Source organism: Ciconia boyciana, chromosome 2 (assembly GCF_034638445.1).
Source record: "Ciconia boyciana chromosome 2, ASM3463844v1, whole genome shotgun sequence".
In the NCBI taxonomy this organism is placed as follows: domain Eukaryota; kingdom Metazoa; phylum Chordata; class Aves; order Ciconiiformes; family Ciconiidae; genus Ciconia; species Ciconia boyciana.
Genome location: NC_132935.1, coordinates 28,585,851 through 28,657,939, shown reverse-complemented (window position 1 = coordinate 28,657,939; position 72,089 = coordinate 28,585,851). Strand labels below are relative to the sequence as shown.

General features: G+C 39.4%; 2 protein-coding genes across 7 annotated transcripts in view; both read left to right on the top strand.

Annotated features, from left to right (window-relative positions):
* The window catches only part of LOC140646873 (Y+L amino acid transporter 2-like), a 22,614-nt gene extending 8,639 nt beyond the window's left edge, over nucleotides 1-13,975 (top strand). For 2 of the 3 annotated variants that reach the window (XM_072851208.1, XM_072851209.1), the window contains exons 3-10: nucleotides 1,532-1,657; nucleotides 4,436-4,580; nucleotides 5,538-5,661; nucleotides 6,423-6,526; nucleotides 6,843-6,939; nucleotides 8,366-8,515; nucleotides 10,390-10,573; nucleotides 11,303-13,975. In XM_072851208.1, coding sequence (XP_072707309.1) covers nucleotides 1,532-1,657; nucleotides 4,436-4,580; nucleotides 5,538-5,661; nucleotides 6,423-6,526; nucleotides 6,843-6,939; nucleotides 8,366-8,515; nucleotides 10,390-10,573; nucleotides 11,303-11,394 — 1,022 coding nt within the window. In that variant the 3' untranslated portion in view covers nucleotides 11,395-13,975. The remainder of the gene's footprint in view (nucleotides 1-1,531; nucleotides 1,658-4,435; nucleotides 4,581-5,537; nucleotides 5,662-6,422; nucleotides 6,527-6,842; nucleotides 6,940-8,365; nucleotides 8,516-10,389; nucleotides 10,574-11,302) is intronic. The other variant, XM_072851210.1, reaches the window with a different exon arrangement.
* Nucleotides 13,976-52,257: 38,282 nt separating this feature from the next.
* On the top strand, nucleotides 52,258-69,906 carry OSGIN2 (oxidative stress induced growth inhibitor family member 2). 4 transcript variants are annotated; one of them, XM_072852247.1, is made up of 7 exons: nucleotides 52,258-52,760; nucleotides 54,366-54,400; nucleotides 55,683-55,837; nucleotides 60,959-61,095; nucleotides 63,104-63,295; nucleotides 63,932-64,023; nucleotides 66,038-69,906. In XM_072852247.1, the coding sequence occupies exons 3-7, from the start codon at nucleotides 55,771-55,773 to the stop codon at nucleotides 67,083-67,085; spliced, it is 1,536 nt and encodes a 511-aa protein (XP_072708348.1). In that variant the 5' UTR covers nucleotides 52,258-52,760; nucleotides 54,366-54,400; nucleotides 55,683-55,770; the 3' UTR covers nucleotides 67,086-69,906. The 4 variants fall into 4 exon arrangements, with proteins under 4 accessions (XP_072708348.1, XP_072708345.1, XP_072708349.1 ...); XM_072852248.1 differs by lacking the exon at nucleotides 52,258-52,760 and adding an exon at nucleotides 52,916-53,147; XM_072852244.1 differs by lacking the exon at nucleotides 54,366-54,400.
* The last annotated feature ends 2,183 nt before the right edge of the window (nucleotides 69,907-72,089 follow it).

Here is a 72,089-nt window from a genome sequence, read left to right as displayed (position 1 = left end):
GGTATATACTACTGTACTTTTAAGAAAGACGTATATGGTTAAGTTCTACTAAGGAGATTTTTTAAACTATAGAGCATAAAATCTTATTTCAATGTATATGCCACATCTACTAGAGCAAGGTTTACAGAAGTCATTATTTACAGACAGGTTTAAAATTATATTCAAACCTGACACTAGGCATGAACAATCATTATATAAACTTTTGGGTTTTTTTAATACCAGAATAAAACCAAAATTCTGTCCCCATTGCACAACATTGGTATATTAATAGGAAATAGTGGGGGGCAAATCAGGTCCCGCTTCTGTAAATATGTCTGTGATTATTACCTTGACAGCTGACAGGACACTGTCAAATATGCAGAGTAGCTCATGATAATGAAGGCAAGAAGTTCTGTGAGCATCTGTGGTTGGATGCTAATTTCCTTACTATATAGAAAGGTTTCTAAATGGTTTTCATTTTAAGTGTTACAAAACCCTTTTTTTTCCTTTCAAAACTGAAGTGTAGATTATAGGCAGGACAAAGAAGCAGAAGGAAAGACCAACAAGACTGCTAGAGAAGAAATAACCCATTCTGATCCATGCTTGAGAGCACTCTGGACTGCCCATGCCACATTTGGCCTGCTGTCCTCTCCAGCAGCTGGGCTTCATACCTGGTACCAATGCATACCCTTTCCTTTCCTCGTCTACCACTGTTTTGAATTACAGAGTTGCAAGAGAGATAAGTTGCCTGTAATGCCACGTGTGTGTGTGCTAGAGCAAGAGGAGGTGGGCACCCTGGCTGGACCTGCTGCCAGCCGAGCAGCAGCGCTCATCACAGCGCTTCATCTGCTCATCGGGGTCTAACTTCTGCAACAAAACTGAATGCAAAGAATATGGCAGAAGGAGGAAAGGAGAATTAATTGATCCCACCAACTCTGCAACCACACTACTTTGTTATTTCTATTAGATTCTGTCAAAATTGAGGTTTGAGAGAACTCTGTAAGTACTTCTGTGATCTTCAGACTTGGGGTCAAAGAGTGAATGGCACAGCTACTAAGCCATGGGCATAGAGTAACAGCACGGTGGCCTGGCTCAGTTCAGTAACTTGTCAACCACATCCAAACTTTTTGGTGCAGAAGCTGTGCTTACTCTGTACATAGACCAGAGCTCAAATTGGCAGGGAGAACTTCAGGAAAAACTTCAGCGCAAATAAAATATTTAGAGAAATGTCATGTTCTGCATGTGAGCAACTCTGCTAGCTTGAATAAAATTTAAAGATCATTTAAAAGGAGCAGAAGTTAGTCCTAAAATTCAAAATCTGATGTATTTTGTTTTATCTACTGTCGTGAAAACAGTATCCTCCAAAAAACTGTTGTGTAACTTTTAAATCAGGTATTTAATTCATTTTAATAAATGTAGGTGGTCCTAAAATGGTGAAATTTGATTCTGTTTTATTTCTTGAAAGAGGGGTGGTATCTGGAAGGATGTATTTGAAATGCGCTTTATGTGATATAAAATATCAGTGCTCCCCTCATATTCTTTTTCTCTACAGGTTCCTTAACATTTATTAATTGTGTTAATGTGAAGTGGGGAACCCGTGTACAAGATGTTTTCACATATGCGAAAGTTATGGCTCTTATCTTGGTGATATCTGTTGGCCTTTACAAAATTGGTAAAGGTAAGAATATTTTTTCATTTACTTAAATTCTTAAAAATGAACCATATATGAGTTTCAAAATCTGTGCAGGAAGATCAGACTCCTTAAGACTTACATATGAAGTGTTATTTATTCTGGAAAAAACGGTCTGCCATAGGAAGATTAGAGGAATTTTATGGCTTGTTAAGCAATGGGGGCTTAATTATTCTTCTACCCTTAGTGTGGCAAACCAACACATTGGTTTGCCACACTAAGGGTAGAAGAATAATTCTTGCAAATACAAGAACCACCACACACATTGCTCAGGCTGAATAGCAAATAGCAGCTGAATTAACATCAGTTTAGTGCTAACTAGTTTAAAGTCAGCCTCAGTGTCTCAGACTCATGCTTGTTAAAGGCCAGCATTGCTGCTTGTCCTGTGACAGGACAGCACAGCAGAAATTGCCGGATGTGTCCTACGCATCGCTCCTCACCCCCCGCTCTCTCTGCCCTGCCTGTGGCAGAGAGCTGCGGCAGCGCCCTGCGAGGGGAGAGGATCGGGGAGGAAGGAACTCGTCCTTTCCTTCATTGGTGAGAGGGCGTGCTTGATTCTAGAAACAAGGGAAAAGCCTGTAATACTGCGGTCCTATGAATCACTGTGGTACCGTAAGACATCACAGGACAGATGAGACACCCTGTATCAGCAGTAACTGGACTGAACTGAATACACTGAAAAGCTGGAGACTAGTTTATTCTGGTGCTACCTCTGATCTTCGCATACAGCAGTAGATCTGATTTTATTAATTTGGGTCTCCAGTACAGTGAAGTCTCTTCCAACTCTAGCTTTGTTGCTTAGTTACTAAGGTTCCTTCATTTTTCTTTCCCATGAAACTCCTAAATAGCTATTGTATCTTTATTCAGTTAAAATAAAGATGGTTTTCCCTCTTCAGTCTAGGAATTGTCTTCTTCTCCTGCTGAAACTAGCTTATAAAACCTAATGAGTGTGCTTGCTTTTCTGTGTTTGCTGGCCTCCTCCTTTCCTTGGCTGCAGTTCTAATGCATCAGCTGTTACACTGTAAAGCTACACCAGACTTTAAGAGAGCTTTTTTGTTTAGCCATTATCCATGCACGTCAGTTGTCACTGGTTTGTTCAAGTCTAAAGAAACCTGAGCAAACAAACCCAGTCATAAGGGCAGGAATGTGAAAATGCAGAGGAAAAGTATTGCTTAAGGGCCACAGTTACATGAAGGAGTAGTTCCCCTCATAAAGCTGCTGCAGTTTTACAAAGGTGTCATTCCGTGCTGTCATTCCTATAGCAGCTTTGCCCTGTCCCTGTAGTCACAAATTTACCCGTGCTTTCAAATTGACTCCTTCAAAACTCCCAGCCCGCTCACTGGCGTGCAGCTGCCACCATGCGGTTTGGCCCAGGGGCCATTCCCTCTGCTCATGCATCCACATAACCCGTGCCGGGTCCTTTGCGTCGCTCCATGGGGTCAGGGAGGGTAAAGGCGGAGAGGAAACATTATTGTTAGGAATGCAAAATGCTGAGGGCTTTTAATGGTAGTAAAGGTCTCGTCTCTGTTTTGTTTAAGCAGAACCGAGCACTTAAATACAAAAGGGACTGAGAGGAGGAATTATGTAGACTTCTGGAGCTGTGATCGGGTCAATGCACTCTTTTAAACCCAGCAGCTGTTTTAATGAAAAGAACGGTTACGACGTTTTAGCCCTTCTGTATTCCTTCTGATGTGCTCAGATATGCCTCTTGTTTTAAAACACTGTGAATGTATCTGATTTTGAATATGAGCTGTCTTTAGTAAAAAAAGCTTTTCTTGGTCCTTTTGGATTTTTCTTTTTTTTCCTTCCAACCATTTTCTCCTCCAAAGTGTGTGTACGTCTCATAGCTTCACCTTCCTCAGTTCAAACAGTCTCCTGGTAGTTACTGCTCTTGAAAGACTGAATTGCTTTTGTGGTATCTATAAACTCCTTAGTTTAACCACAGGGTAAAGTTGTTTCATCTTATAACAAAGACCTTACTTTCTTCCCTAATAGAGGTTTCAGTGTGTTGCTGTCTTCCTTAATACTTAAACCCACTTCCATTTATATTAGATAGTTGACTTTCCTTCTGCAAACTCAGTAAGGCCTTTCTTCCCCTTTCCAGAATCACAGTGAAGGCTCACACAGTTTCATTAATATTTTATCTGTTTTGCAGCATTCTGCAGGTTGTCGTCTCAACTGATTGAGCTAAACTAGAGGAGAATTTTGAAAGGAAAGATTTTTCAAGTCTCCTCTCTTAATTTTGGGGAACACCTTTGTGGGGCAGAGCATCCCACTGAGAACTATGCCTCCAGGAGTTCCCCCTGCACGGGCGACTAATTCATCTGGTGAAAACGAAAACACAGATATGAGGAAGAAATATGAGACAGATTCAGGAACTGAAATTGGGTTTCCCAGCTGCTTCTGCCTGGCTGACAGGGCATAGCATGACCTCAGTACAGCTCCCTCCTTTGGTAGGCTAGACAGCCATGCCAGGAGACAAGGATGCTGTGAATTCTGGTAGAATTACACAATTCACATCCAAATAACAAACACGGGAAAACGTCTTCTGCTGTCTCCCTGTACAAATGTAGCTGTCTGAACGTCTGACTGAAACTTTCCTGTTTGTCAAGTGAAAATATAAGCTAGGCACTTTTAGAAATAGTAATGAAACTGGATGCAGTGGGGTTTTATTGCCTTTTGGTTAGCTGAGACTTTTAGTGTAATGTCCTTCTACATCGTAATCCTCGAAATGTAACAGGCAATTGGTACCTGCCATTTGTACAGGAGAAACTGAAAACCTGAGAGCTCCGTTCGAGGGCTCAGCAACAAGCCCAGGGATGATTGCGCTGGCTCTGTATTCTGCCCTCTTCTCCTACTCGGGATGGGACACACTCAACTATGTCACTGAGGAAATGCAGAACCCTGAGAGGTAAACGGGTGCTTTTCCTTTGAATTGCTGAAGTGTCATGGTAAGACATGTGATGGCAGGACAAGCCACTGTATTTGTTTCTGATTGGAAACTGGTCAAACTATTTTCTCTGCAAAGACCTTCTTCTTTTCCAGAGAAGTAGTAAGTATGCAAACTCTTCCTGATTATTGTCCTCTCTCTCACCAATTATATCACAGTAATAAATCACTTGTCTGCATATGTGTATTTTAAACCTTCCACTTTAGGCCAGAATTTTTAAAGGAGGAGAACAAATCCCTGCTGAAAGCAGTGAAAAGTGTGGGTCCACCTAGCTCTCTAAAATTCTCTATTTCTTTTCAGTCAGATAGAACAGTTATTTTATTTTCCACCAGTAAAGTAAGACTGTTTCAGGTTTATGACTGTTTTATCATGTCATCTTCAGCATTACTGTTTATAGGAAAAATGTTTAATTTAACTAAAGATGAAAGGTTAAGTAAAAAATAAAAAAGTCCACAGTAGCACTGGAAATATCATCTCCTCCTCCCCTCTGTAGGGATGTCCACTCTGTTGGAGTGGTGTGCCTCACCTACTCAGACTGAGTCCACCTTGTCTTGGGACATATACGTAGGTTATGAGTCAGGAAAAAAATGCTATGATCACGAAAACACTTAAGTGTGTATTTAAATCTCATTGCTTAAGTGCTCTCTTAAATTGCTTCATAGAAAAGACAGTCTATAAAAGTTACAGGTATAAACGTATGTTTTTTCTCTAAAATTTGTGACAGACCCACAAGCAGCCAACTAAGCTGTTCATGGAATTGTTCTACATGTTATTTTGTAACCCCATGATTACAAAATGATGGATTAGAAAAAGTGATGGAGGTATCTGTTCACAAATGTTTGAATTTGGGAACAATTTTCTATTTAAATATTCCTCACTCAAAGAACATGAAATAATTTTGCCATTTTCCTTTTGCAGGAATCTACCTCTTTCTATTGCAATTTCAATGCCTATTGTGACTATTATTTACTTGCTAACTAATATAGCATACTATGTAGTGTTGGATATGTCAGCTCTCCTCACAAGTGATGCAGTGGCTGTGGTAAGTTGTATAAAATAACTAAACCAAAAGTTACTGTATGGATGACACCGCAGAAGAATCTCAGGTAGCATACTTCTTGGCAAAATAATTGAAATATTTCCATGCTGAAGGTTGTTGCTTTCTTTTAAACTTTGTTTTCAAATAAGAGTACCAGTATATTAGAAGGTGCATATAAAGAATGTATCCAGTAAATCTGCTCTTGTAAAATCCTCTTATATACTCTGTAAATCCTGCTCCTAACAGTACTTCATTGTAGAAGATGCTTTTGCCAGGGCCAGACAGAGAGTGAGTTATGGAAAGTCAGGGTGGTTTAAGAACCAGGGTTTTTTGCTATCATTCTAATGCACAGTGTGTGATGTTTAATGCTGCAGGATCACAGCAATATTTTCAACACAAAAATGTGCAGTGAAAACCTTTTTAAAACCTTATCAATATTTTATACAAAAGTACAATTATAACTCATGGATTACTACAGTCAGGATTTGTCAGAATACATTAAAGGCAATACATCTTCTTCTGTTATCTCATTGACTTGATCTAGGCTTAGAATTTTTTTTAAATCTTTTTTTAATGTATCTGCCATTTTTATTTTGATACTGATCAGTTTTTCCAAATTCTAATTTTCCAAGTCATTATCAGGTGTCATAAGAAAGCATGGGCTATGACACTATATTTGAGCTGGTGTGTTTTCATGAGAGTTTCTCAGGATTGTCCATATGCTTAACGTAAGAGGCCTCACTTATTTTCTTTTTCTGTTGCAGACGTTTGGCACTGAAACCCTTAGTTACGCTAAGTGGATAATTCCTATAGCAGTGGCCATGTCGTGCTATAGTGGCTTAAACTCGTCAATAATTGCAGCATCTAGGTATGAAATATAAGATTTACTTTAAATAATTGAAAAGGAATCATTTATTATTATAATCTGCATTCTTTACTACTGCATTGTAAAAGTAAGTAACACAGTTAATTTTTGCCATGTCAAGTTGTTCATTTATGATGGAAGGATTGTTACAATCTGACGTGTCTTCTCATGATCAGCACCAATTGATAAACTAAAGCCACTTGAGAAGAGAGCAGCGTTTACAATAGAGTAATAAAAGAATTAATGCTGCCTTTGTCAGGAAGCAACAAGCTATTCCTTGGCTCACTGTCTGGTTGAGTTTTCTTACTCTTTTTTTCAGGCTTTTTTATGTTGGAGCCAGGGAAGGACACCTCCCTGACAGTCTGAGCTTGATTCATATAAAGTGTTTCACACCAGTCCCTGCTCTCCTCTTCAATGTAAGTGACAGCCCAGCCCTGTGCCTGCCCTGGGCAGCCAGCGGTTTGGACCCAGGGAGCATAATACCTCGCCTCTGCCCACTGTTTCTCCCGGGCTTTCTCCTGCACTGGAGACATCTTCCTCAAATGCCCACAGTTTCTAAAACTCATTGAGAGAGGTGGTGGTGCTGTTGTTTTGTCTGGTGGGGTTTTTTTCAGCGGAAAGAGAATGGCTTGATTCACATTCATATGCTCTCTGAACAGGATTAGTGAGGAGTGAGTACAACAGCATTACTTAGAAAACAGATAATGGCTAAATATGTAACAGTAGAGACAGGAGTTGTTTAAGTCTTTATGTGAGTTTTCAGAGTGTCACTAGAGAAGAATATGGTAGGAACATCTCTCAGACCCTGCCATAGGCTGATTTTCTAGGACTCTACTTATAACAGGAGTGACAAAGCACTTAAAATTAAGTTCCTACCATTGGATGCCTATAGCCATATTGACTTTTTCCTGCTGTCACTATACAAATGAATCTTGTGACACAAAATTGAGGAACCATAAGGTATAGAATTAGTGCAAATGATTTTAATAAATAATCCATAAGTCTAACAGATTAAAATAAGGGGGAGGATATGCACAAACAATGAAGGTGGAATAATTCAAAACCATTTCACTGCTGTCTATTTGAACATGTATTTTATTTGGTGTCTTCCATTGCTCTGTGTTACATATGGTTTATGAATAGATTATCATACCGGTCCTGTTTGACATCAAATAATTTACTAAAAAGTTATAATCTCATTATGAATACTCAGAGGGATTCTGTTTGTACCAGTAAGATGAGCTATACTCCCTTAATACACCACCATTCACGTTTTTCACAGTGGAATTTTTTTCTGCTCATCTGTTAAAGCAGACATTAAATCCCTGGTATTTTAGGTCTTTCCATGCAGGCAGTATAGCATACCTGCATACCACAGAATTTACTCTAATGGCAATGTATGAGTGGACTGTCAGAGCCTCCAACAGTGAAAGCAAATCAAAAGTTTGCTTTCCAGCTGAAGCCAAGCAGAGCAGAGTAAGCCGCTGTCTACAGAAAACTTCTTAGCAGCCTTCTCCATAGTGCAGCAGAGTCTGGGGCTCCTTATCTGGCCTTCTTAGGAGGGTTTCCACCTAAGAGAGGAACATAACTTTACAAACCCGACACCCCTTCAGCCAGATGTGGTGATCTTACTGCTATATTTAAGGAAGAGATACCAGCATGTTTCACACAGCATATTTGCAGATTTCTCAGAGTTTTAAGTACATCCTTCTTGCAAGGACCTGATCTCCTAACTCCAGACAAATATGTTGGAAACAGGCCATTTTATAACTTTACTACCTCTTTATTTTATAAGACGTCTTTATTTTCACATTATAAAGTCTTTGTTTTTATTATCTCTAGGGCTTAATGACTTTGCTTTATCTCCTTGTGGAAGATGTTTTCCTCCTCATTAATTACTACTGCTTCAACTACTGGCTTTTTGTGGGTCTGTCTATTGCAGGACTGATATATTTGAGATATACTCAGCCACACAGACCACGACCTATTAAAGTAAGTAAACAAGAGAGGAAACAAGCCCTAAAAGCCAGCTAATGCACATGTTTATGTAATCCTTAATATCATAACCATAACATTACCAGTTATGTTATAGACTATTTATCAGCCATAGAAATCCTTTCAACATACAAGATAAGAAATGAAGGAAACTCAAATGAAGCAAAACCCATTTGAGTTTCCACAAGAACATCTGTTCTGGTACTTTTGCTGTGAGGTTGAAATTATATTTACCATTTCTTTCTCCTTTGATTCAACCTTATAACTATCTTTAATTCAAAATAAATAAGGAATAAATAAATGCCTGGGGTTCTTAGCCCATCCTGGAACAACTCCCTTTTGTGTTGTTCGCAATGGACCTCAGTAGAGCTAGTGATGGGGGCTCCAGAGAGGTTAACACTCTGATCAAACTTACATGACTTAACAAAGCAAAATCCCTTCAAAGGCCATAAATACCCAAAATTCTGCCCATGCAGAAGATCAAAAGCTTAAATAATCAAATATATTTTGAGTGTTCCTTCCCACTGCATAGACAGTGAAATGCAAGTTTAATGACTGATTGCAGAAGAACATCTGGCTATCAGTTAAGAGAGGGAGACAGCACAGAAACAAAGCGCGCCTAAAACTTATTTCTAGTTTTAATCCAGTGATTGTCCAGGAAGCAGTGATGGAAACCCACAGCTTCCCCCAGGCACACAAAACCACAGGCTGGATCCTGTTTCCCTGCCCTCTGTGGCTTCATGACCTGCATTTCGGCTCTGCAGTGATGCAGTAAAAATTATGAGAAATCCAAATTAACACCCTCTCTAAATATTTCTTCCTTGTCATTCACTCTTCCTAACCTCCTGCACCATTTTTACCAACACATTTTTTTTCCCATTTAAGTGTAACGTCCTGATTATAAAAAACATGGTTCAAACAAAGGAGTAAAATATCCTAAGCACCTACTGCTAGAAAACCTTCCAGTCTTCCAGAGCAGACCAAACTTTCCTGAAGCATGTTCATACTTCATTTCCAAACTCTCCCCCAAAATATGTGGAAAATAAAGATTAAATCTTGCCTTATTGGCAGTTTTGCTATTGACTCTACTAAAGCAAGGATTACAGTCAGATTATAGATAATGACTGTTTAATTCCTATCAGCATTTACCAGCCTAGTCAACGTCACAGCTCTGCATACACTTTTTCCTTTTCTGAAATGTAGCAGTTGGTTTTCATCAACTTACATTTTTAATCTCTATAAGGAAAAAGATATATTTATACCAGTAAACTCTCAGGGGTTTCAGCTAGTATTCAAAGGTTCCTGGACTCTTGAGAAGGCTCATTACTACAGCCAGTGAAAAATATTTTAGTGAAAAATAAATCCATAACGATGTTATTGCAACTTTTCTTATTTGTGGTATGATATTTGTTAAATGCCCAGGCAAAATGGTTGTACATCAGTCCGTTAGTTCTGTAGCATCAACACGGTAACTGAAAGTCTAGCTGAGTTAGTTCCCAATCAAACTTACAATTAAAAATTTGCAATTGAAGTTAGAGGGAAAACTAGCCATTGCTGCTCAGTCTTAAAGTACTGCTTTCAAAGATTGATCTCTTGCTAATGTGGAAAGGAACTGAGCTTGTGCAGGCCTGAAAACAACAAAATGGTCAGATATTCAGGTGTGTACCAGATAAGAGGCTCTCAGCAGCATACACAGAAGTTAGCGAATTGTACTGACTGTAGGCAGTCAAAAGATTCAGTACATAGTAGTCATATAGTCAATAGTTATATTTTTATTATTGACTTCTCTAATTTTAATCTGCAAAGCCTGACAATATAATATTTGCTGCATCTTCCAATAAATGTTGGAATTTTTTTTTTTGTCTCCACAGCTTAACCTCTTCTTCCCTATAGTATACTGTTTATGTTCCTTTTTCCTGGTCATAGTTCCTCTCTACAGTGACACAATCAATTCCCTTATTGGCATCGGTATTGCCCTCTCAGGCATTCCTGCATATTATTTGGGAGTCTATCTGCCTGTTGAAAAACGACCTAAATGTCTACAGTGGCTCTCTGGTAAGCAGCATCATCTTGTCCTAGTCAGTGTGCCAAAATCTTGAATGCTTGGTCAGAAGACAGAAAGAATAATTTTTCCTAGAATCCTTTTTCCTTACGAAGTTTTACTGTGCTGTGTACGGCATGTCTGAGATCATTTGCTTCATCACGTGGTCCTGAAAACAAAACTATGCATACCTGTACAAAACAGTCCAATATATGGATATATATGGTCATCTAATATTTGTGGTGTTGAGCCGTTTCAAGATGTTGGCTCAATAAAAGCCATGTAAGATTGTGAAGACTAAATGCATGCAGTTTGATACCCTGGAAGGCAGAAATACCAGGACACCATTGCTTCACTTTCTGCCCAAGGAGTGGAACATCTGAGTCAGAGAAGTCCATGAATTTTCATAAATTATGAAATAATGAATTGAAGGCTTGAAGGTAGTTTCCACTCCTCAAATTCAGGCAATCTTGAAAAGCAAAACTTTAATATTTTTATTCAGTTTGAACTTGGCTATCAATCGGCAATTCAGTGAAAATGCTGATGAAAGTTTGATTAAACGACTTTCTGTTTAACTATTGAGCTCCTTTTGCCTTTAGCTATTTATAACATGTGCTTAATCCAATTGATTAAGGTGTTTTAAGATTTTCCTAACATCTGTGTAGTGCTTTCAAATCCTCAAAATCCATATATTTGTCTAAGATATATAACTTTGTCTCACACATTTTTGCTATGTATTACAGCTACAACAACAAAATACATTCAGATGCTCTTCTACTGTGCTCTGTCAGACCTGGACATAGACATGGAACCTACAGCAGCTAAGAGTAAATAGAGTTGCCTTGACATTAAGAATTGCACCTTGACATTTTTCTATCATCTGGAGCAATTTTTATCATCTGAAGTTCTCCCCATGTGTTCAGTTATACTAAAGCACTAACCACTGTACTATGTGTCAGTTTGATGTCTGTTAATTTGTGCTTGTTTTATAAACCACTCTGTTTTACAAGATTTTTTTTTTTAAATCTGTTCGTTAATAGCGAGTTATCATGTAACACTTTGAAACCATAAAGCACTGTATGAACAAACATTTATTAGTAGATAAGTGCTAAATATTACATTAATTGCAAAATTTTAATTAAAAGTATTAGGTCTAGTCACAATCCTAAGAAATAAATTGATAAATATAACAAAAGACAGACCAGATATTTGCAAGATTCAAAACCTGAGCTGGGAAGTAGAAGCCACAGTGTACTTCTAAAAATATAACTAAATTATTAACCAAAGTAAAAAAAATATATTCAAACTGGTAGACAGGCTTTGAGTCAATGTAGTACTAGTGGTAAACTATTCTAATGCATAATTCCCGGCATACATATTGTACCAAAAGGAGAAAACCAAAGTTTTCGGTCATTTAAATTCTGTTAGAAATTCTCATTTGATGATATCCCACATTCATTACTGTTTTGCAGAAGAGGTATTTTCAACAAACAAATAGTACCATTGTAACTGAAGTACTTTTGCTTTCCGGTGGAACAACCTGCCGTGGAGCACTGTCAGGGACTGAGTCATGTTCCAGCTAGACTATATTCAGGGAAAACCCCCTTTTCATAGTGTCCATTGCTTGCCTAGAAGTATCAAAGGTGGGACCCTGTGAATCATACTAATTTTTTCCACAGTGGAACTTATTTAAGGAATTGACAAGGAGAAATTAAACACTACTGATGTTTACAAAATCCCTTGAGGCCCTGCCCAACCCTTCATGCCTCACCAGTTCCTGCTGGCAAGGTAACCTGGAGGTCTCCTAGTGAGCACGCAGAGAGCCTCCAGCACCGGCTGCCAAGTCTTCACGTCACATGGGTGGTGCCTGTTGCACAATATCCAGCACAGGCCCATGCCCCGGTCAAGTGCACTCACAGTGGGTGCCATGAAAGCAAAGGGCAGTTAAGAACTAAGATTGTTCTCTTGAACATTAAGTTTTTCAGTGTGGCATATGGAATGTGCAACTAGTCCTAATTTTTAGGCTTCCGAAATGGAAGACACAATAACGGTCATTAAAAAAAAGCCATCAGCCTTGCAACCTAGACCATAAAATCAGCTGCTCCAGCTCTAATATGCTTTGTTGATATGTAGTACCATTTGTTATCCTTGTTAGCAAGTCATACTTCCTTTCTGTAATTATATTTGAATATAACGTACATTGTTTCTAATTTGAGTTTCGTCATTCCTATTCAATTAACCCCAATTATGGTAATTTAACGTTATACAAGTCCCTGTAGCTTCTAGCATTATTGTCTTTTATTGATGTCTGCCCAGAGAAAGAGCAATGGAATAGAGAAGGCAATCATTGCTGCTTAAACCTCTCTTCATTCCCTCCCCACATTGTAAGGTCATTTGCAAGACTGTAATTTCGTGCACCTCCAACAGTGTTTGCTGACAGGGCTCCTGTGAAACCTTCCATTTGCATTTCAATGCCATCTGCTATGGCAGTTTCCTTTCAGTGGGGTTTTCTTTTGATAGAAAGTATGAACAATAAAAATGCACTAAATTAAGGTGAACATGAAGATATTGGAGATGCATGTTTTGCTTTTTGGAAGCCACAGCTTTCGAGCACTAAAATCACTTAAGTATCACAATCATAAAACAAGAAGAGGAAAGAAGACCTAGAGTTTCTTAGTTTAGTTTGCCCAGCTCAGAACATCCCCATGTACTCTTCACAGACACAACACATGCCTCTGTTACAGTATAGCACTGTTTTGATCCTGCTCTACGATTGTACGGAAAAATTGCGTTTTCGCCCCATCTCTTAGAAAGCACTGGTTAACAACAGAGCTGTGGTCCCAGACCCTATCAAGGCACAAAGGGAGTACAAACCCTACAAGTTGGTACCAAACTAAACATGACAGTCTTTGTCTCCAAGAGTTCAAAATCATGCTTGGTGCTGAGCTGTGTGTCACACCAAGACAGCATCATACCACCCTCTGAAGTTTTTCCTTGCAGGACCAAAGTTCTGAAGTGATTTAAGACACCTGAGGTGATATCTCACATGGTAAAATATAGCAGGCACTACAGGTAGTGTAATAAAGGCTACAGACTAAGACCATTTCCATAGAGAATTCTGAGCTGAGAAGCCTCTTTCTTTGTCTGTTTTTTTTCCAAAATCTATTTTTACATGAATCCATTAACTTTCTGGGCATGACACACAAGCCTTCATTTTCTTTCTTTCTAGACAGAAGGAAAGTAGTGGTCAGATGCAAGCTTATAAATGTGAATAATGTTACTGAAATTCTCTATGGACATTGGAATCTCAGAAATGTTAATGTGTTTGTTGATTTTTCACTCCTTACAAATAATATATGTAAGATATTGTCAAATATCTAAAGCAAGTCATAGCTGCTGAAGTATTTAAATAAATAAACGTATGATCCTTGGCAAATACTATAGTTGTTTGGTTTTAAAGATTAAAAATAGTATTGTGAATGAAATTTGCCCTGCCTTACATCTCACAAGTTGGTTTCCCAGGAGAGCAATGAGACTCTAACTCTTATTTGTGTTTTCTATAACACAACAATATAAGCATTTATGGAAGGAAAAATTTCTGGTTACGCCAGGTGGGACTCTTTCTCACTGCAGTTATGAGCAATTCTTTACCCAAACACTTTCTTGTTATAAGAGTAAACACTTATTTTTTACGTTGTTCACAGATGCTCAACTATGCAGTCGAACAATAAACACTTTTACTTTCTTAAAGATGGTCTTGGCATCCAGGATCAGTATCTTGTCATTACATAACAAAATATAAGGAGTAGGCTGTTTGGCATCTGGTTTGTCAACTGGCATCTCTGCGGTGAAAGGGACTGGGGTATGGATAACACTGGAAGCCCTTGGAAGACGTAGCTGTGGAGGTGCAGGCTGCACTGCAGTGCATACCGGCAGCCTGGCAGGCTGCAGGGACAAGAGACCCTGGAGAACAGCCCACCTGCAGAGCTGGGGAAGGGTCTGTCAGGGGCAAAAGCTGGGGCAATACAGCACTTGGGAGTAGTATTAGCTCTTGTTTAGGAATCAAGAAAATACAAGATTCTTGGGTTTTTTGAAGAATGACAGTTCTTTGGATAACAACGGGGGAAGATACATCAGTATCAGATTGCATTTCTGTGTCAGCGAAGAAAAACAAAAGTTGGTGTTGATAGGGGAAAGACTAATTATCAGCCACAGAAAGTCTGAAGATGTCTGGGCTTTGCACAAGCCTGAAGAGCCATAAGGGCTGTTGTGTGCTCCCTGGCTACAGAGGTGAAGAAATGCCTGTAGACATTAGGCAGGATGAGGATATTGAAGTGTGAAACAAACCGAGAGATGCATGACCTGACAGCGGGCCAGGTCACAGCTCTGTTACAGAACGAAGTGCCTTTGGCACATGTGTGACTTGAAACTGAAGACACTTCCTAAAAAAATCTTCTCTTGAAATTTACCTTCATTGTGCAACAGGAACTTTAGAAGTATTATTGCACAATCTCTAAATCTGGAGTACTAGATCTGTCAAGTCCCTGTTCTCTAGCTGATAAGCTATCAGGTTTTGTAAATCTTCCCATTTTTTTTCTGCAGGATTCGGTTTTGACTTACAAGGAGTGGCAGCCAAGCAACTATGTGAGGCGCTATAATTTTGCAAGTGTCTCAAAACCTCTAAAATTAAAAAAAAGAAAGGCGAATGAGGAAAGTAAAATGCAAACCTAAACAAGATGCCACACAGTAACAGCAGAATAACTTCTTTGTCTTGTACATCAGGAGCCTGAATTATAACCACAAGAAATTAGAAGTCCTTACTGAGGAACACACATCTAATGTCATGGATGTCACTGAAAAGCATGAAAGACAAGTGGGCTACTGAAATGTCTGGTTATTAGCTACCTAGAAAGGTCAGTATTAGAGTCGAAGGGATTGGAATTTGTTTTACATTACCATGGTTTTGAAACAGAGGAGGTCAACATCAAAAAAAAGATGGTGAGTCGATGCTCAGAAGAGGAGAAGAATAAATGAGAATTAATTGGTTCATGCTACAATTCAATAAAAAACACAGTAGAAATTAGCAGGTGTTTAAAGAGCTGGTCACCCAAAATGTGCTGTGTGTCAAGTGATGGAACTGAATACACTTCAACATACAAACAGAACAAAGACTAATTCAGCAATTTATTTACTTAGCGCTCAGAAATGTTCATTTCACAGAGCCAAAAACAACTGTGAGACACACCTGCTGGAGGGAGGGCAAAGAGAGTTTAAATTGGAAAAAAAACCTGCTTTGGGCTGTTTAAGAACATTCTACCTACATGCAGAAACCAAGAAAAAAGTAATGTGCTCAGATTTAAAACTGTAATAACTCCTTCCTCTTTAGAGAGGAAGTGCAAAGAGTCATTTAGAAATAGGAAAAAGGCAAATGTGCTATTTAGATGTGCTTCTACAATAGCACAAAATAAGAATTTTAGAACCTGGTTGCAATAACGTGGTATGTGCTTGGATCAGAATATGCTCATTATAATGATATTACCTTATTTCTTATTAGCCATTGCTCTTGCCCGTACCACGCCATCACATAAGGAAAGCCGCAAATTAAATTCACCTTTCTCTTGCTGTTTTAGGAGCCAGGCCCTGTCCAGCTCAGCGTGTGTGTGCTCATGGAAGCAGAATGTAAAATTGCCAGTGGAGTTACATTGGACTCCACCAGAGCGAGAACTCCGTTGCCTGACGCTCCTATGAAAGAGCCCGTTGTCCTGAGACCTTCTGCTCAGAGCAGCTGAATCAGAGCGATGTGGATATTCCTGCCCACAGGAATGTCCTGAGACGGACAGGCTTAGCTCCAGTGAAGAGTGTCAGCTACATATTCTGAATAATGCTGTACAACAGCCTGCTGCAAATTCAAATGAAGGTGAGGTTAAAGTTCAAACATTCCTCTTTACTTATAGGATTGCCTTCAGGTCCATATCAGAAGACAGATTTTCTCATACTGGCTGTTTCCTATATATAACAGCATATATGTATACCTAATTCAAAAAGATGATGAACATCCTTTTCAGAACTTCCACACTAAGCATAAATAATAAACAAGCTAATAATACCTAATCGATAATAAAATAGCTATTTTATGGTAATAAATTAGCTATTTTATGGAAATGAAAAAAAACAGTTATGTTTGAATGTCTGAGCAGTTCTCCATCCTCATACTTTCCTTTTTTCTTCTTCATCTTTATCTCAAATAAAACTTGTGAAATCTCCAAGTCCCTCTGCTATTTGGTAGTGAAGACCTATTTATAAAGACACCCTTTGGAAAATACAGCGCTTAGGTGTATTGGGTGTGTGTGGCAAGGTTTTGGTAGCAGGGGGGCTACAGGGGTGGCTACTGTGAGAACCTGCTAGAAGCTTCCCCTGTGTCCGATAGAGCCAATGCCGGCCGGCTCCAAGACAGACCCGCCGCTGGGCAAGGCCGAGCCCATCACCTCTGTGATAACAAATTTAAGAAGAGGGCAACTGCAGCCAGAAGAGAGGACTGCAAAGATGTGAGAGAAACAGCTCTGCAGACACCAAGGTCAGTGAAGAAGGAGAGGGACGAGGTGCTCCAGGCACCGGAGCAGAGATTCCCTGGCAGCCCCTGGTGAAGGCCATGGTGAGGCAGGCTGTCCCCCTGCAGCCCATGGAGGTTAGTGGTGGAGCAGATATCCACCTGCAGCCCATGAAGGACCCCATGCCAGAGCAGGTGGATGCCCAAAGGAGGCTGTGACCCCATGGGAAGCCCATGCTGGTGCAGGCTTCTGGCAGGACCTGTGGACCCATGGAGAGAGGAGCCCACGCTGGAGCAGGTTTACTGGCAGGACTTGTGACCCTGTGTGGGACCCACGCTGGAGCAGTCTGTTCCTGAAGGGCTGCATCCGATGGGAGGGACCCATGCTGGAGCAGTTTGTGAAGAACTGCAGCCTGTGGGAAGGACCCACGCTGGAGAAGTTCATGGAGGACTGCACCCCATGGGAGGGACCCACGCTGGAGCAGGGGAAGAGTGTGAGGTGGAAGGAGCAGCAGAGACAACGTGTGATGAACTGACCGCAACCCCCATTCCCCGTCCCCTGCACCACTAGGATGGGGGAGGTAGAGAATTTGGGACGAAAGTTAAGCCTGGGAAGAAGGGACGGGTGGGGGAAAGGTGTTTTAATATTTGGTTTTATTTCTCATTATCCTACTCTGATTTGATTGGCAATAAATTAAACTAATTTCCCTGAGTCGAGTCTGTTTCTCCCGTTGAGGTAATTGGTGAGTGAGCTCTCCCTGTCCTTATCTCGACCCACGAGCCTTTCGTTATATTTTCTCTCCCCTGTCCAGCTGAGGAGAGGAGTGATAGAGCGGCTCGGTGGGCACCTGGCATCCAGCCAAGGTCAACCCATCACATGAGGTCAAATCCTCCTGCCAATATGATGTCAGTACATGGGCAACTGTGGCCTTCATTCTATATATATTTTTGTTATTTTTCCATATAACTTTGTTGAATTCACTTCTGCTTTAAATGCCTTCTAGAGTAATCCCCTAGCTTTGCCCACTTAGTAGAACACCAAGCCATCCTCGCCTTTCATCTCAGCTTATGATATCCATCTGCTGCCAGTAATTATCTCGATACATTAAGGTACTCTGAATTAGCTCCTGCCAGTAATAGCTGCAAGTGAATAATATGCACAGAGCAGGCAAGATCTCTATAAGCAGTTGCCAGCAAAAGGTAGCAAGTGGAGAAGGGTATGCAGGTTTCCTACTCCTTTCTTCATTTTGCTTATTTTTCTCTCAGGCAGAGCACCTGTATTAGTTGTATTGCTTGCTACAAATCTGGACGGTAAAGAGATATATATTGACCTACTGACCTCACTCCATATATCTCAGCTATTCATTCTCCAAAATCTTTTAAGTAGTAGCAGACTTGACACTGTTCCCACTTTCCATTCATGCCCTCGTTTGTCAGCTGTGCAGAGTTTCTGAGCCCTGTTAGGTTGCTCACTAACAGCATGGTGGCACTTGGGTCATTTATGATAGTATCACCTTACACCATTGCACTGCACGAGGTCTGCCTCTTCCTCCTTCTGCAGGACACGCATTTAGGCAGGACTGTTTGGACCCGCTGCATCTGAGGAGGAAGTTACTGATGCTGAAGCAATTCCAGTTGACCCAAAATGTATCTCCTCACCTTCTGCATGACTTTGGCTGCCGTGAGCACATCGGCCCCGGCTTCAGATATTATATTGGCTCCTATTTAACAACAGATGCCAGTGAGCAGGATTTATTCCTAACATTCACTGTAACTAATAGATCAAATTCTAGATACACTAAATATTGAATTGAGACCTACAAGTCACTAAGGTGTTTCTGCTTTTCTGGGACAGTGCAGGTTACCAGACTTCACATGTGTTTTGGTACAGGAGAAGTGATCTAACTTTCCAAGAGCTTTGAGGCCTTTTGGAGAGTAAGGTTTATTCAGTAATCTATATAATCTGATTCTTGTTCCAGGTAAGAATTTGGCTGTACAACAAACTTTCAGAGACCATCGGACCACTGTCAGGGTCTGACCAGCCTTAGATGTTGCTGTAAACCTCCTCTTTTGGGGGTCTCAGGAGCACCAAAGAATGAGGAAAAGTGAGGAAATAAAAACTCTTTAGAATAAAAAAAAAAATGTTTATTCTGTTCAGCAAACAGCATTATTTTCTTCCACAATACAATGCTAAACCAAGAAAATCAAACTAAGTACCTTGCACACTCAAGGCATGGATTTATTCCTCCAAAAGACAGGACACTAGAAACCAGGTAAGACTGCCCAGGAGAGGTTCAGGAAATCACAAGGAGAAATGTGACTGTGATTTCATCCCCTCTCCTCTGTTAGACTGACTTGTCCTCCTACAATTTATCACGACAAACTAGGTAAACATTTTGACTTTGAATGCAGAAAACATTTACTCTTATAGACAGCTCCACAAGTAATCTAGCTGCTGCCTGGGGACTAGTCATGCAGTAAATGACTGTCAAAACAGGTTTAAACTGTGGGAGTGTGGGACAGAGAAAAGGATGCAGGAAACTATTTCCTTTTGCTTTAAGGCATTTCACGAGCTGACTACATGAAGTATCTGGTTTAGTGAGTCATTATGAGAAGCATGCTACCATAGTATTGGATGCAAACAGCATAAAGATTGCTAAAAATTACGCTGGCTTTACTGGAACTATTCCAGCCTTTTTCAGCCATGCATACTCTCAAAGTAATGCTATTTTAGATTAGGGGTGAAGTGTTAACTGATCCTCACATATCAATATGGCAAAATTTGGTCTGACCAATTCACAGTGGATGAAAAGCATTACAGTCAATGGAGATTTGTAATTAACATTACCTGAGGATTTATCCGTCTTTCCTTTTTTAATTTTACAAACAAAATGGGCATTTTTTCCAAGTCTTTCTCTGTTTATTAACTTACTTTCCAATGGACAGTAATAAAAGGAGAGTAAACAGCCCAGCATCTCTCTCAGAGAGCTTGGGCTTTTCTTACAGCCTGAATGCATCTGTCACTGGTCTGTCACTCTCCCCAGTGGCATAGTCCTGCCACCACATCTGGAGTGAAAGTGCTGGTGCTCTCTGACATGTCAGACATTTCAGGGGAATAGACTGAGTTTGTTCAGTCGTGGCTTGATTTTTTTAACAGGTCGCCTTTTGATTCCCCCTGCTTTTTCCTAGTTCCTGAACCTCTCCTCATTTCCTACTAATATGGACTCAGCAAGCTTTCTAGCAAGTCCATCAACACCAGTGAACCTGTTGATCAGAGTGAATTTCCTGAGAACTGCCACCCCTTTCCCTTTACATCATAAGTGATGTTACACAGGAACAAAAAGAGCATAGTTGTACCCAAGAGAAAAGGGTTCATAAACTGTATGTCAGCACAGCTACACACACTGCAGCATTGAATGACTTTTGGTGGCTCCTCAAACAGCCCATTCTGAACTCTCCAGGAAGACACTAACAAACTTTCCTGTATGTCTTGCGTGCCCTGAGAGGTCCACAGGAAGAGTTAGATGTCTGTGCACCAGGAGCTGCTGTAATTATCAGCCTAGAGAAGGGCAAATGAAAGGTTACAGTACATGAGCCAGCAGTAAATGTCCACACATAGAGCTACACAAAGCCACGTTAAAGGTTAAATACAGGAGCCAACCTGTTTAATTTCTATTTTAATGGACAGATTTCCACTTCCAAATGCCGATCTGATTTTAGATATGATCTAGATATGCCACTGAAAGCTGTGTCATACTTAACAGACAAAAAGAAACGTAACTCTGTTTTCAGGGTAGAATGAGGCATGAATCGGAAAAGGAAGAGAAACAACATAGAGAGGATGCTGGAATTCACCAGTTTCACCAGTTTGCTTGGAGATTCCTCAGCATGCCTAGAAACCAAACCCAGTAAGTTAAGATTTCCAGTGGGGGTTTCTCAGAGATACAGCCCACCACAGAGAAACTGTTCCTGGATTTTAGTTATTTTCTTACTTTCCCTTTTCCTCAAGCCCCTGTCTCTTTATGTTGTATATATTATACATCCACTGCAAACAGCATGCAAAAAGGATGAGGGCACAGCCTCAGGTATTGGCTTCAATTTAATTTTCACCATAGTTACACCTACATTGCCTTTCTTGCCTAAGCCCTTTCATGGGCTTAGCCAGTTGTGCCTGTAAGGTCTGTGCTCAAGGTAAGGCTGAGCTTTCATCCAGGTCAAGCACACCCAAGCCACTGCAGGTGGTTTTGATGTTTGGGGATCTGACATGTAACCTGTGTGATGACAAGCAAGTTATCTACCTCTTGCTAAGCCTCAGCTCTTTAAAAAGGTGGTAACAAGAGTTCTTCACTTCATGGCAAGATTGTTCGAGCACATACCTTAAAGATAGGATGATGCTTAAATACTTCAATAATAAGACTTTAATATGTGCTTTTTTTAGAGCAGCACAGTCTGTAACACATCAGCCAGACTTTTCTAAACCTTCATATTTAGAAACATGAAGGTTCAGAAAAGTCCGGTTACCGTCAGTTGCATTATGGAAAGCCTACAAATTCCACTTGATTTCAAAAGGTTTTTAGAATAGTAGTAGTCCTATTTTACACTGCTGCATGTTTCTAGAAGGAACATGAGGTTTGGGATACCTAGAAAGGCAGCTGTAATTCAGTACGCACGCTTTCGGTACCCACGCTGCCTCTTTCTGTCACTATGGAGAAAGATGTGAAAAGATACTTCTCAGTACAGAGACTAACACAGCACTTAAAAAAAAAAGATCCCAAACCCAAAGCCATTTTCCTTTTGGGGACATTGCAGTAGCAATCGCCTGGGCGATGCGGGGCGAGATGCGGGGAGAAGGCTGCTCCTCCGCAGGACGATGCTGCGCTGCCGGGTGGGCTGCCTCCCCCCGCACTGCCGCCCGCAGCGCTTGGGCGCACCCCTGGCCCCGGCCCTGCTTTCACTAGACATTAACAAAGTTCCCCTAATTACAGTCCTCACCCGTTCCTCAGAAAGGGAAAGTGATGGGGGCGGGGGGGTAACATCATCAGCTTACACCAACTGCAATCGTTGCAGTCCTACGATTTCTCAGAGCTCTCTGAAAATGCCAGCATTGCTGTCTGGTACCTCCCGCGTTGTAGGTGTTGACATCCTGTTGACATCCGTGGCATTTCTAAACCAATCTGCTGCTGTATTATTTAAATTTCAGGGCAGAGAGAGGAGGGGGATTGACAGCACATGATTGGGAAGATGTATCAGCGCAGGCTAAGGTGGGGTAACGCAGCCTCCTGAATACAGCGCAGGCAATCCATTTTTGCTAATGGTTCAGAGCAGGGTGCTTTTGCAAGATCAGGTCCCTAGAAACAGGACCTAGGGCAAAAACTTGTGACAGTGAGTCGCCTTCATGCCTCCAACACCATGGGCTCAAGCAGCGCTGGTTTTCAGTTGCCCCATGGCTCTATCACATTGCTTTACCAGCATGAAAAGGCTGTCACACAGATGTGGTCACTAGGAAATAATCAGCTGGGAATGTCTTCTCTGTGTGAAGTAGGGCAAGGATATACATTTCTCACCCCTAAGTGTACTACAGAGCACTGTCAGAGAAATGCTGTGCTCTGGCTGATCACAGGCACCAGAGCAGTCCTGGGGTGCCATGGGCATGAGGATAAATGACAAGGGCTTGAGCACAGTGGAAGATGATAGCCGGCTAGACCAGGCAGCAGCCATGCTGAGGGTATGAAGGTGGGCACGAGTAGCCTTCTGCACAAATGGGACAGACAGTCAGCATCCTACAGACAGAACAGGAATATCGATGCTCTGACATATACCGGGATATAAATAATCCTAATTAAGTAACTTCTGCATTGACAGACTGAAGGCTGACAGTCCTGAAGTGGTGTGAGCTATGTGCTTGTGCTGTTCAGCTCTGAGAGAGTCAGCGAGGCTGGGTAGTGCCTGTGGGGGACAAGGCAGGACAGCAGTACTTTGCTACCGGTATCGTCTTAACTCATTGTTCAAAAATCAGAAATCAGGCTCTTAAACTAATAAACCTAAAAAAACCCCATGAGATCTAAATTAGCAGTGTTGAATTCTTTTCTGTCAGGCCTTTTAGTTTCTCTGCTTATACTTTAGTCGCATTTCAAATCTTCCTCTGCAATAATGAGGCATGGGAAGGGTATTTGTTTGGGTAGGTTTGTTCTTTTATTAGTTGCTTTTTGGTTTTAAAAGGAGAGAGTACTACAGAATCAAAAGATTCAAGTTAGGGTTTAACCAAAAACATGGAACAGTTTAAAGTGAGAAATATAGTTAACAGATTTTAACAACTGCCTTCATTGTGAAAGTCAGAAAGGAGGGCAGTCAGAGTGTAGCTGTGGTCACCCTGCAGTTTCCAGGTCTGGCTGATGGGCCACTTCTGGCCGTACCTTCTCAGCACTGCCCTTCACCTCCTCATTTAAGTCCTTCCAAATGTTGCCACAGGATTGCAGAGAGCCAACAGTAAATGAGCTGATGTGGAACTAAGGAAGAAATCAGCAATGGGTGTGCAAGGACAACATCAACCTTCCTGCAACAGCCACACTAGCAGAAAACACACAAAGATTTAAGAAAGCCATATACCTGGTTTTTCCCTTTCTCCTTCACTTACCAACAGTTTACTTCTTCTTTTCAATTTCTTTCCCTTGCTTTTTTCCCCTACTCTTCCTTTTTTTACCATTTCACTGCCATAATTAGATTCACTTGAGAGTTATTTTACTTTATACAACAGTATTAAGGACAGCAATTTCTTTTCATTGCCTCCTTTTTGCCCTCCACCCCCCTCAAAATTTGCTTTAATGACTTGTCCTAATTAAGTTTGAACAAATTCTTTATTATGTTCCCAGGTTTTCTGTGGTGTGATCACTTAACCTGCAAATTATAATTGCAGGTTTGGTGCCCATGCAGACTGATTATTCTAATTGGTACCTGCTACCTCCCTTTTAGTTTTCATTATAGCTTTACACTCAAGGAAGCTAAGACAGTTCCATTTTAGGAATAAACAGGATACACTGTCCTAAAAGAACCATGTTTATCTTCCAAATCCATATTGCTTTCATAGACTGTCTCTAACTTTTAGAAAGAGAATCTGCTGAGTCATATCTGGGTAAGTATGGTAAATTAGACCACAGTTTGAAATAAAACCAATATTTCTGAGCATATTAGAAAGGGACGAAAAATCAAACCAATATTTGTGGAGCCAAAATGAGTTATTCTAGCTGAAATTTTGACCAAAGATGTTTTCAAGAGGCAGTTCTGCCTCACCATTGCATTAGTAAATCTAGTCCTCTTCATTGAAAAGACGAGTGATGGATGGTACAGGCCTCTGTGCAGTAGCTTAACTTCCTTGCAGCATTCCATATAACGAAGAGAGCCGTTTGAGACCTGAGCTAATGATTTCGTAGGAATGCCCTGCAATGCAGATAAAATTCAAAACCAATTGATCTGAGTTTGCTCTAGGAAGGAAAGGATGAGCAGAAAAGTGAAAGAAGGCTTTAGAACAGCCAAATTAGGCTCCAAAAGCCTGTGGGTTGTGTTTAGGAAAGTGCATAAATCCTGGATATATGTGCAAGCTGCTTACCCCTGCAAGGCTGGTTGACAAACACCCTTAAAAACTGCCACTTCTTTTTCAGAAAAATCATGCTTTTGTAAAAAGTTTCAGACATGAAAAATAAACCTAGTCATCTTCACAGAACTTGGTTAAAGTTTTAATTGGTGAGCATTTAAGATTTTTTTTCTTTCATTCACTCTCAAGTCAGGTAAAAGGGTAGAAGAAAAGTTACTGAATTAGAAAATTATTTTAAGCTGTGATATTTTTTAATTACCAGCACATCACTGATGCTGGATAAAAATAGAACCACATTTTCATCTGCTATAAATGGCAGAAGTTAATACAAATTGACACTGCTCTATTGCCACTTAATAGTCTGTATAACCAAGACATGAGGAAGTAATTTACAACATTTTTTATTTTTGTCTCTGATTTCTTGTAGTATCTCTTGCACATTTAACATTTCATTCTCAATAGCACCTAGAAACCAGTTTAAAGGTTTTAAAAGGTTATTGACTTAGTGTCTGTACCGATAGTCCTTTATTGACCTAAGTCAATAGTCAGTAGACCTTTTGCTCTGATTTAATTCCAAACTTTTTTCTTTATCAGACCTAGCCTGACAATTTTACTCTGCCTTCTCATTCCTGAGAGTATGTCTGTATTTTATATTTCTGTCTGTATTCACTCCTATGAAGCGCAGACTTGCCAATAGAATGGAGAGTTGCAAAGGCCTCCTACAGCCCTCACCAACACATCGTTTCCAGCAGCAGGACTCTCTTACTCAGTTCTGCGCAGGCTTGATTCACAGGGGGCTTTTCCTGCATACTGCTATTGAGAAAGGCAGTTAATCCTACTGGTGAAATAGTTCTTGGTACCAGCACTAGCTCTGCCCTATGGCCATTTCATGTAGCGCATCCCCATGCTAGTATAGCTTTCTCAGTGCAGTCATAACAGGGACATTCTGCAATTCATCCAGCAGAGTCCAGCAAAGCAGTACTATTTCCTACCTTCCACATTTCCTTTTCTCTCCAGCTATTCTCCTCCCTCCCTAGGGAGCTTGCAAGGAAACTTCTTTACCTGTTTTTCCTTCTATTCCCTTCCTGGTTTGCTAATTCCTCCTTGCTGCTGCCCCGATGATTGCCAGCTATCACAGTATTCTCTCTCCTGCCGTATTTCAGCCTCCCTCCTCCCTTTCACCCAGTCTTGTTTACAAGCTCTGTGGGTTATGGAAGACTCCTGTTCAGTGTTTGCACAACGTGTTGCACTTGTGATTGCTGGTGATTGTTGCAAGGCTATTGTTTATACTGCAGGCAGTCATCCTAAGCTATTTGCAAGTTCAAAAGTTCCCTATTTTATTGCATATTCACAAACTTTCAGCTAGAAAGCATCCCTGACTGTTGTTGTAACCATGCCTTCACACCATGGAAATAACAAATCACCCCAATGGAGCTAACTGTTTCCACTGGTCATTATGTTACTTTAAAAGGATAGAGACCCTGTTGCATCACAGAATATGTCTAGATTGTCTAGATTAATTTAAAGCTGTAACAGTATAGCCGCTGCCAAGCCTTTCACAATGGGTAACATGCTAAAATAATAAAAATCAGAGTGGGGCGTAAGGTCTGCTGAAAAGTTTATTTATTTTAGTTGTTGTTACCTAAGGGGCAGCCAGGTCCCAAGAACAGAAAACCTTCAGTGATGCTGGGTAGGGGGCTGTCCCACAGCCACTGGCACAGAGCAGAAAGTTCCCTTTGTAACCCAGGGAGGGCCACTGCCGGGACCAGATGAAAGGCAAGCGATGGCAGCCTGGAGACGGCCGGGTGGGGAAAGCCCAGCTGCCAGGGGAGAAGGGGAAACTGGGCTAGCAGGTCCCCATGAGTGAGCCACATGGCCATACCAGCCCTTGTTGGAAATGGGTGGCCGCCCCAATCCAGATGAGTGTTCAGAATGGATCTGCGCCCTAAGAAGAGCCACGTTATTTAAAGTGAATTAAAATACAAATTAATGAAGCCAGACTTGTGACAATAAATGGTAAAAAGTGGCTGAGAAAGGCCTGATATCCACATGTCTACAATACAGTTTCCTTCAGAAAGAAGTAGGCTGCTAGGTCATGGAGCTTGGTTTACTGATTGTATTGGCACTGGCTTACTCAACTAATTAAAATCCTCATTAGTGATCTTAACTGAAAATCTGCTATTTTCAGGTCAGGCTTCTGCCTGCGTTCATTTGCCTGATCCTGGGGTTAAAGCGCAGGGACTCAGCAGCAGAAAATAGCTCTTTCCCAGCTACCTCACCCTCTTCTTGGTGCGTCCTTGACAAGAGACGATCTGTTTGACTTTCTTTGCCAGGTTGCAAATGTGAAGGCAAGAACTTCCCACTTGCCAGATACACAGAAGCTAATTTCCTAGTATTTGAAAAATAAGGTGTCAGAGAAAAAGGGATTAGTTTTATTTATTCAATCATTGACAATTGTCTGAGCAGTTCGTGAGCGTAAACAGGGTGACTGGGTAAGTACCCAGAAGACTTTGTGTTGCAATAGATATTAAGCTGTATACACACTAGTGATAAAAGCACTCTAAAAACCCGTAACTGAGGTACCTAGCAGTAATACTGTTGTGTGCAGACGATACAGACTTCCTTGATTAAAAAAGGAGAGTGGAGGAGTTGCACATGGAGGTGTACAGGACTGTATATGAATACTGTTAGAAGTCAAGTACTGAGTCACCAGCTTCCGCTAAAGCACACTGATCAAATAAGTTTTCCTTGGCTTACTATGTCTTTAAAGGTCTGAACACACCTGTGTTCTTCAGGTAATTGGTTCACGGTATTGTGTTTCTGCGGTGAACTTCAGGATTTCTGCCTTTAAAGAGATTTTTCTGAGCCATGTATACTAAATATGACTGCTAAGATTCATGCTGATTGAAATACATGAATCTCCATTAAAAAAGCTGAGTGTACCTATTTAAAACAGGAATGGTACATTAGAGTTTATGCCATCTACCTCCTCCCCATTCTTCTGTGAACAAAGTTTAAACTGGGTCTAAGAATATTTGATAATTTTGTTCCTGTAGTGAAAACCTTACCCTGTTATCTTGTCACCAAGGATGTTTTGCAGTTTGTCTGACCCATATTTGAATATGTGTAGTCCACAGCTGCAAACACGAAAAACAAAATCGGGAAGAAGTCTTCCCTTCTTTTTTAATTACTATATGGCTATAATGCATGACATCTCTTTGAACACTGCTGACTAATACTCCATTTTCTAATTAAGAATTATTATCAATTCCCCCTTTTAATAAAGGGAAAGTGCTAGTGTAAATTGCACTTTTACAGTAAATAGCTTTTAAACTGTTGCTTTATGAGAGAAGAATTATATAGTACTCTCAGTTAATAACAAAACTACATGTTTTCTATTGTTTTCTAAACATGGAAAAAAAGCTCTTTTCTAGATTACAAATACAGATACTTTATAACCCTCTATGGGTCATCTGGAATTAAACCTTTTTTTTTATATCTCAGGTAGGATATAATCACCCAGACATATTCTCAATCATGATTTCAGAGCCCAAAGAGAAATATCAGTCAGGGAGGGGATGGAAAAAAACCTTAAGTGCATAGAATATGTACTTTGTCACTAAGCTAAATTATGTATTAGAAAAATTATTTGCAAAAGAACAAGATGAAGTGTCAAATACTTGTATTTCTTTATGTAACATTTCAACAGTCCTAAGTGACAACCTTCAATTGTAAAAGCTGTACGGTAGCACTAAAAATGCCTATATTCTGTTTTATTTTCCCTACTGAGTATTTTCTACCCATAAAAGCATACTGAGTATTTTCTACCCAGATAAAAACATCAGTACAGCTGCATCAATCAACCCAGGTCTGTCAAAGAGGCTGAGTCCCTAGCTGACGTAGCCGTACTGGCCATTTCATTATATCAGTGTGAGATAAAGCCTTACCGGTGCAGCAGCGCGCTGGGGCCAGCGACCACTGCGTGCCACAGCTTGCAAGGGAAGCTATTCCCCCACTCAGCCAACCCCCAGCAGAAGCAGCCCCGCGTTGCCCTGGCAAGGGCCACCTCAAAGCTTTTGGGCATAGTGGTGACTGAGGGCTGGTGCAATCTGAGATGGACAAACCACACGGGGCAGCCGCATGTCCCGCACAGCAAAATCGTTGTGCCCGCATCCTCCTGAGCGTGCTGGGCAGGTGTGTTCAGGACTGTGTCCTGCACGGGATGTAACTATGTAATATGGGAAATTCCACGTGATCTGGGATATCCGTCAAGGCTGGGATCTGGCTAATGTCTGAGCAATCCCCCACAGCGGGAGCCCAGGCCCTGCGCTTGGTGGTCTGCCTGAGGGGAAGGAGAGGACCCTCGACGGTGTCACCCTGGGAGAGCTTCTGCAGATATAAGCTCGGGGACTGCTTGTTTCCAGAGACTTTGTCTTCCAAAGAGCACTAAGAATTAACCTCATGTTATATGCTATACTAAATAGACATCATTAGCTTTACAAATGGTTTTCCACAATGTATGTCTCCACTTGGACAGAATGGAAAGACTCTGGTAGAGCCAGATGGAAAATATAGAAAATACTGTGGGGAGTTTTGTCGTGAACAAAGACATAATTTTAAAACAAAACATTTCTGCTCAGAGGATTCAGTATTTTGAAATCAGACTATAAAGTACAGGTCACAAGAGCTTTTATTCTTAAACGAGTATTCCCTAAATGCTGAGAACACCAGCACACTACAATACCATTATTAAAATCCTCAGGCTTGTCCATGTTTCTTGTGTTGTTGTAGGATGGAAAAAAAAAGGAAAGACTTTTTGGGGAACATATTGTCCCGGTTGCAGATAATAAAGTTCCACAGTATGAATTGATTTGGATGTGGCTGACTTCTGGTGAGAAGTAGAGAGTGACACAACTTCAAGGTCAGGAAGCACTAGAGATTAAGAACTGCTGCAGCTCCCCATACTACATTTTTAATATTATTATATTTTCCTGTGAAGAAGTTATTTCTTCATCTTCCCAAAATCCATGGTCTGCCCAGATTTCATCCCTCCTTACCACTCTAAGTTCTTAACCAATCAACCCTCAGAAAAAGTGCTGCCCAAACTTAGCCCCAAACTGGAAGTTCCTGGGGTCAGTAACCAGAGGCTGCCGAGATCGTTCTCTCAGATGCCACATAGTCAGGGCAGTTTCACTGCCATTTGCAAAATAACTGCTAGCTCTTTTCTCTTGTGTTCCACTAAGGACTACAACAGCTTTGTAGAAGTCCTCCTACAAAGTGCTGTGATCCCCAAACACTGAAGAATTACAAGTGTTTATAGCACCACTTCAATAAATCTTCTCAGGTTTAATAGTAAATAATACTGTTAATATTACTCAGTTTAATACTGATGTTACAAGCATCGCAAAGGCAAACTACCCGCCTGTACTGTGTACTTGATGAAACGCTAAAGACTTCCCTCTTGTGGAGAACTTGGTCAAGCAAGGGCAGAATATACATCTGGAGATTCAAGGATTTGAGGAAAACTTTCGGCAGAAAGAGAAGACAACATCACGGGACAGCTTTATGACAAACCAAAGAGAACTGGATTATAAATCATTACCCAAAGAGAGGAGACATTTCTTGGAAAAGGCCAAAGTATTATATATAGTTGTCTGTTTATTTAGATACGGATTGGATTCCCTACAGTGAACACAACAGTGTGGGCTGTTAACTTAAACAGTGTAGACACTGTATTTCAGCATTGCCAGTAAGTCACCAAGAATGACCATAAGTAAAAGAAGTGAAAAAGGTCAAGATGAAGATGAGGTTAATGAATATTAATGATGATCATACACCAATCATCATGTTGGGCTCCTAACTAAGCAAAAAGATTTAGGGAGTAGGTTAAATGCAACACTATTAGCAAATCCTCCCCCACAGAGTGATTCAATCAGTTGCATAAATGTCATTTTAACTATAGTGCAATCAACATAGTTGACACATGGTGATGCAGACCATACAATGTTAGCATCATTTATCCTCTTCTCTTGCCGTTAGGACCTGTTTTTTAAAAGGCAAGGACATATTCTTTTTGTTTGTGTGTAGTAATATATTTTATCAGACTGACTGCCACAAGTAGAAAAGCAAGACAAACTGTCGGGTACCCACAATGTTGAAATAGTATAGTCGTAGCAGAATATCATCAAGCTCTTACACATCCTTCCCACTTGCAATTTCATGTAGTGGAACCTACACACATGCAATCATTGAAAGATTTATTAGAAGACAATCTTGTTTTGAAATAGTGCTCTCCAGAACCACCCTAATTAATTACACAGGCCCCAACCTCACTAAACCCGTTACGAGAAGCAAGCTGCCTGTGGCCAAAACAAACTGAATATACTTAGGCCCTTCCCAAGTACAAAATTTAACCACAATCTCTCCACCACCAGCACAATAAATACCCCTTAACACTGAACAATCAACTCCTATGCCTGTACTTCTGGGGACATAACACGTTTCATCAAGTGCATCAAGGGCTCTCAGGGTGAAACTAAGCAACTGCTGTGCACCAGGAAGGAACAAGCATATACAAGCTGTAAAGGGCAGAACCACCCAGTTATCAAGGAGGGAACATTCCTTAGAAAATAACCACTGCATTTTGAATGTCTTCGTCCTGAGTCTCAAGGAATCCTACAACATTTTCCAAATAAAAACTTGGGTGCTTTCACAAATCTGCTAGATAACAAAAACTATGCACTCACAGACAGTGCTTTTGTGAGATTAAAATCTACCACCACCACCCTGATGTCTCTCTTCCTCAGACTCCTCTTCCTCCCTCTGTTCCTTCCCCCAACATCCTCTTTCTTTCAAAAATATCAGCTACTTTCTCTTTGAGATGTCTGAGACACAACTAATGTAATAACCATAAGACAATGCTCTCAACTTGTACTTAGCTTTGAAGACTGCTGCTTCTATTTCAGACCTGAAGAAGGACTCACATCCCAAAAACTTGTCTAATTTTGCCAGTGATACAAGCTGGTCTAATAAAAGATATTGCTTCCACCAACAAAATCTGTCTTGATTATGTCTTTAGGCTGTCATAACAACAGCACCACCATCATTATCCTTCATTTGACACAGTCAATCAGTAGATATTTTATTTTTTGTCTTTCCGTAAGTGATGCATAAAGCTAAAATAAACCAGATGCTGGTTTTTTTAGGCTTATGGCTCAGAGAGAGAAGGAGAGAGCACTCCAAATAGTACTCCAACCAGCAGAGCTGTAATTCAGACAGAAAGTGTGTGTGTGGGCAGTGAAGGGGCAGGGGTGGGGGAACTTATGGTTTCAAAAGACATATACAAACACCTGAATTAAAAAATTAAATTCAGAACCAGAGTAAGGTGAGAACAGAGAGATGTGTTCAACCAATGACACTAAATGTCAAATAAACTCATGAACTGAATTGGAATTATTTGTGGGAAACTCATTACAATGTTGAATTAAACTGAATACTATGCTTAACCAAACATAGAGGATATAAGGTTGAATACTTTTGCTTCCAGGTTTGTTTTTATCTCTTTCAAAGGCTGACATTTGTCAGGACTGTCTTTTTGAGGAGAAACAGAAGAGAAAACTCATCTGTCACAAGATGGGGAGATCATTTGCTAAACAAGCACAGGGGAGAATATAAGCATAGAGTGGAAAAGGACAAAAGCAAAATAAGGCTGCCAAGAGAGCCAGCCTGTCAGGAGGGTTTGAATAAGCACACACTGGAGGAAGGGAAAAGGGAGGAAATAAAACACATGCAAATATCTTTACTAGGTGTCCATAACAACAAAAAACTGGTGACTCTTAAAACATAATGTGGATCAGAAGGACCTGGTGAAGGGGATGGAGGGGAATGACACTTGGCTTGATCAGCAAGAGAGGAAGATGATTTCCATGGCAGCATTGTAACCTCCATCCAAGACCATACAGCAAAACGAAATAGAAATAAACTCTACTAATTATGCATCAGAAACAGAAATTTAAGAAAGATTATTTTTAACCACTGTTTTCACATAATTTCTGCTACAAAATGTTAAAATTTAATCTCGAGCTTCAGCAGATATAATAAACCTCAGTTGCTCCTGGACCTGATAACTGCTTCACATACCCAGATTAGTTTACTTTATTAAATGCCTGATCTGCTAAAGGCAAAGCAAACACTATCACATCAAACTTCTTCATCGACTACTGTATTACTTTTAAGGAGTAACAAGACCTCTTCCCCAAGTATCTATTTCCTTGAATAAGATGCCTATTTAAAGGGACACGTGGGGTGATCTTCGCACATATTTTCAAACACCCAGCTTGGATCCACCAGAGTTTTATTCATACATTCTTTCTTCAGCCTTCTTTAAAGTACAGTCATAACAACCAGACATTTGAATTCCAACATAAGCATGTATCTGTACAAAGCATCATCTTCTGCCCAGGTGCAGCTGTACTCAATAGGGAAGAGAGAAGCAATTTCACAGCGTTGTCAGTGTTATAAAAAGAGGATTAGTCGAAAGGATCAAGAATGCCTGTTTCAGTGCTCTACTCCATAAGGGCACAGAGCTCAAAATAAAAGCTTTGAGATGTGCATTACCTATTGTATTTGAAAGAGTATTTTGCGCTCTTCCTCAGGGTATTTGAGACATCAGTCCTGAGCTCCCCAACACCGTCTGAGCGGCAGGGAGGGAGCATGTCCTGAAAAAGGCACTAAACTGGTCAGTGAGAACACAGTATGATCACAGCATTTTCTGCATTAGTTTTCCTCTGCAAAATAATTCCTCTCAGCTGCCCTGTAGGGGTTTCTTTATTCTCTTTCAGGTACAGTAACCCTTGTCTTTGATCTTGTTCCTTCTCAAATATTGCTTTGAACTGCCAGGAGCTCATTTTCATTTCTCATTTATACTTCAAAGTTTTTATACACTCTACCACACCCATGCTTGCTTACCCTCCAGCATCCCAATTACTTTTTTAAAGTTTACAGTTCTCCTGTAAAAAAACCCACATTAAAAACATACAGAATACCTCGGCCTTGATGCCACAAGTCTAATTCCTTTTCTTTCACCTCCAATTTTCACACCATCTACAAACAATTGCAATGTCTACCTCACTCTGAAACCATATACTGAGATCCCCCAAAACCTAAACTTTGTGGATTTGAAATATTTAAAGTATTGTTGTTAATAGAAAATGATGAACTTTAATCACAGTCTTGCCTTATGAAGCCTCAGCAGCCTCTGTGACTACTGAGCCTGAGTTTTATTCCCTCAGGGCATGGATCATCATCAAGAGAGGGCCTGCTGAAACCCTACTGCAAGTCCAGTCATTCTTTCTGTGCTTATTAGTAAGTCTCACACATCCCCACAGAGTACTGAGCTAACTACACCAGTGGGTTAATATAAACTGCTCAGCTTTTTCTCAAGAGGCTCAACAATTGCTAAAGATAGTAGCATGTTACAGAAAAACATCTAATTTCCTAAAATAACACTGCTATTTCTTGCTTTGTAGACTATTTCTCTACTGATATATCTTACGTGAATTTCAGATTTCAGTAATTTTTAAATTGCTTCAATAAGACTGTTTCAGAATGGTGTACTACCTGAATATCCATATCCATAGGTCATTTACACACCACTCCCAAAACTACACAATGCCACAACAAAGCACATACAAAACCATAGTCTACATGTGGTGTCCTTGGACATGTCTAAGCAAATAAAGGTCCCAGAGCAAAAGAAAAGTCCTTTAAGTGTTTCTGAAAACTCCATCCTAAATCTCTTCCCTTTTTAACATTGAACAACCTTTGTGCTGTACATTTCTGAAACTTCCAAAGAAACTCAAGAAATCTCATCTCTTGAAACATCTTATGCTTCCCCAAACTCTAGAAAGTTAAAGCATGAAAGTAAACCATATATTGCCATGGAAATGCATCAAAAAAGCTTTGCTAAAGGCAAACTCCTGCTTTAAACCTCTGTGGACTTGGCTTCACTTTAGAAGGTGTCCCTAGGTAGCCCTTGGTGTCCCCAGGTAGCCTGTGCTGGACAAGACTACCGCAGGCTTCCGAAGGACCTCTGCTGGCCTAAGGAATCCAGCGTCAAATCCGACAGGTAGAAGTCATGATATTATTGCAGCACCTTTAAGAATGCAAAGCAGCCAGAGCCATTTTCTGGAGGTTTGAAAAAAAAAATACATTTAGCCAATTCATTGGCCAATGTGGGGAGCAGATATGGCCTCTGGAAAACTCAAAAGGGTGGGTTTTTTTTCATAAGAAATCCTGCTGGATTTTCTGCTTATGTTTTTCATTCTCTGTTCATGTAATCATATTAATGAATTACTCGGGTAGCAGCTTTCCTTCTCAAGAATAAAGTGTCAACCGAGTTCATTTGTAATCTGAAATATGGCCACTTAGCAACCAAGCTTAAAAAATGCTGTATTAAAATTCCAAAAACTTGTATTCAAAATGACTTCTGGAATTCAGGAATTGTATCAGCTTATTACAGTAATGGAAAGTCTGATTGCAAAGGTATGATGTCAATTTAACACAAAACTATTTTGGTAAATTTTGTATTCAAATTCAGACAATTTTTAACAAAGATTTCACTATAGGTGCTCTCAAAAAAGAAAAAGAAGCAAACAAAATATCAATATTTTCACTTTTTAGTATTTCAAAGTTATGTCCTTAATACTGAACATCCACAAGTTGAACAGTCTTGTAATTTAATTTTTATAGAAATAAAATTAAAATCTTAATAGTTCTGCCAATATAATAAACTTTTTACTGGGTAACATTTATTTTTATGATTGTTTATATCTTTAAATTATGACATACAATCTAATTGGTTCAGGTGAGACAACATAACAAAATTTAGCTTTCCTTTGATAGCTAAAATCTGTTTATAGATGAGCTCTTTCTTGATTGACACATATTAAAACAATTAATATACAGGAGAATTTCTCCTTGTTCATTGAAATGCATGTCTGTAATAAGACAACTGTGCTGCTCTCTCTTGGGTAACCGAGCCACAATAATGAATTCCCTCTGGGTTTTACCAAAAAACAGATGAAGGTTTTTGCTTTTTTCAAGTAGGGTCTGTTGAAATGGTCATGTCATAACATAGCACCTGATGAAAGGAACGTTAAACCAGTTCTGAGATTTGCAGTGGAAACTACTGCAAATACAGTAAAAAAGTGGCCTGCAGTAGCATATGGCCCTGACCTCAAAATTCATCATTTTCTGTTCTAAAATGAATTATTAGTAATACTTGCAGAACAGACTTCTAAGTTACACCTTTTGCTACCTTCATTTTGATTAATCTGTTGGTATGAACAGGAGACTTACATAAATAAGACTTGTGGACCAAAATCTGAAAACATTTGTACCAACAGCAGATTTCGGTATTGACATTTGCGCAGTTGCCATCTCATTCCTGTTTCTGACCATAAGCAGACTGTGCAATGATGCATCCACCAATTAGACTATATTTCTTACTCAAAATATAACTTATGATTAGGCTCTGTTGATGGGTACAGACAGTTCAGCATTATCTGCTTCCTACCTGGCTGTGTGTAACTTTTTCATTAAAGGAGTGTTGTGCTTCTGCTAATAAAGTCTTCTGGAGGGCAGTGCTTAGACACAGTTATTTCATTTATACAGCTGTCCTGCTTTCAGACCAGAACAGAATTAAAATCTGGCCACCATGGACTATGAGCAGAGCAAACACACACCAGTTTCCACTTGCCTATCTGGATATACCATTTTATTTTTCTACAGTGACAGGAGATGTCTTATGTCACATGCATGCTTTTTTTTTTCCCCCGGTATTTGGCAAAGCATTAAAACTGAGAATCAGTAAAGTAATATTGTAGTAACTTCAATAAGGACATCTTTTGCAAGCATAATAAAAAGTAAGACTCAGAGGCCGATAAGGCTGATAAGACTGAGAATCCTTACAAAAATGTAGTTGCTTAGACCAGCAAATCTGATATGGACACAGTTTTTATAACATCCCTCAGTTTTACAGAAATAAATGAAGTTTTGGCAATATCGTTCACTTGATCTGTCTAACAACAGTGACTTTTATCACCTTAAGCGCATACTTTGTATCATGTACACTTGTCATCTGATTGAATTAAACAGATTAAGTGATATCCTAGTGGTAGTTAGCTTTGTTATGAAGCTATAAGTTACCACTAAGCTGCACTTGCATGTCATATTTTTCCCATTGCCCTCTGCTCCACTTTGATAGCTCTTCTCAGCAGATGGCGTTTCTAGAAAACAACCAGATTCCAACTGTTTATACCAAAAAGAAGGTCTGGATTCAAGGAAAAAAGTGTTTGTTAAACACCAGTTACTACCAACTGCAGATTTGGTAATTTAAGCTGAACTCAGCTGACTTGTATGAAACAACAAATTGACTAACAGGCAAGAAAGACTTCTCACAACTCCCCGCTCCCCAGCTGCCCAGTTCGCAACCGAAGTAGAGTCAATGGTTTGGTTTGTTTCTTCGGAGGAGAGAGAGGGAAGGAAAAGGAGCAGGATTGTTAGTAGTTTTTTAGCATAAGCCTCCAAAAAGAAAATAAGGTTTAACATACAGAGGAGTAGTAGTTGGAGCAAAGTATGCTAGTATTTATTTGTAAATTACTACAGACAATACGTAACATGAACCTAGGTTTAATAACAATGACTACACACTGAAAACACAGGTATGCAAGTGACACCAGGGAACTGAAGGACTTGTGTAATAGAGTACACAAAACACAGATAAGGATGTTCGTCCTGTAGTAGGACCTCCATCACAAGTAAGATGCTTCAGTATGTCCTGAGAAACTTGGAAATGAAAAAAGTCTCTTCTGGTTAAAAATTTATCTATTAATTTTGCAATGAGTATTTTTTTTTTGGCTAAAGAAACTAATGGATCCTTTAATCACCGAGTATGGCAAGTGTTAAAATCCAATGTTGAGAACACTCCTTTTATTGTCAATTTGAACAGTATGTATTACTTTATTTTTTTCTTTCTGGGCTGAACACTTCTTTACTTACAAGGTGAATAAGTGGTACTTGTGGACCAGTCAGTTGAAAAGCCCTGTGATCATAAGACTATGAGATTTTCCAGTTATTTGAGTCACATTAATAACAGCTCAGCTAATTAGCAATTTTAAAAGGATCAACCCACTAACAAATTAAAAGAAGTATCTGTATACAAAGAGAGATTGTTCGGTTTGGCTCCAGTCTTGATAGTAATAAATAAAAGCATCTATTGTGTGAAAGCGGGGAAATGTCTCATCTGTAGCGATAGGGATTCATTTTGGAATGACACAGTCGCAGTTTCTATTTTCTCAGTGTTTTGTGGGGTATGTTTTGGTTTCTGCCTATTGAGAGTGAAATTTAAGGTCAGAGGCTAAATGATGTCAAAATGCCTTCCAATCATTTGATGTGACAAGGCAGCTGAGCTGTTCAGGATGTGACCCAAACACTACGAATAGGTGGCGTTTAAGGGAATACTGTTGGTGGACTTACTGTTTGTCTGCAGCTGATTTTGCAAAAATAAAGTGACCAACAAGGACATCTCTGAAAATATTGCCATATCCCTCTAAAAGTGGAAATTATGTTTTTCTAACACAAGAGATTGCCATAGAAAAACTGATTCTAGAGGTATTGGCTGGATGCCCCATCGCCCCAAGCTCTGTGATGTCTTTCATGGATGCTATGAAATATTTCACTTTGCCTTGGATTAGGACACTGGCAGTACAGAGCATGTGATCCCAGCCTCAGCAAAGCATTCTTTCTCTTCGGGATACAGCTATGGAGTGATTTTTCCTAGGAGATTAGATGAATCTAGCCTGGGCATCTGCAATACTTTTTTCTCTCACATAATGGAAAGCTTTTAATCAGAAATGCAACACAAGCTAGTAACAGGAGCCCTCTTGGTTTTCTCAAAGCAAAAATAAAGAAATCAAACTAAATAAAAAACTCCAAAGACCCTAAACTAGTTCCCTAAATATGCAGCAGAGAATTCGTATAACTCAGAGACAAAACAGCCACATGTTCCAAAGAGAGATTGTTACTGCACATTCAAAAATTATTCTAAAGGCAACCATGCAAACTACTTGCTGGCATAACGTTACCCCAGTATCACAACTGAAAGCTTGTTAAAATAACTTCAGTATTGCCAGTCTGAAAATATCACAAGTACTATGAGCACAGCTCTCTGACTTCCAGGGGGCTGGTATCAGCTACTGTGGAAATAATAGATAGCCAGACCCACAGGGCCTTAGTCCGTAAGCGATGCCAAGAAATTATGAAGTCAATAGATTTTGTAAGTGAGTGCCAGAACAAGATACATAGACTACAGCTCAGCAATTTCCAAGGGGAAGATTATGGAAATACATTGCTTTTCCTGTATTAAAAGCTATAGTGATCTTTCATTCAAAAAGCTCAGTCATTATCTGCCAACACCTGTGATGAGACCTTTCTATCGTTGTTTCATACTGAGCATGATAACCCATTGCTGCTGTTGGTAGCACCACAGTAGAAGAGGCAAAATTTTGGCTGGTGGACCTCCAAGGAGTGATTTTGAAGTTCCCAGGAAGAGTCTAAGCACAAATGAAAAGAGCCCTGTAGGTTTTGATTGTAGTTGAAATGATGTGCATAGTTATATCCTGCTAAGATAACGAGAGAATTTCCTACTGTGATTAAGTTTTGTGGTTCTCAGTTGAAGTATTTCTAAACTATACGTTAGATAAATCACGATGAATAAAAGCAAATAAAGGACAGCTATTAGCACAAACAAGAGGGAAAAAGAAGTCCTGTAGGAAAAGTAAGAGTTTAATAGAAGTGACCTGAACACAGATGTTAATCTGCTTGTGGTCTGAAGGAAGAAGGGTCAGACACAGGGACTGGAGAGATAAAAAAAGTTTTCAAGCAGAGAGGAGGAGGAGGGTATATCTGACATCTAAAATTAAAACAGTGTCATAAGTATCTTCAAGTATTTAAACCAAAGTCATGAACAGCTGAGGCTGAGTGGAAACTTTTTTTTTATAAAGAACATAGCTTAAGAGTGAAAATAAATTAGTCCATATCAGATAAAGCAACTTTTGGAAAAAAAAAATACAAGTACCATATAATCATATAATAACCATAGAATCAAGCAACTAAATACAACAAAAATATATGCTTTTCATACTACGAATTATCAAGATGAATGATTTTAATTGTAACTAGTGATTCAGACTCAGGAAAAAAAAATCACAAAGATGAAATTCAAAACAGAAAAAGCATTGCTTTTCTCCTTCTCCTGTCTCTGACTTATTTTACACCAACTTTCAAATGTAGAATTTACAAGAATGAGCAGGTCAGGGACCCAAACTGACTACAAGTGCAAATGAACAGCCTCTACACTATTCACATCACAATTTGTTAAAATTCCTTTGCTCTTTTACCAACATCTTTGCTCCACAGGAGAGCTCCATAAGGCAACACTCGATAGGAAAGATGATGCTTTTCATTAAACCAGCTAATACAGCTGTGGCAAGCAAACCTGACTGGCTCCAGCTCCATTGATGCAGGCTGCGCCTACCTGGGCAGCAACTGGAAATCATTCCTGATTTCAGCCCCACGTGGGTTATACGAGCTGCAGAGTCTCCTACCTTCCTTACTCTGCCAGGCCAGTGCAAAATGAGCAAGCCTAAATTCTCTCTAAGAGCCCCTGGAGTTTCAGAAAATTTGAAACAATTTCATCAGTTTAATCTGAATGTGTGAAAGCAAAATTGGAATGCATATAGCGTAGTTTTCCAAAGATGACACTACCAATACTGATTACAAGAATGTGTATTTCTGCCATTCTGCAAACAGTGTGGATGCATCAGGATTATGTATTCAGGTCCTGCATTCCCAAGGAGTTCTTTTTTATATGACCTGAAATGCTAAATGCTTGCAATTGTCTGCTGTAATATGCAAAGGCCAGTTGGCCGGCATGCTAAGCCTTTATTGTTACTAGACTCAACATTTTCAGCAAGGTTGAATAAAGCTATTATCAGTGAGTCTTTCATCTGTTGTTTCAGTAATATAACATGGGGCTTTTTAAGCAAATGCAGAGACCTCTGCGTATTACCAACGCTGAGCCCAAAACAAAGTTGTACCAGAAACACTAAGCCACTTAAGAACATGCAAAATTAAGAGCCTTGTCTGCTTCTGTGCCAATTGTTCCCATTAACTTGTCCCAATAGACTTCCATGCAATTCCACTGAGGAGCTAGATGACTTTATTTCCATCATGCATTCATCCAAAAATATTCTTTGAAGATGCAAATCAGTACATCTGGTCACTAGCAAACTGTATTTGACTACTGAGATAAATACAGTCTGGGGGATAACAGCATCTGCTTTTATCTAGTACTGAACGCTGCTTACTAATTTAAAATATAATTATAAATATGTCCTTATATTCCCCAGCATTACAATCCAGACTAAGGTGTAATGGTACTAGATGCTGTAGAAACAAAGAACAAAACACGACCCCTTCCTCAAAGCCTGTAGAATTCAGAACTTGAGTGACAAAATGAGGAAAGACACAGTGGTGAAGATCATCCTGTAAGCACTAGAAAAAGACATAACGTTTGTCCTAAGCCTTTTTAAAGCATTATTAAATATCCATTAGATTTGAATTCCTTACTTTTTCCATCAAGCTAATTATTATTGTTTGCCTTCAGACATAGCTACTAAGGTGAAGCAAATCTTACTGTTCGGTGCAGGTAATGTTTCATGGTTCATTTTGCCGATTATGATCTTCTTATCTAATTTCACCATCACTGTGTTATTCACGCAGATTTAATGCAAAAATCCGATAGCCCATTCAGGGTGCGGGTTCTTATCTGTCTTCCACTTCTTCCCAAATTGTTTGCACTTCCACAGTTGAAGATTCCCTAAAGCCATAAAAACTACAGCATTAAAATCACAGGTTTCAGTCCCAAAACATGAGTAGGAGGTGGCCAAATGTTTAACTTTGCTCTGCAGCCTGCTGGAAAAAATAAAGATTTTTCAGTGGTGAAACTGCTAATTTTGACAGACTGGAATGCTCTTCAAGCAATGAATGTCCTTACATAATACTGACCTTAAAGTTTCCAACGAGCAGCTTTTTCCAGACTTTCTTTTTGGAATTTACCACAGCTATTGCAGGTGGTCTATGTTGTGGTCAGTCTTCTGTTTCAAAAACATGTGAGCTTAGCAAATATTTCTTACTATTCTATTTTTCCTTTGTCTTATGGATTCTCTAGTTTAGCTGCATTTGCCACTCCTCACCTTTGATATTAAACGCCCTTTGGTAAAAGAACATGTGACAACAATATTGGGTCAGGTAATTTGCTTGGGTTTAGTAGGCCATATAAAGATGCTTTAAAATGTGAAGGCTTTAATGCAAATTAAAAAAAAAATCAAAAACATATCTATACCAAAACACATCAGGTGTACTCATGACTTAAAAAATACCTAGGACTCCTATTTTAGAAAATGTGATGGAAAATTTTACTATATAAATCTAAGGAGGGAATATAACAATATTTGGATCCAAATTTTGCTTTAAATTATAGCTCCTAAGGAGCAAAACTGCATGAAAGAAATTGTGGCCCTTAGCATTTCACACTGAAAGGTCTGTGTTTACTCTCAAATGTGTCCTTGAAGTCATTAAACATTCTGCATTTTCTCTAATATGAGGTAAAGAGGAACAACTGCATTGGAATCCACTAAATACAGCGCATCTTATGTAAACTGCTGTTGTATTTACAGCAATGAGAGAGGAATAATCACACATTCAGACAAACAATCTTTTAGCCCATGTACAAGGAAATCAAACAGAGAGAGAGAGACTTTTTTAAAAAAGAAAAAAAGATAAACTGTACCTCAGTGGATTGTGGAATAATCCATTTATTCTCAGATAGGAAAACATATAGTCAGTACTTATTTATTTATGTGCTTTTAGCTACATGTTTTCTCAAATTGGTCCTTAAAAATGCCCATCTAGTGCACTACATACTTTCTTTAGAAAAGCAAACAAGCTATGAGTGCAGTTACTACTGGCAAATGCTTCCAAAAATTTTGCCAAGTCACAACCCAAGTCAAATCCCATTCTGTCCTCAAACACATGTAAAACCAAGTGCAAGCTGCACAGCGTTTCTGTGGTCTGAAAAACAAGACAGGACACAAAACAAAAGACAGAGTTACAAAAGAGTGAGGAAAGTTATGATTAGGCAGGCTCATGAAAGGCTTGATAATATCTTTGGTACATAACAGAAAATCCTGTTTCTAAAGCTTTCTGCAATACTTGTTAATTGGCTGGTTTGCTATTTGGACTGGACTTTGTCATTTTTTTAGGACACCTATGTGTAGTTAAAGAACACGCACATGCACATAGACGATGTGAACTTCCTTTTCGTTCCCTCTCCTGTCACCTGCAGCCTTTGCTTTCCACCCACTCATCCCATTATAGACTGGTGACACCTCTTATTTCACTATTGAAATTCCAAGATCCTTGCAGTCTTCTGGCTTTTACAGACATGAAGCAGTTAATAGCTGTGACAATTAAAACAGCGTGACTTAAAATAATAAGGCACGTTCATACACAACTGCAAAGTGTGGTTGAAGTGTTGTTGCTACGGAGGTGCAGCTATAACCAAACTGTCCGTGGGTACTTTGCTCTTCTTAAAATTTAGAAATCTAACATTTAAAGGGATAAAACCTTTTGTATGGCTCTTCTTTTGGTTTCCTTTGATGCCTAACAGAAGGAAAAGGAGAAGGTTTGAAATATATGGTGGGTGTTGTGTACTATGAAAAATTACTTCCACTGTTTTTCAGCAATTGCGTCTCCCATTCTGTGACAAAGCTGCAAGTCACTGGCAACAGAGCAAAAAACCCCCCACATTTGTGACTTTTAATTATTATCAGTCAGCTTCGGGAAATGAGAGTGTTTGTTAGAATAAAAATAGAGACTAACATGTTGATCATCTTGCAATAGAATCAAAGAAGCACTGATGGTCTCAACTACACTAACAAAGTGAGGTTTACTGCTATGTAAGTGGTTACAAGGATTAGTGAAATACCAAATCAGCAGTAACTGTACTTTTCATCAAAATATTTTGACCATATAGACTTTTTTTTTTCATTCTGACTTAACTGAATTTGGTTTACAGCACAAGTTGAAAGGCCTAATCAGAAGCAAGGCTCCAGGACAGCGGTGCCCACCCAAACACACAAGCACGCATTGCTCTCCTAAGAATGTAATCAGAAATAAAATGCTACAAATAGCTGTGGCAGATAATAGGAAAAACAGGAAAGAAGAAACAACTGTGATTCTAAGACCCTAAAAGTAATTACATTGCCCAGTTCAATGACTGAAAGCTTTTATTTTCCTTTTTAATTAAATACCTTTAAGAGCTATTCCTGAATGCTCCATCTTCAACTACTTGACACCCTTGTTTTGATGTTTTTCTCACACTCTCTCCTTCACTTCCCATTTGAGCAACACAACAAAAGTGTGTTTCAAAGAAATATGTGAAGCAGCAAAAGCAATACGATGCTTATGACAGCTGGATTTTGAATAGATTAAAGGAGGGAGGAATGCAGAAGCCACAGCAAAAAAAGTAAGTTGGAGTACAATACACTGCAACCTATTGTAACTGGAGAATTTCAGCTGTTTGAACTCCTGGGGTTTTGTCCTTGTTTTTGAAACTATTGTTATTGTTCTTTTTATATGACTCTTCAAATCCCTTGTTCCTTCACATATGCCAGCCTTGACCAGTTTGCTTCATACACAATCCTCTCCTCGCTCTCTTGAACATCCGTGCAAGTACACAAAGCTTCCCCGTGGACTTGTCACTGTCCCTAAGAGGTGCAACCTGACTTTCACAACAGGCAGGTTTGGGATTGACTGGGAATAATCTCTGCTTCATAACAGAAGAATTGAGAAACATGAAGTACATGATGAATTCAGTTGCAATTTTGACATCTTTAGAATTATGTTATTCAAGCCTCAGTCCTCTACACAGTGTGCACCACTGACTCTGAGAAAGCAGCATGAAGCATGCACTGGATGCTGTCAGGAACAAGCAACACATTCTTATATTTATATAAAAACACTGTTTGCATCACAGCGTTATATCTAAAAGAAATTAAAGCAAGACAATAGAGCTAGCCCCAAGTATTTAAGAAATTATGAATCAGACCTATATAATATACAGAGTTGAAATTAATTTATATTTAAGGAGTTATTTTGACAAAGTTTTTGCACAATCAGAAGTACGATTGAGTCATATCTTTCAGGTTTTGGGGGATAGAGGTTTAGATGCAGTCTATATAATAATTTGTCTCCAGGAGCTGGACTTTGGTAAAATAATGAGCACAGAGAAAGATCTGGCAGTACTGGGGACAGGAAAGTTCTACTCTTAAAAAATACTTATTTATAAATAAAACCTCATGTCCTAAAGTCTTTATATAGGAAAAACTCTGAGGTAATAGGAAGACTTTCCTAATTAAAAATTGCAGAATTGCTTCCCCAAAAATGAATGTGCATCTGGATAGTTATATATGATATAAAGTAGCATTATTAGTCATTAACATTAATATTATCAGTAAGTTTAGATGGGATTATTTACAGAATAAGACATTTTAAATAAATGAGATGAGAACTGCTAGTTGTATATGGAGGATATCTCCACAGGAATTTTGCCACAGGCAGGATGTATGCTTTCATTTTGTCCAGGTCGGGTACTGAGCTCCATCCATCCCGGTGCCTCCACAGATCAGCATAAAGACACTACCCCAGCATGGCACGTCGGTTGGTTCAGTGAGGGCAGTTTACAATACTGAGGGTCAAGTTATTGAATATTTTGTTTTTTCACGGACTATCTAGTTTTTACGGAACAGCCATTCAGTATCATGTTGCTTTTGGAACAAAGTAAAACATACTGTGCAAAAATACAGAGATGAAGAGTAACTATTGAATGAGGAGCAAATATATATTCTCTGTAATACCTATTTGAAGAACACTATTGCACATTTATTAGTGGGATGGTACTGTAAGAGGCCCACTTCACCACGCGTCAGTGCCCTAGAAGTACGGTGGCATGGTTCACAATTTTGGCATAGTTGTAAACATGTTGTTGATACCAAATTGGTTTAAAACAAGTCACTGGTCCAAGTTTCAAGTAACTGTAATCCATAACAACTTTCACTCTGCTCTGTTGTTTTTGAATCTGCTCCTGCACTGCAGCATTTTGTATTTCAGATTAGATACAGAATGTTTTTGAATAATTCATGTCTCCGTGCAGAATGTTTTGTCATTGTTATTTTTCCTTAACATAATACAAAATAACCTAGAATTGGAAGGGCAGATGTTCATCTGTGTATGTAAGCACTGGCATGGCTCTAATTTTTTTCTTGCAAACAGTACGTATCTTGTGCTTATTACCAAAGGCAATTAGAGTTACAGCTACATCCAGGAAAGATTCAGAGCTGTCTGACTGCCAGCAGAAATGATGTGCTTGTATTAGTAGAATAATCCATATATCAAATATTTTCTTGGAATTCTTTTTCAGACAACTAGGCCTAACTTTGTGTTAGAACTATTAAAAACATAAATTAACTATATCTAGGCACAACAAGTCACATAAAAAATACAGACAACAAACAAAGGTGATACTTACAGGAACAAAGGTAGACTTGCTGGAACTGTTAACTTATTATATTTTAGGTTTAGAACATACAGTTGGTCCTGATCAAATAAATAAAATAGAGATGCAACATTATGCAACCAACTGACAATGTCTTTTCACAGAGAAATTTAAAATAATTTTCACGTATCCTCCAAGTATATTTTTTCATAAATACTTGCTATTTTTATACAGGAAGATAGAGCTAAAAGCTCCTTCAAAGGTCACACTAGAGAACTGTAGAACTGCAGAACTGCAAAAGGAAAGAGAATTTCCAGACTAATTATATTTCCAAGATATCATTTGCATATTTTATCTACAGTCTATTTAATATTGTAATTAGAGAGCAGGTAACAATTTTGCTCAGAAAGAGACAATTCTCTAAATAAAACCTTATATTCATTAAAGGTTGTAGCTTGTTAAATGTATACATCCGTTAAAGACACAGCAGAACACAATCTTTACTTCCCTGGACACTTACTCTTACTTGTATTACTTTACTGTGGATATTTTGTACGCTAACTCCAGAGCAGTTCACAAATCCAAAGTTCAATACAAACTGTGCAAAAGGTTCACTTATTCTACTGCTGAAACAGTTGCCTCAGGAATTAAATTGATTAAGTTTACAGAACAGGTCAAGTATATGCCATAGGGTATGTCCTCACCCAGATCTTCCTACACACACATACTTACTCTTGCAAACAGATCTATCGCAATTTTGAATATATGCCTTTTGCCTTATTCAAGGATATGTCATAAAGTTTGTTCCACGCCTTGCAGCATGCTTACTTCCACACATTTGTTGGAGCCACCAAATTCTCCAGTTCCCAGCGTCTGTTAAATTTTGGCCCTACCGCTTCTGATGAGTCTTTTAAGCACTGGAAGCTGCTTGCTCCTTTACATCCTCTTTTCTGGCACCTAGCCCCTTCCCCGTCTTACTTAATGGTAACTAGATCCCAGTTAGCTATTCTCCATCCCAGCAATATCATCTTTCAAGCACACTTGAGGTGTACTTCCCATTGTGGCAAAACAACAAAAGCCTTTGAATGCTCAAAGATGATAAAGAATATCCATCTTTCCATGATAATTAGCGCAGAGTCTGGTTGTGGGCGATTTGACAAGCTGAAGTGGTCCCACTCCTCCCCACCCCACGCAGTACAACTGCAGCCAGCTCCCCCCGTGCGTTTCAGCAGTGGCCATGAGAAGAAGGCGAAAGCTGCCATTCAGCTCTGCACAAAAAAAGAGACTGACAAAGTTGTATTGCCTGTAATTGGAAAATCTGGAGTTATCTTCACAATGAAGTGCTCTCCCTGCATTTTTGTTCACCCTTCTCTCTAAGTACTTGTAATCGGAATGTTTTTTACAATTTAACAGGTTTTTACAAGTGTCTATACCAGCAGGTTTTCATGCCAGCATTCATACCTTTAAATGCCTCTGGAAACTGGTGTCCTGACACTCCCTGAAAGTCAAGTAACTCAAAGAAGGTTCTGCATCAGTCCTATTTCTTCTAAAATCAAGTAGCACAAACCCCCAATTAGCTTGCCACCATCTAATTTCTATTTAGAATTCTCTTCCTCTACCTTGCAAAAGACAATCATGATTGACTTGTTTCCACTAATACACAGAAGAACACATTAACCGCTCTCCTGGAGGGTTGGATCTATAAACTCGTATCCTAAATGTCTGGAAGACTGACACCATCAGCAGACTCCAGGTGGTTAATCCCTTCTACGTGCACTGTTTTCCAGAGGTCATTTATGCCTCTACCCATCTGTCACATCATGATCTTTCAGGCTTTCTCCAATCTGATTTTATCCACCTGTTGAAGCAGTCCAGCGCAGTGTTAAGAAACATCGGTTCTTTCCATGGGCTAATGATGTTATCACAGCTGTGCAGTTTACCACTGGCTGGGAGTTTTGACCTTGCATCAGCAGAATTCTTCTTGTATCCTACCATGACAGAATACTACATAGACCCCTTTTGAGATATTCAGGTAAGTCTCCCTCTGAAGTGCAGAAAGCCAGTAAAGACCGTCCTGTCAATCCTTCTGTACTATTAAGATAATTCTTTGACACTGAAATTGCTGCATCTTTATTCTCCAAGCAAGTATTATTTCATTAGTGCTTTGAAACATCTGAAGAGAACCATTTAAAAGACTTGGTTTCAACACGCAATGAAAAGATCCCAGGAACCTGACAGACCTGCTCCTTTAAGCTTGTTCCATAAGCATCTTTTCTTTGTCCTTCTTGGCAAGTATCTTGACTTTTTGGCAGGATCTGTTACATCTGCAACAGAACTTCTTGACTGACATTCCCCCATCTTTATCCTTCTTTTTCCTTGGCCAGGGAGAAAGTTGTTTTACAGCTAGATTTCCTAGTTGCCATCTTGCTTAACAGTATTGAGAGTAAATAACCTCAAGCCTTCCTAATCTCTCCCGGCCTTTCTTCAGCACCTCGTACTTCAGGCTGAGTGCCACAGGCTTGTGGCAAACTTGCTGTTTGCTCATCTCAGGAAAACTTTCACTACACTATTGCTTACTGGGCCTTGCGGTTCATACATCTTTCAGAGTCATTCAATGTTACATGGAACAAGTTTGTTATTGATGAGACATCTGTCCTGGGTAAGCTCCAGTACCGAGATACTGCATTATTTATCCAGACACAGTTGATCATAGTCCTGTAGTGACATTTGAAGCCTTGCAGGTCTGCTTTCTACTTATTTTGTACTTTAATCTCATATTGCAGTGGGTGGAGGCATGGGAATCTTACCAAAATGTTGCATTTTCCTTGTTTCCCATGCTGTATTACAACGTGCAGTTTGTATTCAGCACACATTTGTTGTCATTCTCCAGTTACTCACTGACCATGCTGCTTCTGCGGAAGAGGATGAAGCTCTTTTTTTCCATGCTATGTGTCATGGCTTGAGACAACAATCCCCTGCTCTGATGCTCCCACCTTACGTGTTCACAGGATTTTTAGGAATTCTGCAGTGTCAAGCTGGTATTAAACATATTTAGTTATCAGTCAGTTGATCAGGGGAAAGATTATGCTACAAACATTGTTCAAAAGACCTTTGTGATTCACAAGAACTACATTTCACCTATTTTCCAACATCATTAGCTGAGATAATGATTTACTGAATATCTGGGGAAGAAAAATTTTAAAAATGCAATTGCATTTTAAAAAATTATTTCTTGAACAAATGCACAATTTTATTACCTAAAATAGTACAATGAGTGTTAGTGAAATAGATGAAATTTAAACTGGCTGATTGGTTAGCATGATTTAAAATGTAAAGATTTGCAATATACCTCGCAGCCAATAACTGCCTGAATCTGTTAACAGAAATGAACAGAACAGGAAATATAAATCCCTTTAAAATGTGATTAGTGTTTGCATATGGGAGGAAACATTTGCTATGGCTTGGTGTGTTTTATTCCCCTCTCACTTGTTGCTTCCTTAGTGTTAAATCCCTTTTCAACATGACAAAGGCACATCTGAAGACAATATGTTTATCCTGACACATGGATTTGAAATAAATCCCCTACAAAAAACTAAGACATTTGAAAAATTCAGACTAACATGTAGAATTTCAAGGAAACCAAAAATTTTATTTCTGGGAGAAGCATATAATTAATTACAACTTAGGCCATCTATGCAGAATACTATGTCCAGAGAAGCCTCATATACCTCATATATCTCATAAACCTAACAAATACTCATTTGTTAGGTTTATAAAATACCATTTTTCCAACTACCTCCTTTGTATCACAAACTCAAGGTCCACTGTAAGTTTTTCAATTTTAAATGTAAAAGTGTGCTGGGGAAAGACATGTTCTGATCATAGGTGCAGACACAGGTGTGATTGTTTTTCTCTTCTGCTCAAGGTTATGTCCACAAAGATAAGGACACAAACTAATAATAGTACCAGTATAGCTGAGGTTCTGTGTTATATTCTAGGCAACCAGATTTGCTGATAGGGGGAAATAAAGAGGAGGCTGTGACCAAAGGCCGCGTGGTACTTAAAGCTGAATGTCCTTAATGTGTTGATTTTTAAGTCATTGTTACCTGACTCTGCCATCAAATAACTAGTGAAACCTGGAAAACTTTTGCTTGGCCATAGCTAGTTTCCTTGAAGCACAAGGTCCTGCAGACCTGGAGTTTTTTATCTGTGAGGTGGCTGAGCCCTGACTATGAGCAAAATACTCTGTGAAAAAACTTAACATTGCCTTTCAGTTTCTGTTGTATTTTTCTGTAACTCGTTTTGAAGGAGAACATGATTTTAATTAAATGATATGAATATTCAAGTAGGATGGTCAACATATATGTGCTTTCCTGAACAGAAGGCAGTATTTTGGGGGATAGTTTCCATTTAAAATCTTTTGAGGCAATAAAAGAGCAAACTAAAAGCAGTTTCAGGTTGTTGATTCTGGTCTAAAGACACATTACACCCAGTGCTGGGTATACTTGAAGAACAATGTTTAACTTGTGTTTCATCCTTTCTAAATAGAGATTTTATTTTCATATTCTGTATTTCCTCAGTGGTGCAACTCAGCTCCTATGTTCTTTTGCCTTAGGTTTTTATAGTGCACATATCTAACAAGCCATCATTTCTAGTGGGAACCAGACTGATGCTATTAAACAGTAATTATTTGATGACTACAGTCATGACAGCCTGTTGAACGAACAACTTGGACTGTCCGCTGGACTGTCCGCTACCACCAACCACTTCAGACAGAGTAACTCTACAGCCTTGTAGAGTCTTGGTATTGTGGATTTATGGAACAGATTCACAGAGAAGACATTTCAAATTGTCAAGTTTAACTCGGTATGAAAGGCTATAATTGTTTAATAAATAAACAGTCATATTTTATTGGCATTCTCCCTTATTGCTTCTTAATAGACTTAGAGAGAGAAAACCAGGGTAAGACATGGGTGTCTCGGATAGCAGACTGACTACTATGAGCAGAGACTGAGAAAGCTGGAACTGTTCAGCCTGTGGAAGAGAAGGGTCGGGGGGATCTTACCCATGTGTATAAATACCTGATAGGAGGGAATGAAGAAGACAGAGCCAGGCTCTCCTCGGTGGTGCCCTGGGACAGGACAAGAGGCAATGGGCACAAACTGAAATACAGAAAGTTCCACTTGAACATGAGGAACATGTTTTCATTGTGAGAGTGGTCAAACACCTGAACAGGTTGCCCCGGGAGTTTGTGGAGGCTCCATCCTCGGAGATATTCAAAACCCAGCTGGCCATGTTCCTGGACAGCTTGCTCTAGGTGGCCTTGCTTGAGCAGGGGGTTGGACCAGATGACCTCCAGAGGTCCTGCCAACCTCAATCACTCTATGACTAGGGAAAGACTAGGTAAGAAATGATTTCTCCTAAATAAGCACACCTGCAGAATATTTATAAAACACAATTTAAAGTATCTAACATATGAAGTATTATTTCTAAATAGGTGGGTATTGGTCAAACAGTGCCTTGAAACTTTTTGATCTAGTCGGATTTCTGGTAATTTCCTCATATGCATTTCACACATGAAACCTGACAGGGCACAGTAGGAAACTCCGGGCGGGGTGGAAGGCTGGGTGATTACCGCCACTGCCGTGGGCACGCAGCCTGGCGTAATTCCCCTCAGGAGCCGGAGCTCCCCTCCCCGCGCCGCCGGGCGAGGCGAGGCTGCAGTGTGCTCCTGCCGGCGGCGGGAAGGCGGCGCGGCCTGTGCGGGGAGGCCCCGCGCCGGAGGGGAGGCGGGCGGCCCTCGCCTTTCTCTAGGGGGTTGCGCGCAGAGGGCCGCGGCAGGGTCCGGCGGCTCCTCCTGCTGCCACCCCGCTCGGCCCCGGCCCAAGGAGGTGTCTCCCCGCCGCTGCTCCGCCTTCCCCGCTTATCTTTCCCCCGCGCCGGTCCCAGGCCGGGGCTCCCTTCCCTGCCTTCCCCGGGGGGAGGCGGCGCATCCCGCGTCCTCCTGAGGGGAGCAGGCACGGCGCTGCCGCCCACATCGGCGCACGGGGACGCGGCGGGGCGAGGAGGAGGAAGCGGCGCCCTCCGCTCCCCTCTTTACCCCGCCCGTCCGTCCCTCCCTCCCTCACGGTGCTGGCGGCGGCTCCTCCTCCTCCCGCGTGTGACCCGCTGCCGCATGTGAGCGGGGAGGAGAGACGGCGCCGCACCGGGCCCCAGTGTGGCGGCGGCGACGGGAGGAGGAGGAGCAGCAGCAGCAGCAGGAGCGGGAGCCGGAGCCGCGGCGCGGCGTCCACCCGCAGCCTCATCGCTGGGCCCCGCCGGCGCCCCGACCCCGCCGGCGCCCCCCATGCCCGTGTGGTGTTGCCGATGCTCCTTGGCCGGTCACTTCAGGTGAGCCGGCGGGGGAGAGCGGCCGGTGGGTCAGAGAGGCTGGCCGGCGCGGGAGCCGGGCCGCCGGGGGAGTGGGGTGAGGGGGCTGGGGGGGGCGGTGCCGAGGAGGACGGGGACACCGGCGGGTGGGGAGCGCAGCCGCGGCAGCCGCCCCGGTGCTGCGGCCTCCGCGGGGCTGCTGCGTGGCGCCGGGCGGCCGCGGCGCTCCGGGGCCCCGCACGCCCCCTCCGCTGCGCCGCTCCCGGGATGCGCCGGCGGGCGAAGCGCGGGGCCGGCGGCGAGGGGGATGGAGGTGGCGGCCCGGGAAGGCGCGCTGTGACCTTGGGCAACGCTGAAGCCTGGGCTGGGAGGAAATCGACGCCTGCTGATGCTCGGTTTCGCTTCAGGGTTCGTAGCGCTGCACCGTCGGGGATCCCGATGCTGATGGGCATCGCGCTTCTAGGTTACTTAAAAAACCCAGCAATCTGACGCTGTTAAATTTGCTTTCCAAAGTATCAACTTGAGACCAAATTTAAATTCCTTTTATATAACGAGTTTTCTGTTAACCACCCACTACAGTAAGTTTACTTAATTTTTTGCTAAAAGTATGTAGAGAATTCTAGGATCTTGCAAAACTGCTACTTGAAAAAGGTACCTCTTATTTTAATAACTTGCAGTAAATTCAGGCAGTTATTGTGAAATAATTATTATTTTTTTTTTAAGGGAGAAAAACGTTTACGTATACGCTGTGTTTTTTCTCTTAGTGGGTTTTTCACATCAAATAAAAGTAATTGACTAAAAAGCACTAAAAGGCAAAAAAAATTTCTGAACAGTTGTAGAATCTAGGTGTTTGACAGAATGTAATTGTCGAGGTTATTTGGTATGACCAGCATAAGGTAAACTAAGCACTAGCTTTGGAACTGACTCATCTTTTTGCCCACTTGCATCTCTGCAGGACTAGAGCCATAGATATTTTTACCAAATCCCTACTGCTGCAAAGCTTCCTACCATGAGTTTTTATCAATATAAAAACTTCTGGTACTTGATGGCTTTCAGTGCTTCACAGGTTAGGAAGATGGTGCTGTTAGCAGCCCCTAACTTAAGGTCTTACTGGGTTCTGGTATGATGTTCATGCGAAGGAAGTACATCCTCCTGACAACAGTCCCTCATCTGCTTCATGTGCACAATAGCTGAGAAACTGCACATTGTATGTGGATGTTTGTATAAAAAATTAGATTCTGTGCTATACCAGTTGGGTAGTTTGTGATACGCTATCTAAGCTGCACAGAAGCAACATTTTTATTGCTAAAGGTTCCTTTGTAGCCTACAGCACTGTGCATATATCCCATAAAAGAGGTTTTGAATTTTTTTTTTATCTTCCATCTAGCACAGCAGGTATATTAAAACCACTCTAGAACGTGCATGCTCTCTTTAAGCCTGTCTTTTGCAAAGCGTAGTGTAATATTGCCTTAGTTAACTTTGAGCAAAGGCTGGAAAATAATATAGTCTACGTGTGCCTATCTAAAAGCGGAGCTGAAAATAGCAGTATGATAATTAGATATCCTCTCTTTGCCTTCTACTCATCTTCACCGAACTCATGCTGTTTGTGTGTTATGCATCTCCAAGATCACGAAGAGCTAATGCGCAGCTGTAATCAAACAGTAAGCATGTAATTTGCCAACTTTTTTTTGTTGTAGTGCGGGAAATACAGATAAAAAGTACTTGCTTTCTGAAATAAATACAACCTTAGAATAGCTCCCTAACCTTTTTAACAAGGAAATAACCATCAGAGAGTTGTATTACACTGTGCGCCAGTGCTGTTATTACTGTACAGCTCTGTCTCTAGTGTTACTTCAGACTTCCCCATTGAGGAAAGGCTTTTGAAATATGTAGCAGAACCTTCAGTGTTGTGGGAGCTGAGGTGGCGCGTAATGTACCTGGCTTCTTGAAGGCCATGGGAATGGGAAGAGAAAAAAATGTTTATTTTTAATTAAAAAGTTGTTAAGTCTTTAATTTGAAGACTTAATAAAATAACTGCTAATAACAGACTATTTTTAATTTGCCCCTGCCTTACTAGCTAAACAGACAGTGCATGCTTCTTCAGTGACCTGGAAAGGCTTCAGAAAGGGCTCCTAAACAATTAAGCAGCAAACAGTATAAAACAAGTCTTCGTAGTCTAGAAGTACATTTAGATGGTGAAGAGTTACGAGAGGAACCTAAGTGGATGTTGCAGAGAAAGAACTGAGAAATCTAGGAAAACGACTAGGCGTGAAAGCAGTCTGCTGTGCAGTAGCTGACCTGACTGCATGGCAATTCCTTTATAAAAAGTTTTCTTTTAACAGTGGTAAAATGGGCTGTGTCTACAGCTTACAGGGATCAGACTTTTCTCCATCTTCACACCACTGCCAGCTTTAAGCAGCCTTATTTCTACCCGAACAGAGATTTGTGGAGGCAAAGTCCTCTGTGTTGCTCAGTAGGTAGGAAGGGATGTGGATGGCTGCTGTTGTACCTTAGCTGCTCCTTCAGCCTTTGGCTGGCCTTAATGTTGTTAATTGGCTAGGCAGGGTGTATCTCTCCTCTCTTGATAAGGATAATGAGGAATGAGTTCTGCTGTGTGTGGGATCAAAATAATGCTTGTTGGTTATACTTTGTATAAACTGAAATTAGAAATCTGCATCTTGCAGAGACATCTGTGCCTTTTTGTTATCCTTCTGTAGACTTTCTAGGAGGAAGTAGACTTTTCAAATATCTTCTGTTAGAAAAGCTGTGCTGAAGAGTAAAATTTTGTAGATTGGATGAAGCATGTCTGTTTTGGTCTCAGTTTTGCTAATTCCATAGCTCTTAAAATTAAGCATCAAAAGCAACTTTATTTTTGAAAAGAGTGTTCTGGCAACAGTTCAACTGTTTCATTTTAGTTTTGTCCCATCTGTCCTTCTTAACTAGAAGTTACAGTGGCCCTGAAACTGAAGGACAGCTTTTGAATTCCTTTGTCCAGTATTTTGGTGACAGCCTTGGGAGGAAGGTTAAAAGAATGCCTTTAATTGAAGAAACTGTTCTGCCTGGGGACTCCCTCCTTACTCTGCCTGTGGTAATAATAGGTGAGTTTTTTCACTTTTTTAAGATTCTCTGTCAGTGCTGTTGTCTTTATAGACCTGCTGCATGAAGTCATTTATTGTTAAATAACTAATGCTTAGCATCCTTACAGTGAAGATGTTTATTAGAGTAATACAGTTGTTATGATTAATAACAGTACCATAAAATTATGTTAAGGGACTTGCTATTGGAGTATATTTGAATTCAAATTGTGCTTTGACAAAATGAGGCACTTTATTTGGCAGCAGATACATGAGTCTTAATAGAAGAACTGTTTTGATTCTAGTGTTGATCGCATAGGGTTTGATTAATGCGATATGTCTGCTTAAGGTTGCATGGAGGTTGTTGATGGTGCACCAGTAGAAATTTGTGGTGTCAGATGGGGCAGTGAAAAGCATAATGCAAGATGTGTGCTGTGCACTGGTTAGATGCTAACCTCTCTCATTAATTGCCTTTTTCTTTGTTGCATCCATCACTAATGTCTGAATATTGTCCCATCTTTTCCAAAATGAATCCAAGCCAATTCAACCAGTTTAAAACAATAAATTGTAGTCTTGATTAAGTAGTTAAAGGCTTGTATTTGTGAAATCTTGCTGAATGACAGGAGAGCAGAGGGAGCAGGCTCCTTAGGTACACAGCTTAATTGAGAGTGCCAGGATGATTTGTATTGGGCCAAGGTTTTTCAGCAACAGCTGGTCACCAGCTCCTTACTGCCATGACTTGATGAGGGGATAAAGAAAAGATCTGGAGTAAAGGAGGTTTTCAATAATCTAGTCCAAAGCTGTTGGGACTACAGCAAACCAACAGCTTTAATTGTACCTGCGAACAGGCAGAGATTCCAGAGAATGGTCTTTTCAGTGTAATGTGCTCACAGTAAATCTCCACATCTTTGAAGACTGTGTTTGTGCAGTGCCTGTTCTCAAAGCTCTCTTCATGATAGCTTAAAATAGTGCTCGTGTAATACACTTACGTGGATGTGACAGACGTGAATCAGTTGCTGAGTTCTGCATCATAGTTGTCAACCTTAATATAGGTTTGCCATACAATTAATGTCTCAGTTTCCACTGTTTAGTTTTGCAAACATGCATTATGCCAATACCTGTGTTCGATACTTATTTTGTCTAGAATGCCTTTCTATGTGTTGACACCAAACACAGCTGCCTTGACTATTTCCCCTTGAAAAACAAATACGTTGCCTGAATGCTTTTTCACAGATACATTTGAGATGCTTCACAAGCTGATCTTCTCCATTGGCAGCCTATTATCACTAATTCATTGGCTGCCTGAAGAGCCTTAGAAGGGATCTAAAATGATTTAATAATGCAGTAGAAGAATACAAAAATAGTTGTCATCCCCCCCATACACACACGCACACTGTCTACTGGTTTAACTTTCTCTGTGTGATTTCTGTATAGCTGGAGTTAAACATTCTTCTAGCTTCCTAGTTCCGTCTTCTTCTCATTGCACTATTTTATTAATCAGAAAGAAAAAGATGGCACACATGTAAGCAGTTAACTTAATGATGAAACAATAACTTATATTGCCCTTTCTTTAACTTCACCATCCCCTTTTTCCCCATGTATGATGCCCAGTTTAAGATTTGATTCTAAGCTTGTGCTGCATATAGACTGCAGTTCTGCACAGAGTACTAAGCTACTGTGGTATTATTTAATAACTTCTGTGCTGTACCGGTCTTCTTCAAGAAATTGGAAATAAACAGATACATTCCATTTGAATTAGTTGGGATTGAAGAATTTCATGCTGGATCTCTCAGTCTAGAGGATGTTCTGTGCTAAACACTTTCCTCTTCTGCACTAGTTTTGATCATTACTGTGTAAACACAATGTTCTAAATTTTCATCCAAATAACAAGGTTGTTATGATGTTTGAAGTTGATTATTTGCTTTAAATTTAGACACATAATATAATTTTACTGTAGTTTACTGTTGATCAGGAGAAGCTTTGCCGCTATTCAATCAAAATATTACCTGCTGCTTAAATGCACAGGGCCGTGGGGTTTTGGGATATATTGATTGTATATCTAAAGTTTGTATAATAGTAATATCTCTCAGCTGCTGTCAGAGCTGTTATAGGAGGCATTGTGTGTAAATAAAGAGCAAACTCCTCAGGTATAAATTTCTCACTTCAAAAAGATTTCCCCTCCCCACCCCCCCCAAGGATTTTTTTAGAAAATCATAGCAAGTCTAATTGCAGACCTTGCAGCTGAACCTTAATCTTGTGTGTTCTTGAAAGCATATCTACGAGGGAATTTCTTTCCCTTGGACTTTTCAGTCTGCTCAAAGAACAGGAACTGGGTTTGGATCTGCTCTCTGGATTGTCCCAGGGGAGGGGCTAGGGAGCTCAGCGACAGTAATTCACCTTAACATAATCCCATCCTCAGTAATTTCCTTGGCCCTTGCCAGCCTTTGTTTTGGCAACTTTTGTTATCCATTTGGTTCTTTTTAATCTTACCCAGTAGAAATAATCTTTAGCATGGCATCCTTGGATATGGCACACATTTTTCTCTTTCTGTCATGGACTAGCTTCCTTTACACCCAAGTAGGAAAAAAAATCTAGCTATGCACTTGTAAAAAGAAACAAATTTTTTTACTATGCACAAGATACAATTCTAAAAATAGTTAAGAATTTACTCAGTCATGGGAATGCTTGTGACCTATAGGTATGATTAGAGTGTTTTCACAACTTCATACAATTTGTTACGGATAGTTTCAATGTATTGCTAAGGTTCTCTCTCACACCCATCTCCAATGTGGCCAGTGGGTGTGTGGTGCTTTAACCCCAGCCGGCAACTAAGCCTCACACAGCCACTTGCTCACCCCCGCCCCCCCCCAGTGGGATGGGGGAGAGAATCGGAAGAGTAAAAGTGAGAACTCGTGGGCTGAGATAAAGGCAGTTTTGCAGGTAAAGCAAAAGCCGCGCATGCAAGCAAAGCAAAACAAGGAATTCATTCACTCCTTCCCAATGGCAGGCAGGTGTTCAGCCATCTCCAGGAAAGCAGGGCTCCATCATGCATCCCTGTGTTATCAATACTGGTTTCAGCACAAATGCAAAACATAGCCCCATACTAGCTACTATGAAGAAAATTAACTCTATCCCAGACAAAACCAGCACAGGGCGACTAGAAGGGCTTGCATCCAGCTTAAGCTTTAAATTAATTCCTGGACTGAAGGGTACCCGGCTATCTCATGCTGATCTGTTTGTGGGAGGGTAGAACAGTGTGAGAGTAAGGGGAAGTGGTTTTGCTGTCTGAAAGATTCCTTACAGTCTGTTTTGTAAATGGAAAAATAAGAATGGAAGTGGTTTAAGAAATAATATAGGCAGGATCACAGATATATAAACTTTTTATTACAGACTTTTGATTTAACTGTCTTGGAGATCACAGTGATGGAAATCCATGGCTTTCCTAGACAGTCTTTTTCCAGAGCTTTATTGTCCTTATAGGACACAGGCACTCTAATGCCTTTATTTTTGCCTCCATATTCTGGTGCAAAACCCAGATTGTTTGGTAAAAACCTTTAAGGGACTCATTGTACAGTCTCACACACTTGTTCAGGTTCTAAGCCTTTGGAGAAGACGTGCTGATTGAAGATTTTTTTACAACTTACCAGTCTCAGCCTTTGAACAGCTCATCTGTAGGGAGTCTACATGATTTTCTTGTAGCCCATGGCTGTGATCAGTGTACACACTCATCATTGTAATAAAGTATGGGATATAATGCTACTGGGGACAAGAGTGATGAGTGTAGCTTGGTGGAGGAGGAAGAAGAGATCTGATGTATGAAGAGACTGGGAATGAACAGAGTCTCAGCAAACTGATGGGGGATTTAGGGACTGGGAAATCAGAAAAGGGAGAAGACAGGCATTGGAGAAGTGGAATTGGAAACAGGTGATGGAATACTGTGTGCAAAGGTGATGGGGAACGGGAAACGACGGTGAACTCTTGAGATCAAGAGTTGAAACAGTAGGAAGAGCTAACAACCTAACAATGAGTGCTATATAAGAACATGAATGAATTAGTAACTTTATCTTTAGCCCAGAATTTGAATAGGGTGTGGTAAATACCATGTGTGGCACTCTAGGTGGAAAACAAAGACAAAATACTGGATAGTACCTCGTTAGGAGAACACTGTGCTCCTCATTGTTAATGAGGAAGAGGAACTATAGAAATAACAGTACATAGTCACATGTTTAAATTCTGCATCATAGCATATACTTTTCTGACGTTAACTTTCCCTAGCTTTCAGTATCTGACTTTGCAACATGAGCTTTACTTCTGTATTTGCATGTTATAAATATGGTCCCCTACTTTGTTTAATCCTAGTCAAACAAATAGAAATAATTACCTTACGGTAACGTTTTGGTCCCATCCATTTCATATCTTTAATAACAATTTGAAAATAAGTTAGTCTATTAAAATTGCAATAATGCACATAAATTAATTACAAAATGTTACAAAAAGGATATAGAAGGATTTTTGAATTGATGCTATTGCTGAACGATGAATGTGGTCTTACATGAGTTTCTTGTACTTTATGACTTACCTACTGTATCTGTCTTCACTCAGCTTTTACATTGCTGTTTTGCTGTGTCTGTAGCTTCTCATCTGACTTGCACAGTCTTCAGCTTTCTGCTTGTCTCTTTTTCTTCCTTTTTATTTTATGATCAGATCTGAAGAGCATATACTCTAGGTTGTCTTTCTGTTCTGTGTTTTACAGTACCCAGTGTAAGTGGGAACACAAAGTTGTAAGATGGCAATAATATTCAGATATCACTGTGATTGACAGGCAGACTAGATCTTATCCATCGGGTCATTTTCATGCAAGAATAGTGAATTGCACATACTCAGTTATTAAATTCCTTTATATGCATTTCATTTCATGGTATAAACAGTCATTCATTTCTTGTTACCTGAAAAACATTTTGCTCAGTCTATTTGGAGGAATTTCCTATGGTAGGCTTTATTTTACTGCAAAGTTTATAAGCCCCTTTGAATCAGGACAGTATCACATTATACTACTTTAGTATGATTTTGTTGCTGCTTATTTAATGACTTACAAACTTCAGGTTTTGACATTTTTACTAAAGCAGTAACTTCTTTCTTTAATAGGAAATGGACCTTCAGGAATTTGTCTTTCTTACCTGCTGTCTGGATACAGGCCATATTTATCTCCTGAAGCTATACACCCGAACCCCATTCTACATACAAAACTGGAAGAAGCTCGACATCTTTCTATTGTTGATCAAGTAAGCTTTGGTTGCTGTCTTGTCTAGCTTTTTTCCTACTGCAAGCTGGATTATGAAACAGTAGGCTTTCTTTAATGATCCTGTTTAAAATGCTTTTGCAACTCATATAAGTAGTGCCATAGACAAAAAAAGACTTAATATTCTCACCCCACAAAGAACTAGACCACAGTAAAGCTCAGTAACTCTGTGGCCTCAAACAACTAGCTTTATCTCTTGGCCTCTTTTTTCCTACCTGTAAAATAAAGAGCAGTATATGCCTTCTTCAGTGGCTTGTAACAAATTATATATAGGGCACTTCAGATGAAAAGCAATGCATTTTAAGAACTGCTTATCCAAAAAAAATATGCAGATTGCATTGTGAAGAACCAGCCCACTTACCTAATCGTATTTCTAATGCATCAATAAGTTATTTTGTTATTCTGTTAATTTAAATAGAATCAACTCATGACCATTAGCTCCAATCCTGGGGAGTGTGGTGGTTTTTGTGGTTCTTGAGGGCTTTTTGTTTGTGATGTTTTTGGTTTTACAGTCTGTCCTTTGCATGTTTTTTACTATGTGCCAAAAGTGTCTAAAGCACCACTTGGTCAGGGAGTAGCTGATGCAGGAATTCCAGCTTTCATGTCCTAGGATGTTTGGGCACGATCATAAAAGAACACATGCCGCTAACATACTTCGAGTACACATACTTCAAGTTAAAGTCTTCCTAAATAGCACAATTCTCATTAAGACTTCATTTTTTAGTAACATTAGGGACGTATATCCCCTATAAACACAACACATTTTTGTTTTCTGAACAGTATGCGTCCTTCAGTGTTTGTGTTGCACTCGCAATTGCTTTTGTGCTGTATTTGTTATCCACGTATATACATCCAATTTTTCTGTTTCATTTGATTAGTTAAATCTTCTCCATTATTTTTCTCCCCACTTGTCCATTTGTTTGCCACGTTATCATTTCCTACTCACTTCACTCTACTCCTGATGGATTACTCGCAATACTATCGCTAACTGTATTGCCTGTGTGACTAATTTATTTGAAATACAAACATGTATATGTTTTTGTAGTGGGAAGTAGGGGTTGGTTGGGGTTGGGGTTTTTTTGTTTTGTTTTAGTGCTGTGCTATGCTGTTTGCATGTAATGTTGACCTCAAATCTCAAGGTTTATTTTTTTGGCAGGAGAGTAAGTTGCCTAAGCTTTTGGCTACAGATGTTTCATGTATTTCATCCTCCCCTGACCCCCTGAGATTTTCCCAATTTAGGAAGCTAAACTGTCCTGTCTTTGTCAGCAAAAATTGGCCTTATGGCCAATTCTTTCTTCAGATCTCTATTCTGTCTTCAAATATTTGCCATTGCATTGCAAAGTTTTTAGAACACGGCTGGTTAATAGATGCTGAAATGTTCACATTTTAAAAAGTTCTAGAAATTGTTCTCAGCGTTCACTGCTTTGTAAAATAAACCTAGTCTTAATTAATTTTTAAAAACAATACTTCTAATACCTCCGTTATTTCAAAATATAATAAAGTTAGTGTTGGAATTACTTAAGAGCTGTCAAAGGAGCTTTTTTCTACTCGATCTTTAAAACTTAATGTTTTTAGATTCCAATTTTGCTTTATCAAAATGTGGCTCCTAGAAATACTAGCAATTCTTCATTAAAGGCAGTCCACTATCTATAAATATAAATGTTACTAAGTTGCTCTGATCTGTGAATATTTGTCCCTATATTTCTTTTTCTACAATGAATTTCAAATAATGAACTGCCCTAGTATTACTGTGTTATTAACATGTAATTTTTAAATGAGTGAAATGTATTATTCAGAGTTACAGAACAACTGAATCATGGCAGTTATTTCTGAAGTGTTGTGATTGAACCTCTATATTACATACTTATCTATACTTAAAACGCAACTTGAACTAATTGTCTTTTATTTTGAAATTCAACTTCTGTATATCAGAACAGCATGATGAACAGTTAAAGTTGCATGAACAGATCAAACTTTCTTTCATACTTTAGGATCTGGAGTACCTGTCTGAAGGCCTTGAAGGACGCTCTTCAAACCCAGTTGCAGTGCTTTTTGATACACTGCTTCATCCTGATGCTGACTTTGGGTACGACTACCCACCGGTTTTGCACTGGAAGCTAGAACAACATAATTATATTCCCCATCTAGTGCTTGGTAAAGGACCACCTGGCGGAGCTTGGCACGTGAGTAAAAATTTCCTATCACTTCCAGGGTAACTTGACAATTTTGTGGTTTGGAGGTTTTCTTACTATCTAAGGTTGTTTTAGATAGTAATGGCAATTGCAGTTTCAACTGGTCAACTACCAAAGCCCAAATATGTTATAGAGGTGCAAAAGAAAGGAAAAAGTTGTCCTTAATTTGGGGATTTGTGACCATGACCGCTGTCTTATGTGGGTGTTTTATTAGTTTTAATTTAATGAATTATAATTAAGAGTATTTTCTACTACTTTTTTCTCCTCTCCTTGCATTGTTTCCATGTGCTGTTTATACAAAATCTTAAATCTTAATGTTCATATCCTCTTGGTTTCAGACTTTTTTTTCTTCTTGTTTTGTATTTTAAATAACTTGCTTTTAGTTTCCCTTTCACTTGTTCTCTCTTCACCTTCTGCTTTATTAGATCATGTAGTTGCTCCTTAAAATAGTATCTAACTGTAACACAAAAAGTAGTTCATCAACACTTCATGTAATGTCCTGGTATTATGTTATGTTCTGGTATTTTATTGCTCTAAATGAGTACAATGAGAAGAACTTCAGTGTTTTACATAAATGTATCCATTTGAAATGTATCTGGTCATGCATCTTGGTTTTTTTCTTCATAGTCCATGGAAGGCTCTATGCTAACAATCAGTTTTGGAGACTGGATGGAATTGCCTGGCCTCACCTTTAAGGAGTGGGCAGCTAGCAAACGCAGGTAAAGATATTGCATAACGTATTTGGGAAATGTAGTTGCTGTAAGAATCCAGATAACATTAAGAACTGGAAAACATTCAAACTTCATTGTTCACCGGAGGGCTTCTTGTTTTGTTTATTAAATTGCCTGATGGCACTGGAAATGATTCTGCTGTGTGTACTCTGGAAAAAAATGGACAACAGTTGGCCAGAGTAATTGCTTTGAGTGTATTGAAAGCACACATACTAGCAGTGGTGTGTTTTAGCAGCATTTCACAAAGAAGTGCTGTTACTGTAAGCAGTTTTGATCAGAGTTGAGGGAAGATTGAGGGAGGAATTTAAAATCTATGGAAGTATTGGAAGTTCCTCTTTCAACCTGGATGCAACTTAAGTTGCTGTGCACACTAGCTTTCTTGTAATTCAGGAAGTTGTATATTTCAGTATTTGCTTTTACAGGCAAAGCTGCAGCATCTGAAATGTTGCTATCTATGAATTTTAATTTTAAGAACATAATTCAGTATTTCCCTATGTTGTTTTCTAGTAGTAAGTTTCTTGGGAAAATTTTAGAGAAGAAAAATTACTGTCTTGTACAAGCTCACTGTTTTTACTTCATTATACAATTAGTTCACAAAGGTCTGTGTCAGCAGATGAACCCAGGAATGCTCTACATAAGCTTTTTCTGAAATTTTAATTTTCCTGACTTTGTTCTAGCAAAATTAAGGGAAGTTGTTATTCTACCATGTATGGCAAAATAAGAAGTAGAATTACTTGGGCATATGTCTTTAAGGGCAGACTGTTACTCATTTCAAGACAACACTTACAGTGAAGAAACTATACCTTTGTTCCTTAATTGCTTTCTTAGATAACGACAGTAATCTTGCCTCCTTATTAACTGAAATCCCATAAGCTGCTTATTATCTGAAGCTAATTTGTTTATATTACAGTTTTCAACAATACTAAAAACAGAAATACTGACCTGTTATACTACAATTAAACAAACATATTTAAAAGTATTGATGATAATGAAAACTTCTAGTCATGTAAAATAGTTTCCTAAGTTTCCTTGTAACAGGTGTCACGCTGTCGCATTATCCTCTTCAATAAATATCTCATCAGGATTTTCAGAGTAGTAACCTGAACATTTAAAAGTACATATGCTACTATCTTGTTAATTTATGAGAATGAGTAGCCTGATTTCTTGTAAATATGCTTTTAAGTGTAATTCAGTGGGAACTGATGTCCACTACTGTTTCTTTTGCCTTCTTCCTAGAGCTTACTTCTAAAAAAGCAGCAAAATTCATGAACCTGTTCAAAATAGTTACATTTTCAGCTTATTTTTTTATAAAGGAGAATGCAATAAACATGAGAGAAGCATAGACATAATATCAGGATTGCAGTGCAAAAATGTTTTTTATTGGGCACTTGGACATCATGATCCTGTTTACATAGTTGCATTAGGGTTTTGTGTCATACTTGCTTTGTTCATTCCTGTGATATGGAACTACTTAATTTGATACTTACCGAACTTACCTGTACCCAAGGGAGAGATCTTTTGCAAAGTATAATGAAGAATACTTGACTCAAGTAGTATATTGAACCTAGAGTTTCAAAATAAGCACTTAACAATTACTATGATATTTAATTACTTACATCCTAAGTAAGTGTATTCTCACTGACTGCAAGTTTAGCCAGTATTGTATTGTTGACAGTCATGATGCTAAACTGGCTTTGTAAAACACTTCCATACAGACCTACTGTGATACTACAGAGTTTTGTTATGGTTAATTTGTTAATCACCATAGCACTTTACATTGTAAAGATTTACAAATATTAAAAAAAAAAAGTTAGCTTGTCTTGTATATCAGGAATTGAGAGAACAAATAAAACGAATGCATTTAAAGATATTGAGCCCAGGGTCAGTTACACTCAGCAGATTCAATCCTCTTAAATTTGACTGTCACGTGGTATGTCATATGTGATATTCAAATTACCAATAAGGTCTAAATATTAACTGGAACCGTTCAATTTTGTTTCAGAAATATAAAGAGTGATCGAGTAATGCCAGAGGAAATAGCTTGTTATTATAAACACTATGTTAAAATCATGGGCCTCCAAAAGAATTTCAGAGACAATGTTTACATAACATCAGTATCCAGGCTTTACCGAGGAAAGGATGATGAAGATAGAAGTCAACTAAATGATGATATTTCAACACAACATTTGGAAATGGAAGATGGACAGAAATCACTAATTAAGAGAAACTGGGAAGTCAGAGGTTATCAGAGAGCAACAGATGGTTCTCATGTGCCCTTCTGCCTCTTTGCTGAGAATGTGGCTCTTGCCACAGGAACCTTTGATTCTCCTGGACGACTACAAGTTGAGGGAGAAGACTTTCCTTTTGTGCTTCATTCCATGTCTGACTTTGGAGCTGCTATCAGCAAAGGAAAGTTACGTGGGAAGGCAGACCCTGTGTTAATTGTGGGTGCTGGGCTTACAGCAGCTGATGCAGTACTGTGTGCCTACAACAACAACATCCCAGTAATGCATGTGTTTCGCAGAAGAGTTACCGATACGAGTCTAATTTTCAAGCAGTTACCTAAAAAGCTTTACCCTGAATACCATAAGGTCTATCATATGATGTGTACTCAGTCACATACTGTGGACTCTAATCTACATTCTGCTTACACTAGTTTCCCTGAACACAATGTACTTTCCTTCAAGCCTGAAATGAAATGTGTTCTTCAGAGTGCCTCTGGACTGAAGAAAATTTTGAAGTTTTCTGTAGCCTTAGTTCTGATAGGTTCTCACCCAAATCTTTTCTTTTTAAAGGACCAAGGACACAGCATAGGTCATCACTCTAATCAGCCCATCACATGCAAGGGGAATCCCATAGAGATTGATCCATACACTTATGAATGCACTAAAGAAGCTAACCTCTTTGCTTTAGGCCCTCTGGTGGGAGACAACTTTGTACGGTTTTTAAAAGGAGGTGCATTGGGCATTGCACGATGCTTGGCAATAAGACAAAAGAAGAAACATGAATTGATTGAAAGTGGGGATGGAGGAGGTGATGGGGTTCCATAAATGAGACATTAGAAACTTTCACATACAGGATTACAGAAGTAGTCTAACAGAACACTCACTGACAGCGAAAGTTGATAGCAGTCACATTTCTGTTGTATACAAGTAACCTGCGCTTGTATTGCTTGGTAAAGGATGCTGATACTACACTACTTCACCTTTTCAAAATACAAAAAAACCTGATCTGCTATTACAACTGATCTCTACTCAACTGGAATTACTTCCAGATAAACAGAAAATGAGACTAACTTACATTGACCTGCCTGTCATCTCTTGCTCAGCTAAAAGAGCAGACTTCCTCTGGGAAAAGCAATGCCTACCAGAGTGGCTTTACATTTTAGTGTCAAATGTGACAAAATATTTTTACCATTAAATTAAAATAACTTCTAAAAGCAGAAAGCTCGCTTAGTACAAAGTGATTCTTGGTCCCAAAGCAAATTTGGAGCCTTCTGCTTGAAACAAGGATTTTATTTATTTGCCCTAGTAATACAGTAATACTTGGAATGAGCACTTAGTAAAATGTTTTTTACTATAAGAAGGATTTCTGTAAGCAAGAATTATTCCTTAACAGTTATAAATTATCCTATTTGATAATTGCAATAAAAGAATAAGCATTCCCATTTAATCTTGAACACATTATTTGACACAATCTGTTAATGTTTTTTCACACTATGCCTAGAGTTGGCTGAGTGCAGAAAGACTAACATGAGATGTTCCCCTACAGTGATATGTACATTCTGAGAATACTCATTAACACAAACAATAAAGTACTGATATAAGTGCTCTTATTACAGTGTCGATATAATGAATATCTAGTGTATTACTGAAAAATTAAGTACTTGAGAAAACTTAAGGTTTTTTTGCTTCCTAGCTCAGGAAGACTGAATGGGATCACTTGACTGATGAAGGTGGACGATAGATATTCTCATCTCCCATTTGACCAAGTATTGGTTATTTCTCTTTTTCTCTAGAGCAGCACATAACACTAAAACTATTTTAGCCTGCAGATTTTGAAACTTGAAAAAGGCTTTTATCTCACAGCCAGCTAAAATATAAACAAACCAAACCCAAAACAAATATGCTGTAGTACCTATAAATCTTAAAGCTTGTTATGAAAGACAAAGACTTAACTTGTACCTACCTCTGAACTGAAGTTTCACCTTTCTGCTCCATATTATAAGACCTAGATTTCATTTGCTGGGTTTTAGAGTAGTTAGTTTACCTAAACACACTCATAGGTTACTCACCATAGTGAGGTAAGCAACAGCTAGTTAGAAAACTTAAGTTATCTTCCAGAACTCTCAATAGACTGAGTGCTTGGTTTTAACTAACTGATTTATTACCAAACATTTTAATTCAGGTCCAATGTGATGGAATAGCTGTTATTTAATTTTTTGTTTGGGGCTTTTTTGTGTTGAAGAATGTCATGTTAGTTTAAAGTATGGTATTTGCATGATTAAAATCTCCGTATTAGAACTTGAGCAGATTTTAAAAAGGAAATTAGGCTTAGACTTTGTGAAGCTGCTAGTGTTTGCTGGTTTCCCAACTGTCTAACTTTCATAAGTTGTAGGTACCTGTGTGCAATAAATGCCTGTTTTCTGTGCCTACTGAATTACAGGGTTCTGTGGCTACTGCAGGCCTTTATGCATCTGAGTAAGTTACTCAGACTTTGGACATAGAAGTTGAAAAGGTAAAGTATGCAAGGATTAAAATGACAGTATTTTCAGTGAAAGTCCAAAGTAATTTATGAAATGATGCTACTACTAATAATAAATTTTAGTTTAGAGCCAACTTAATTGCATAAAAATAAACACAAGTGGGGCAAAATTTATATTAATTTCTGGATTGCCTACATGGTTGGATTTAACCATGCATTGTCAGTACTAGTTAAGATACTTTTTTATACTTCTATCTGAGCTGGTTTTAATTATGCTAAATTCAAGGCTTATTTTCTTCATAATTGAACTGAGATTCTATAATTTGCCGCCTTTGGCAGAAACTGTATATATATAGATCTATCTAAACCTGTGATACCTAATAATTTTAACTGAGAATCAGTGTTATAAGTGCTAAATACGTGATTATAGAACTTTATTGCAGTTAATATATTGGGAATATGTCTGCGCTGTGATTACATTCCTTTAGTTTTGTGTCAATATAAATGTCCAAATACAACATATCATGGCATGTTACTGCATTTTCATTTGTCATGTGAAACATTTAAAATGCCAACAAAACAAAGGAAGCAATTTACTTAAACAGTTGTTTTGCAAAAAGGGGAGAAAAGCTTCAAACAGCCAAATCTCTAGCCTCAGCTGCTGCAGCTACTTAGAGGCTGTGTTTGTAGGGACAAATTTGTAGCAGAGATTTTTGTCCTATTGCACAGGCATCTTTCACTGCAGTATTACAGCACCTTGAGGTTTAACTGCTTTTTTCTTTTATCAATCTTGCCGGTATTTTTGACATTAAAAAATCGCATGTGAGACCCCTTAGTTGGGCAGAGAATTTTTCTCAGTGGTCATGTTTATTAAGCCAGTATAAAAATGCTTTTTTCAACCAAAGCTTTACTAAAAAATGACCCTGTTTCTTCTGGGAATTGCTAGTTTTAAAGTTGTAGCTGGACTTTTTTACTTTCGGGTTTCTGATTTTGAGAGAAATTTCTGTTTCTCTCCTCTTTTGGTATTTTGAGAGAAAAGATGTAAAAATTCAAGCTTTGCCTTAGGATAATTTTACCGAAAGCATTGTATCATACTTACTGCATTTATTGTGGATTAGATTGCACTGAGTAGTCTTTTGGGGAAATACTTTGTTTCTCATATTTTTTTTTTTTAATAAATAAAATTGAATTTCCTGTACGTTATAATAGTTCCCAGAAGGGAGACTGCTTCTTTCAGCTCTTTCAGTGAGAAAGCTTTTAAACATCATGGATTTAAAAAGGATGCTTATTACTTAAGCTTTATTACTAAAATACAGACAGGAAGAATATAATTTTTAGTTAAGGAATTTAATTTGGATTTATAGAATTTGTAAAGGTATGTTAACCCATACTGTGTATTTTCTAATAGGCTAGTGGGAAAATGTCTCTTACATTTGGCTTTGGTTCTTAATGCTGAATGGGTCTCCTAGCTAAATTATTGCTACGATTATTTTAAGTAGTATCCAGCTGTTGAACTGTGGCTAAGATTTGTCATAGTAGATTTCCCTAACAATTGGCCTCGTATGTGATTATTTAACAATAGATGCTTGTTAATGAAGGCACCCGATGGGGCGGTAGGAAACAGCACAGCCTTTCTTTTGGTTTCCAGTAGATGATTGACTTCTGTTAAAACATTTTCCACAAAAGAGTAAGGCTAAGTTTTACCCTGGTGAGTAAACGCAGGAATCCTTTCTGCAAGTAATCCAGAGAGAGTGTTGACAATAACACTGGATTCTTCTGTCTCAGGAAAATGCATTGCCTTGGGCTAGCAACCTGGGCTTGCCAGTGAATGCTTGGAAAGCGTATAGGTCCCAGAAACAATGCCTATACACTGAGTAAGGGACACCAAAGTGCATCCCACAGCTGTAGGTCCCTAGCCCTCAGCACTTGGGGAATTGTGGGGGTATACTGTATCTTCCTTCTGGCCTGGTGAGCGTACGCACATTTTTTTTATGATTAATTTCATATAGAGTGATGGTTGCATAATGAAAAATACTAATTTTGTAGAGGGAAGTGGCTGTAGCTTCTCTCTCGCAGCTCAAGAACTGTTAAAAGAAGGCCAGAGCCAGAAATCCAGAGTACGTATTCAAAGCTGGAGGAAATTAAATTAAGACCCAAACTTTCAGGCAGGCCTGACCTGCATATCTGGTTGAAAGGAAGAAAAGGCCATTTTTAGGCCAACTGCTCTTGAGAGAGAAAGAAAGGGTGTAAAATTTGCAAACTTGTAGTGAGTCCTCACTGATAACAAGTGATGACCAGTGAGGAACGATGGGAGGAAAGCAGCAAAGAATCTGAACAATATGAACTGCAAACCTATAGGTGCTGAAGTGAATCCATGCAGCATTGATAGGCTGGTGGTCTCCCATCCTCTTGTGTTAAGATCTGCAATACTGTACCTTTAGAGCTCTGTGCTGGAGCTGTTAGTCTAACATGTTGCCATATATTTTTAATTAGCTGTTAACTGAAGTTACACTGAAGTGCAACACATACATACGAACTAGAAGCAATTGTATTTGCTCCAGAAGCTGTAGGACTGGATCAGTAAGGTGGTGTACCAAGAGATCAGACTTGGTTGCTCTAGTACCACATTTTCTACTTCTGAGAAAGCAAGCAGGTATTTTCATGTAATAGCGGAATCTGTGCTGTAACAGTGCTAGCTCCCAAACACTTCTAAACAGCAAAAGGTAGCACACGTATGCCTTAAAGGCAGCTGATTATTCGATTTTATTATAATCCATATAGTAATGATTTCATTTTGAACAAGTTATGGAACAAAAAATGCTAAAAGGTTTATACTGTTACATTTTAATTTAGATAATATTTTAGAACCTTACAATAACAATGTTCTGTCATCATTTTGGATTATTTTTTGAGGTGAGAGCAAGATGGGAGCACAGTACCCATCTGATGGGAAAGCTGATATGAAAGCTTTTTGGACGTTTACTTCCCCCTTTTCCCCTTGTCCAACCTGAAAGGCAAGTCATGCTTTGTTTGAAATAACCATAATACCTGATTCTGTTTAGCAGAAACAATGGAAACTGAAACATTGATAGAGAAAGGAAGGCTTTGGTGACATTAGGGGTACAAATTTGAGGCTAGGATATTGAATTATAAACAGCTCTCTTTTTCCTGAAAAATACTATATTTTGGGGAATATGGTACACTAAAGGTGTTTGAGTTAAGTGAATTTTTGAAGCTTGAATTACACAAGGAAGTGTGAGGTCAAGGATGAATTTGGTGTAAGGAACAAAGATTACAGGGAATAAAAGTGTTAGAGTATAACTGAGTAATTATAGTGAAGCTAAGCACTG

Bases quoted from the DNA above. Each gene is read 5' to 3' on its own strand.
- OSGIN2 (XM_072852244.1), top strand. From the start codon at position 52,717: ATGCCCGTGTGGTGTTGCCGATGCTCCTTGGCCGGTCACTTCAG. The intron at 55,838-60,958 runs GTGAGTTTTTTC...TTTCTTTAATAG, and splicing joins TCTGCCTGTGGTAATAATAG to GAAATGGACCTTCAGGAATT. The intron at 64,024-66,037 runs GTAAAGATATTG...ATTTTGTTTCAG, and splicing joins TGGGCAGCTAGCAAACGCAG to AAATATAAAGAGTGATCGAG.